This window comes from Canis aureus, chromosome 11 (assembly GCF_053574225.1).
Source record: "Canis aureus isolate CA01 chromosome 11, VMU_Caureus_v.1.0, whole genome shotgun sequence".
Classification (NCBI taxonomy): Eukaryota; Metazoa; Chordata; class Mammalia; order Carnivora; family Canidae; genus Canis; species Canis aureus.
In genome coordinates this window covers 14,118,952-14,179,899 of record NC_135621.1, presented here as the reverse complement: position 1 = coordinate 14,179,899, position 60,948 = coordinate 14,118,952, and the positions used below count along the sequence as shown (strand labels likewise).

The window sequence follows — 60,948 nt, the reverse complement described above, 5'->3', positions numbered from 1 at the left end:
TTCAAACTTCCCTCCCTCTCTCCTTAGCAAGCTTCTATTCACTTTTTCCTCCTCTTACTGCTATTTTTGTGCTCGCTCGACAACTTATGTATATTACGTTATTTAATTCTCATGAATACCCAGGTATGTGCCCATGAATTTTGTTCCCCAGGTTCACCGTAATGGCAATAAGAAGAAAGAAAAACTGGGAAAAAAAACAGCATCTAACAGTAAAATATCGATTAAATAAATGATATGGTACATCTATGTAATGGGATACAATGCATCCACGAAAATAATCTTATAGAATCATTTAGTGTCGAGGAGATATTGACAATATACTATAATTTCAGAAAGCAGATTACAAAGTAGTATATAGAAGTAATCCTGTTTTTAAAATATGTAAACACATGAAGGAATGAAAAGATATATGCTTAAAAAGAATATTAAACTAATCTAATATTGCCTTTTAGATGGCACAATTAGTAATTATTTTAAAAATCATCTATTTAGATGTCTATTTCATCTAGGTGGATTATAGACTCCTGTATGTTAAAGAGGTAATGGATATATTAATTTATAAATATATTGGGGTGCCTGGGGGGCTCAGTGGTTGGGCAGCTGCCTTCAGCACAGGTCGTGATCCCAGGATCGAGTCCCAGTTGGGCTCCTTGTGTGGAGTTTGCTTCTCCCTCTGCCTGTGTCTCTGCTCCTCTCTCTCATGAATAAATAAATAAATCTTTGTAAAAATTCATAAATAAATTTTATATTAATTATTATAGTATATCTTTGTATGTAAGGAATCTACCACGATGGCCTAAATATTTGATGGATGACCAGTAGTGTGGTGTTTCTCCCTGCCAGTTTGTTGATTAAAACTCTTTACATGTGCAGATAACTCCTTTCCTCACTGTATCAGTGAACTATACGTTGTTTTACATGTAAGGCAAAGTTATTATTTATCACTTTTCAGTGATACTAATGTAGTTGACCTACATTAGTAACTTCTGGGAACTGTTGTATTAGGGCTGCTTTAGGCTTTGGTGAAGCACAGAGGTGGTTCCGGTAGAGAAAAGCTAGTGTTTTTCATGAATCAACTTGCTCCATAACAAACCACCTAAAATTTAGGGGCTTAAAATAACTACTGTTTCTCATGGTTTTAAGGGTTAGCTAGGATTTCCGGCCTGGGCAGACTCTAGCTAGGGTCAGTTGGTAGTTTGATGGGGCTGAAAGATAGAGAATGCTTTCACTACATGTCTGGTGGTGGGCTAGGTGTCAGCTGAGGCACCAGGACCGACTTGGCCACAAGCCTCTCATTATCCTGCACCAGTCTAGGCTTTTTCACACAGTTGTGGTTACTGTGGGTTCCTACGAGCAGCAAAAGAGCAGCCCTAATGCATAAGCACGTTCAAGACCCTGCTTGCTTCTTGCTTCTTGACAAAGCAAGAGATGTGGCCAAGCCTCATTTCAAGGAATGGAGAAGTAGACTCCACCCCTTAGTGGAAGGAGCTATAAAGTTGCATTGGAAAATGCTGTGTAGGGCAGCCCCGGTGGCCCAGCAGTTTAGCACCCCTTTCAGCCCAGGGTATGATCCTGGAAACCTGGGATCGAGTCCCATGACAGACAGGCTCCTTGCATGGAGCCTCCTTCTCCCTCTGCCTGTGTCTCTACCTCTCTGTCTCTCTCTCTGTCTCTCCCTCTGTCATGAATAAATAAATAAAATCTTAAAAAAAAAAAAAGGAAAATGCTATGTATATAAGGGTGGGAAGACTTTGTTGCCAGTTTTGCAATCCACTGCAATTTATAGTAGTTTCATTATTGGAATGATGGAGGATATCCTAGGTAAATTAAATACATATTTCAGATTTTAATAAACACTATAGCTTTTGATTTTTAAAAAATAAAACATAGAATATATACCCCTAGTTTACTTTAGGTACTCAAGACATGTGGTTATTTTTATGTATGGAAGGAAATTTCGTCCCCAGAGCATGAAACAATACTGTGAGTAGTCAGTGACTGAAATGTAAACTCCAAAGTAGGAAATGGTAAGTGATAAAGTTGAAAATGTAAACTAAAGCAAGGTGACAGAGGACTTTGATGACAAAGTTAAGGAGCTTGGATTTTATCCTGTAAACAGTGTATAACCTGGGAAGCTATTAAGCAGAGAAATGGCAGTGAGATCGACTTTTGAAAAGCTTAATCTGAGGTGGTAGGAAAGGTCGATTTTACGGGGAGTAATCAAAAGGCTGCTGGAATTTCTAGGCAAAAGAAGAAAGGAGTCTCATCTTGGGGAATAGTATACAGTTGAAAAAATTGTTAGGAAATGTAAAATTACAAGATTTCTTTCTTTCTTTCTTTCTTCTTTCTTTCTTTCTTTCTTTCTTTCTTTCTTTCTTTCTTTTCTTTTTCTTTTTTTCTTTTTTTGATTGATTGGCTGTGGGGATAAATGTAAGGGAGATGTAAAGGAATAACTCTTGGTTTTTTACTTTGCATTTCTGGGGGCATGTTATGGAAACATGGAAATGAACAGAAGGGTAGAAGAGGAGATGAGTTTAATTGTGGAGAGTTGAGTTTTATTTTAAAGCATTTTTAAAGTTTTATTTACTTAAGAAATCTCTATGCCCAACATGGGGTTCAAACTCATGACCCTGAGATCGAGAGTTGTATGCTCTTTTGACTGAGCCAGCCAGGCACCCCTAGTTTTAAACTTTTGTGGGGCATTCAAGAGAACTTTAATAGGCAATGTGAGTCTATAGCTCAAGAGAATGTCTAGACTAGAATTATAGATTAAGGCAGGGAAGTGCTGGTATACGTTTAACAAGGAGCTCTGGGGTGAGTAGGAGTCTTGATTTCTAGCATTTCTGAAGTTTCTGTGATGTAATACTCCCACTGTAGCCAATTTCAGGCAATCAATGTGCTATCACTGAGCATGGGGTTGGAAAGAAATTAATATAATCCCCTGTTGTGAGCTGTTGGGGGTGGGCCCCAGCACACCACTGGTCATCAACATATTTTGGGTTTAACTATTTTATCTAAAATAAATCTGATTCTGAAAAATCCCAACAAAAAAGGCATTGTCATTCTTTTTTCAATGAACACATGGCTGCTAATGTTAAAGCTGGATTCAAATGCTGCTCAGTCTAGCTCCAAACACCAGGCTTCATAGTTAGCGCATACATTTTTGTTAGTAATTCATCTACTTTTCTTAATTGTCTCTTTTTTTCTGCTTAGGAAGCCGCACAAACTCTGTAGTTACACTTTATGTTGAAAAGTTATTGCGGAGGAAGTACATGCTATATTGAAAATAAGGATCAATGTTTCTGAACAGAATGTCAGTTTCTGGCTCCAGCCCTGATCGCTTCTATCAAACATATATATCAGAAATGTTCACACATTACTCTGTGTCTACCTATATTCTTAGGTGGGGGTCTCCCTTGAAGCAAACCCCGAGAGTGATTCTTTTCCAACTGCTTTATTGAGAAAGTTCTTTCTAGGAGAGGAGCGACAGAAGGGTTTATGTGTGGTAGTCCAACTATGGTAGTGCTTTTCTTCTTCCAGAAACTATATGTTGAATATGGGTTTTGAAAGAGAGAAAAAGCAAAGAAAGAGCTTGTTTTCAATTACTTTAGGATTATATAACAATGAGAAACTCTGAGTCTGCACAATTTCTACCCTGAACATTAGTATTGCTACAAACTTTTGGCACTGCAAAAATTTTAGAAAGTAAGCCTTATTCTTGGTAAATTGAAAGATATTAATCAATTTTTCTTCCTCTTATTTCAAAGAGCTATTTGAGGGATAAGGACATCATTGGTAGGGGTTTTCTTTTCCTTGGACTGAATTTTTCTATACCCTTTTCACAGTCTTAAATTGAGAAAAATTGGCTGACCTGACTAAGGTCCATGTAGAAAGGAACTAATCTTTAGCTGCTTAGTAAACCCTGCGGATTAAGAGGTTTAGCTAAAAGACTGTAGAACGGAAATGCAAAGTTGTATTTGCTTTATAGTTGGGTCAAGACTAGACAAAAATGTGAAAAAGGACAACAGTATTCTTTGGTGTTCCTGACCGCTTCTTTCATACCCCTTTACGTATCCTCTTTCTTTCTTTTTTTTTAAATTAAATTAAATTTATTTATTTGAGAGAGAGACAGCACAAGCAGGGGGAGGAGGGTGAGGGAGAAGCAGACTCCTCGCTGAGCATGGGGCTCGATCCCAGGACCCTGAGATCATGACCTGAGCTGAAAGCAGATGCTTAACCGACTGAGCCACCCAGGTCCCCCTTGCGTAATAGTATTCCAGTTTCTTTTTGTGGAATTACCTTCCTGCTAGTAAGTGAAAACTTGATGAGACCACAAGTCAAGGTGCCTGCTGATTTGTAGGCAGACAACACAAGAGTTAATCTAACTCTTTCTGCCTGGTTCTTTGATTCTTTAGTGGAATAATTCAGGGATATGGGGAAAACAATGGTTGGCTCCTCTTGTTTTATGAAGGCTGTCTGTCAAAACACTTGAACAGTTCCTATTCCTGAGACCACTACAGCGTCTTTGTTTTTGTCCTTTCTGATCTTGGGACTTCAGGCTTTTGCTTCCCTTCCGTGAGAACTTCACTGTCTTCCAACACATCCTTTCTTAGGCTAGCCAGGGAGGCTTCCATCGCTTACAACCAAAGACCCACTTCTGACTCAAGGTGTGAGGAGACATGATGGGTCACTGTGAAATACTTAGTCTCGCTGGTTTTATTTTTTCATGTATGAAAAACTGCATGGTTTCCAATTTCTCCTCTAAAAAGAAATAAATATGTAAGGCTAGCTCTCCTTTGAAGATTTTAATAGTTCTGAGCATATGCCCATTCCTAGGTGAATAGGTTGGGGGCTTATGCACTGTCCCGTTAACTATGACTTCCAGTTTGGTCTCTTAGTGTGCCTTCAGCCTCTAGGCCCTGGGGTCCATTTAAGGTCATTTAATTTGAGGCTGCATCTGTGGTATCTGAATTATCTGGCCAAGCATCCTGAACTCACTGGATAGTTGCCAAGCATATGCTAAATCAGGGTCTGTCAGAATGGCCTCATTTTGAAAGACTATTTAAATGCAAAAGAAATTACATCTGAGAGAAAGGAAAACAGGGGTAAAGAGCCCAAGGAACTGGCACAGCTGGGTATCATTAGCAATAATCAAACCTTAGTATGAAAAGCAACAGGAAGTGAGGTGGGCAGTGTGTGTAAGTGTTGGCATGAGTATGTACATGCTTATGTGTATGTTTGCAGGTCTGCATGTATCTTTGTAAGAGAGTAAGTGTGTAATATTTTTTTAAAAAATTTCTTTCCTCTGCCTGCTTTTCTCCCTCACTCCTAACTTGAATCTCTACTGTGTCCCAGTGGGAATGCTTGATATATTGAAATCATCTTAGAATTTCACAGTCTTTGAGGCAGTGACTTTGATGCTACAGACCCAGAGGAGGGTTAAATAATTACTTTATTAACAGGAAAAAATTGCAAACACTAAACAGCTGCTGGAGAATCTAAGATGTTTGAAGAACAGATCCGTGAAAGATCCATATCCTATTTTCTCCAGTTGTTACATATTTTATTGTGATTAGTCTTCTGATTATTAAATAATACCTTTATTTAGAAAATAATAACTTGAAAAATAAATGAAGTATGTATAAAGGAGCAAATAAATATTACCTATATGCCACCCAAAGGTATCCATTATTAGTATTTTGGTATGTATCTTTTCACTAGCAGAAGATAGTCTTTCATGAAAATATGGCAAATTGGGGATTTACTGAGCCTAGTTTGGAGATTTTTCTAATTCTGAACATGAGTTTGGTCACCAGTTTGCTAAATAGAAATAAGACAAGAGTTCCTTTGGCAGCTCTTAATTTTTTACAAATAGGCTTTAAAATAATTGTCCTGAAGATTTTCTTTTTGAAGCTTAACAGAATTTTACTTTCACCAGACCCACTTCCTTTAACTCCCTTCTGCTCACCTTGAAGCGTAAGCCAAAAGCCCTCACAAGCGTGCAAATCCATAGTACATTAAAATTAGGAAAAGATAGTCCATAATTGAACACATGTGGTAGGTACCCCACCTAAGGCTTTTTATGTGCCATCTCATTTAATCCTCACAAAGCCTTATGATAAAGATACTACTTGATATGCTTATTTTACTGATGAGGAAACTAAATATCAGAGACATTAAGTGACTTCCTTAAGATGGCCATAAGTAAGTTACTGGTGAAGCCAACATTTCAGCTCAGGTCTATCCGATCTCAAAGCCACTATGATACTGCAGCAGATGAGACCAAAGAAAAGGCATGCCTAGACAAAATTGTGAAGACATAAATCTGTGTTCAGTGCTCTCAATCCCACTTAAGCCTCCTCCCAGCCGTAGGAGGCCTTTTTTGCAAATAGTGTTTGATGAGAAGAAAAGTATCCATTAAAGGCTTAAGTGGGATAGTTTGAACATTATGATGTTCATAGGGAATACTGACATCTCGAACATTAAAGCTGGCATGGAGAGCTATGCCAAGTATAGTATGATCTGATTAATTCCTTCAATTTACAGATAAACTGAGGCCTAGAGAGGTGCGGTTACAATTTCTTGCCATAGTAGACTATGGCTAAAAACTGGGTCTCTTGATTCTCTTAGCTTAGAGCTTTCTGGTCACACCAAGGCCTGTTTGTTTCATAATATATTTGAATCTGTTGAAACAAAATGATTTTATTTATTTATTTTTTAATTCAAGTTAGTTAACATGTAGTGCAATATTAGTTTCAGGAGTAGAATTTAGTGATCAATCACTTAAATGTAACACCCAGTACTCATCACAACAAGTGCCCTCTTTAATACCTATCACCCATCTAGCCCATCCCCTCCTCACCTCTCCAGCAATCCTGTTTGTTCTCTTAACGGTAGAGTCTCTTATGGTTTGCCTCTCTCTCTGTTTTTAGCTTATTTTATTTTTCCTTCCCTTTCCTTATGTTTATCTCTTTTGTATCTTAAATTCCACATATGAGTGAGATCATATGGTATTTGTCTTTCTCTGACTGACTTATTTCACTTAGCATAATACCCTCTAGCTCCATCCACATAACTGCAAGTGGCAAGATTTCACTCTTTTTGATGGCTGAGTAATATTCCATTATCTATATATATCTATATAGCACATCCTCTTTATCCATCCATCAGTCAATGGAATTTTGGGTTCTTTCCATAGTTTGGCTATTATTGGTAGCGCTGCTATAAACATTGTGGTGCATGTGCCCCTTTGAATCAGTATTTTTGTATTCTTTGGATAAATACCTAGTAATGCAATTGCCTGATCATCAGGCAATTCTATTTTTAACTTTTTGAGGAATTTTCATACTGCTTTCCAGAGTAACTGCACCAGAAAACAAAATGATTTTAAATGGACTTTAGAAGGTATTGCTTTTCCATCTGCCAGATGAAATTCTCTAGGTTCAATTTTTTTAGGCCAAGACCACATAGTGACTCATGTTTACTTTCAAGGTTTTATATCTTTCTGATATTTTATCAACAGAAGCACATGAGATTCAACTAATTCATATCACTAAGTTTTAAAATTCCCATGTGAAACTTCTTCAGCACCATCTGTCCTATGTGTCATTTTAATTTATACAGAACCATTTCAGGCAGAAGTTATGCCTGAAATGGTTTCATATTACAATGTATATTCTTTTTTTTTTTTTTCCTATTTGGCTCTTCATTTTAATTGTTTAAGTGGAAAAATATGTTAAAAAACAAGAGTAGCCAAATGAAACTACAGTATAAGACATAGTCCCTTTATGCAGTTTCATCAAACAGTGTAGAAAATAAGAGGATAAACTGATGCATATAGATTTATATCTGTTTGAATTCCTATGACTTGATGTCAAATATACTTATGTTAGAAGAGTTGATTCTGAAGTTTTCCATCATGAATTCAGAGCTTTTCTTCAACCCAGAACTCAAGGCCTTATTAGATCCACTTTACCTTCAGTTTTGAAGGTATTTGTCTTTCCCATTGGCTTCGACCTTAAGCTTCATCTTGGACCTGAGTTTGACTGTTTGAAACATTTAAGATGCAGAAATAACAAGAATCTTTCTCATTAGGATAGAAATGATGAGAATACAATGTCCATTTAGTTTTATTCTGATAGAGTGAGCTGGAATTCCCAGAAGATTGCATAAGAATAGATAATGAGGGCAGGCGTTATCAGATTAGTAGACTTATGAAGTAATTCTGTAGATGTCATTTGACTATGTTTTGGAAAACAAAGCTCTTTCAGCACCAAACCCAGACATTTACTATAGCACGCAGTTCATATAAGCATATATATTTTTTCTGTATTGATGTGTTTTTTTGTTTTGTTTTGTTTTTAGTTTGCTAAAGGCTTGGGTATATTAAATGAAATGCAGAGAAGAAAGGTATCTAAATGTTGGGTGACAAACGAGAGTGATAGATACCTATAATTTATACACCTAGGAATCTAATCTATCATCCTTGAGAAGAAATGCATAATATATGATTAAGGAGTGAGCTACCTTGATAAATTTCTTGCATTTGGGGATCCCTGGGTGGCTCAGCAGTTCAGCACCTGCCTTTAGCCCAGGGCATGATCCTGGAGACCTGGGATCAAGTCCGACATTGGGCTCCCTACATGGACCCTGCTTCTCCCTCTGCCTGTGTCTCTGCCTCTCTCTCTCTCTCTCTCTCTCGGTCTCTCATGATAAATAAAATCTTTAAAAAAAAATTCTTGCATTTAAGAATGCTTGTAAGTTAAACAATTTCATTTATATTTAGATATATATGGACTTTTGTACATCTTTTAAAATTAAAGTATATTTGACGTGTAACATGTAAATGTAATGTGCTCTACACATTAATTTGATACATAATCATAATATGATTGCCATTGTAGCAATAATTAGTATCTCTATTACATTACACAATTATTATTTCTTTTTAATGGTTATAATAATTGATTTGCTAAATCTCTTAGCAAGTTTGATGATGATAAGACAATATTAGTGTCCATATTCACTTTACTGTGCATTAGCTCTCCGGGGCTTATTTATTACTCATTGCAGGTTTGTACCCTTAAATAACATGTGTCCTGTCCCCCAACCCTTCCTGGTAATCACCATTTTAATCACTGTTTTTGAGTTTGCCTTTTTAGATTCCACACATAGTGTATATTGTACAGTATTTGTCTTTTTCTCTCTGATTTATCTCACTTAGTATAATGTCCTCAAGGTTCATCCATGTCGTTCATCCATCCAAATATCAGGATTATATATATTATATATAATAAGTATATATTATATATTAAATATATACAATATAAATATGATATATTTATATTATATTTATATATTATATATTATATTATGTTCATATTATATAAATATATAAAATATAAATATTTTAATACAAATATTAAATATATACTTATATATAATATAATTTATAAATATATGAAATACATATATTCTGTTATATATAAAATATTTTGTGTATACATATATTTATATGTGTGTGTGTGTGTGTGTGTGTGTGTATACACACACACACACAATTGATCCATAGATGGCCACTTAAGTTGCTTTTATATCTTGACTATTATAATAATGTTGCAATAAACATGGGAGTGCATATATATCTTTGATATCCTTTGGATATATACCCAGAAATGGAATTGCTGGATCAAAAGGTAGGTCTATTTTTAATTTTTTGAGATATTCTATATTGTTTTCTATAGTGATTGAACCAATTTGTGTTCCCACCAGCAGTGTACAAGTATTCTCTTTTCACCACATCTTCACCAACACTTATTTCTTATCTTCTTGGTAGCCACTCTAACAGGTGTGAGATGATACCTTATTGTGCTTTTGATTTGCATTTGGATGTCTTTGAAAAAATATCTGTTGAGTTCCTCTGCCTATTTTAAGGTCAGATTGTTTTGTTATTGTTGTTACTGAGTCGAATAAGTTTGTACATCTTAATATTCACTAGTTATACAGTATTCAGAAATATTCTATGTTCTTATACATTTGGCACATGACATAAAGAAAATTGGCAGTATTTACGCATCCAGAAATCCTTTTCTCTATTCCCTGATAGTGGCAAAGGCTAAGGGGAAAAAGAGTTTCCACATTTTTTTTTTGACAAATCCTTTCTATGATGTTAAGTGATGAAGTCCTATGTGGGGCTTAGATTCCTTTACTGTCAAATATTTACTAAATATCTGTTATATGCCAGGCACTGGGCATACAAAGTGGTGAATGAGATATCTATTACCTCTGCTTGTTGAAGCTTCCAGTCCCATGGACAAGACAGAAAAGATAAACAACCATGGATTGTCAAAATGCTTTAAAAGAAACAAACCAAGACCTTTGATAGGGAATATGTGGGGTAAAGGTGATGGGCAAGGAAGGTCTCTATGAAGAGATGACATTGAAATAGAATACATGGGGGCACCTGGGTGCCTCAGTCGGTTAAGCGTCCAACTCTTGGTTTCACCTCAGGTCATGACCTCAATGTCGTGGGATTAAGCCATGCATCAGGCTCTGCACTCAGCATGGAGTCTGCTTCACATTTTCTCTCCTGCTCTCTCTCTCTCTCAAATAAATAGATAAATAAAACCTTCAAAAATAAATAGAATAGAATAGAATAGATAATGTAGTAGGGGTAGTGGTCAGGTGGTGGTTTTGGTTACTACCATTTATCGAGCTACAGGCCTGGGCTAAATTTTTTAATATATTATTTGACAACTGCAAGATATGATGCCCACATTATAGGTGAACATACCAAGGCCTTAGTTACCAAGGTCACAAAGCCAGTCAGAAAAGGAGGGGAAATAGGGAGAGGGGGACATAATTCTGGGTCTGACTCTAAAGTTCATCACCTTTGAAGCTATAAATCCAATTCTAGAACTATCATAAAGGAATAACCAGAAATTAAATTAAAAGTTTAAGTAAAAGGATGATTCAATTCTATTTTTCAAATTTCTACTAATCTTTTATTTGGAGAATGAGGAATGATTTCAGGTTGAGTTATAATTGCATTCAATAACAGTCTTTATTTTCCATTTTTAAATGACATACATGTAAGAGGCTATAAAACAGGTAACCATAAAAATTGTAGAAAAGTGATCAGATTTTATCAGGTTATATTTGGAGAAAAGCAAAGAAATAGAGTGGGAAGGGAACATATAAAGTGAAAAAGCAAGAAATAACCACAGAGGAGATAGGTTTTGAGTAATGAGAGAAAGTCTTCCAAGTTAGAGGTTAGCCTGAAAGATAGGATTTTCTCCCTGCTACCTAAAGCTAGCGAGATCTCCAGAGTCACCCCAAAAACAATCACAGAAGGTGCTGCCGGATATTTTTCAGGAAGCTTGAGCAATGAATATTCACACATAATGGGCACATCTCTGACATTTCCTTAATTCCATGGATTTATGCAAAAAATTAAGTAGAATCAGAAAACTTAGAGCAATAGAAAATATATTTGATGAAATCTATGTAGATGGATTTGAAAGTTATTGTACTTTTTACAGATTAAAAATTTGTTTAAGATCTTATTTATTTGAGTGTGAGTAAGAGAGAGAGCGTGATCATGGGCAGGCGGAGAGGCAGAGGGAAAGGGAGAAGCAGGCTCCCTGCTGGGCAGGGGTAATTATGACTTGAGCCGAAAGCAGATGCTTAACCCATGAAGCCACCCAGGTGCCCTGAAAGATATTGTACTTTTAATGACTGACTATTAAATAAAGCAGGCAGAGAAAATAAAACTCTTGGCTGATTAGAATATTTATCTGATGCTTGGGCCTACCTAGATTATGGTCCTGAAGAACCTAAGTATGGAAAGAACATGCCAGAAACATTACCCTGAACTTCAAAACTTGGAAATAAGACACACGCATACCCCCCGCCCCTACACACACACACACCATGGGCAGCATATTTTTCAATATAAACAGAGGCAAAGGCCACTCAAGGGTTGTGTGGGGAATGTACTTAGTTTATAGCAATGTTTACTATTGATTAAAGGCCCAGGCTTAGTAAATTCTTTATCAGGTTGAGATGGTGGTGGAGACTGGTTGGTGGAACAGGTAAGGCCAGAGATTTATGGCTTATTGGTCATTATTGGTTTATATCTACACCAACAATCTTACCATTTCTTTGATAAATTTCCTATAAATACCCATGCTTCTTAAATGCATTTTGAATTGTTCTAACATCTCACTGGTTCTCTCATTACTTAATGAGTTAAATAAAATCTTTTATATGTGCCAATTTTATATTTGCTTTATAGTCACGATTTTCCTTTTTTTTTTTTTAAAAAAAAAGTTTTCTTTATTTATTCATGAAAGACACAGAGGGAGAGGCAGAGACATAAGCAGAGGGAGAAGCAGGCTCGTCAAGAGGAGCCTGATGTGGGGCTCGATCCTGGGACCCGGGAGCAAGCCCTGGGCCAAAGGCAGACCCTCAACCACTGAGCCACCCAAGTGTTCCTTTTTAAAATTATATTTAACATAGAGGATAAAGAATCTGCCCACATTAGTAGTTTTGTTGTGTTTTATTGATGCCCAGTGAAGTGGGATTTGTAATGTGTTATGAATATTTATTCCTATTATGCAATTTATAATTCACTGTGTATATTTATGCCTGTTAATTAAACCTCCATAGAGGTTTCGTTCTTCTAACTTAGTGCTTTTGCAAACAAACCCTCAAAAATTTTAATTAGGTACAATATTCAAATTTGGTGGACCCAGTTAATGTTTGTAGCCAGGACCCTGATGCCCAGGGTAGACAGAGGAAGGAAAGGCCACTTAGCTGAGCGGGCCAGCACTTCATACCTGTTTACATTCCTTTGTTATTTGCCACTCAATAAAGTGAGTGGTTACCCAGTTGCTTGACAACAATCACATATGCTGAGGTTCTATGCCTACAGTGTTTCACTGATTTAAAAGAATGTAGATTCCCATTTCACAAGTAGTGCTTATTAATGGATTTCTCCATTTCTTAGACTGGAAGTTAATGATAGATGGTTGAGATGGCCTTGAATTATGAGGAAATTCTTTGATATGAATAAAGTGTACTGATGATAAAGCACCCACTGATCACATCTCATTTATCTGCATTCCATTAAACCTATTTTATTTTATTATTTTATTTTATTTTATTTTATTTTATTTTATTTTATTTTATATTTTACTTTATTTTATTTTTTTCTTACTCGAGAGAGAGAAAGAGACTGCACAAGCACAGGGAGCAGCAGAGGAAGAGGGAGAAACAAGCTTCCCACTGAGCAGGGAGCCTGATGTGGGGCTTGATCCTAGGACCCTGGGATTATGACCTGAGCCGAAGGTTAACTAATGTACTAAGGATAAAACATCTTTTAAAAATTTTCCGCTCAAAGTATCCTGGTGTAACAGTTGAAAATGATAACCTGAGCTTTACTAGGGACTGTATCAACACTATCAGTATTTTTCACTTCTGTAAAACAACAACAAAAAGGAAGAAGCTGAAATGTAAATGCTCTAATTTGGCCCCATCATCATCACGTCAGATGCCTTCCAATACTGGCAGCTCTTCTGTATGAAACCCATTAGTCATCTTTCTGCAATTGCAAGGGGAAAGTAGGAGGGACCAGGGAATTGCCATATGATTGAAAAAGAAACTAGAGGCTTATTTTTTTAAAAGATTTTATTTGAGAGAGAGAGCGAGGAAGAGAGGGGAAAGACAGAGGCAGACTCAGCTGAGCAGAGAGCCCCATGTGGGGCTCATCCTGGGGCCTGGATCACGACCAGAGCTGAAGGCAGATACTCCACCAACTGCCTGAGCCATCAAGGCACCTCTGGAGGCTTCTTTGTATTTCTTTATATTTCTTTTATATTTACTTGCTGCAGACAAGTCAAGCCCTTTTTAGGTTCCTGGAAGCTAAATATCAAAACAAAACAAAGTGAAAAAACCCTCAAGACTTCTCTTTGTATCCTGAAACGTTAACCTTTTCTAAAATGATTGTCTTGCTTTGACACTAAATTGATGAAGTGATGTGTAGTACGTGGGTTAATGTCTCCCTCCTAAATTTCCTTATCTTGAGGCAGTGATTCTTGAAACGGGCAATTGGGAAGATTTCTTTTAGGTGAGCACTTTTGAGTCTTTAGCTTGGGCCTTTGTCTAGTGATATCCAGGAATTTATAACCTCTGACTAATTTGTGAGCTTCCTCTTAAAATAATAACACACAACACCAGTGTTTACAGTTTTCAAATTACTCCCAGTAACGGTTTGTCCCTTCATTACTAACAGCTTATAGTCCATAAGTAAATGCTCAGAATCTCTTTGTTGTGAATTAATACATTTTAGTAGAAATGTTTAAACATTCCTATTCCTATAATTCCAAGTATTATAATAATAATAGATGAGAAAAGCAGTTGGCCTTCACTCATTTTCTTTCTGGACATGAGTTAATTATACCCATGAGAATGGAAAGTAAATCATTTCTTAAGTGATTTGCAAAAGGTGGACTATGAAAAGAACATTGGGCTTGAATATAGAAGAACTTTTTTTTTTTTTTAAGATTTTATGTATTTATTCATGAGAAACACACAGAGAGAGGCAGCGACACAGGCAGAGGGAGAAGAAGGCTCCATGCAGGGGGCCTGACGTGGGACTTGATCCAGGGTCTCCAGGATCATGCCCTGGGCTGAAGGCAGTGCTAAACCACTGAGCTGCCGGGCTGCCCTAGAACTTTCTAGTCTGCCTCTTCAACTCAACCGGATAGCTGATATCCCTTACCTGCAATGTGGGAATCGTAGCTCATAGAGTTATGATATTTATGAGCGCACTTCATCATCTGCAAAGTGCTTTGGCAAGGTGAGATTTTCTCATTCTTTAACTTATACAACTCTACATACTATATTAAACTCTGTTAATTCTTTTTTCCCAGGACTAAAATGGAAAACTGGAAAGGTTGATGGACTTATGTTCACATAACCAAGCCGAAAACCCAGGGCGGTTATGACAGGGTTAAGATCCATTTATCAGAATTGAATGAAACATAAAGGTTAACCTTCCTAATCATTTTGATCACCTGAGTAATGATGACTAGCCAATTAGATTGGGCACTGAATTCCATAACAGATGTGATCAGCCCTACTAGAGGCAATTTAATGGAAACAACAACCATATGACTGGAAGTAAAAAAAACCTGGATTTAGACTCCTGCCAAGGACAAGAAATATGATCAAAAGTTAATCACTCAGCCTTTCTGAGCCTCAGTTTTGACTTTTGTGAAATTATGGTTGGCGGTCAATGACTTTCATGTTTCTTGTTTGGCATTAGTGCTGATTTCTGTTCCAGCCATGCCTTCCAATGATGGAGTTGAGGTAAGTTATTTTCTTTTTGTTACATTTTTATGTCTTCTCAAATTTATCTGGAACAGCAGTTTAAATTGTTCTTTATTTTGTGCCTACTGATCATTGCATTTTAAGTCAGTCAAATCACCAGGGTTGGCTTTTATGATTTGATGTTTGAAAGGATATTTCCAAAGGAAATTTAAAGAGACCGATAATTAAATTTACCTGTTCACAATTCAGAGGATAAATTTGCCAGGTTCTTTTAATAGCAAAGATGATTTTCTCAACATAGTCCAAATTAATAATAAGCCAGAATGATTATATTCTAAGATTATGTGTCTCTAAATCATAAAATGAGACTACCGATTTAATTAAATCAGATTGAATAAGGTTTTTCTTCAATAGCACATCATCACTCAAGCTTAGAAATATTTTTAAGGTAAGCAAAGCAATATTGCAAGCTCACTTTTAAAGAGAGAAATTTGACTTAGGAGAACTAAACCAGTATGGATGGTAAACTGTCTTCCAAGGACACTGGAGAAAGTGTCTCCCTTGAGATATGTAAATGTGAATCAACCTAATGAGGCAATTCATGAGTCAACCTTAATTAAAGTGAATCTGTATTCCCCTATGATGTCACATGCCTTGTCACCATTTATTCATTTACCTATAAGCCAAAGAAGTGGTAAGTCAGATAAATGCCTCAGAGCTACAAGGTTTTCTTGAGATGAGATCAAGCAGGATAGGGGTTGAGCTCTGGGTCTCTGCAGCTGGCAACCCCTTGTAGCTATGTTAGTGTCTGCTACATTGGGCATGTAGGTACTGGTATAAGTCAGGGTTGTTTCCAGGGAAGAGGAGGAAAGGACCTATTGCTTAGGCAGCAAACACTATCTTCCACACGTATTGCTTGGCATACTCATAAATGATTAATTTCCTCAAGGAGAGTATCTGTTCAATCATGATTCCCAACTTTTACTCCCTTTCTTTGAAGCTACAGGGACACTGGAAAACAAAATAGAAATCTGTGCAAAATAGGAAAAAAAAAATCTAACAACTTCTTTCACTTGACTATTATTGAGGTAACTGCCATGGAATCATAAACTCTGAAAAAGTTTATAAAGCCCCATTTTAGTTTCTCAACTTCTCTGAAATTGTAGCATCCGAAAATAAAGATATAATTTTGGGCTGGTTGGCATGCATAAAACTCATCTACTGCTTCACTTGTTTTTGTCTGGTAGATGTGTTTTTTAGCCCAACTTCCATTCCAGATCAACCCAAGCTCTCCATTCCCTCAGTAAGATCTTCCCTTTAAAGACCACAGTGCTGAGACTCCTGGGTGACTCAGCAATTGAGCATCTGCCTTCGGCTCAGGGCATGATCCTGGGGTCCTGGGATTGAGTCCCATGTGGGGCTCCCCTCAGGGAGCCTGCTTCTCCCTCTGCCTGTGTCTCTGCCCCTCTTTGTGTGTCTCTCATGAATAAATAAAAAATTAAAAAAAAAAAAAAAAAAAGACCACAGTGCTGAAGATCCAAGTCTAGGGAGGCTATTCTTTAGTGTACTCTACATGTCTTCTCTCCCAGTTGAGTAGTACACTTGCTAAGACTCAGTTGTGCTTTCCCAAGCTGTTTATGATATTTGCACATGTTACTGTAATAATGTACTTTGAATATTATATAACAAAATAAATAGGAATGCAAAAATAAAGTTGTTTTGTGAAAATGAAGTTGACAAACATTAACTTGAAATGGATCATTGACCTAAATTATGTAAGAACTAAAACTATGAAACGTCTGCAAGAAAACATAGGAGACAATCTTTGAGATGTTGGGTTAGGCTCCAATGTCTTAGGACACAAAAAACACAAACTATGAAAGACAAAGATCAATAAATTGGATTCCATCAAAATGAAAAACTCTTGATCTTTGAAAGAAAATGAAAAGGCAAGTCATGAACTGGGAGGAAACACTTGTAACACATACACCTGATAAAACACAAACCCACAATATTAAAGAAGTCTCACAATTCAATAATAAGATAAACAACCCAATTAAAAAAATGACCGAAAGGGTTGAACAGGTAAGGAAATGAATGGATGGTGGATGTTACGAGCCAGGTTTCTCCCTGTTGGCGAGGGAAGTTACAGGATGAGCAAGAAGGGACGGCTTGGATGAACCCTGTGGGACTGGATTACAGGTGGAGACACCTTATGATTAGCTTACTATGTACACAAATGGATGGATACAGCAACAATTATAGATCTGTAGTCACACGTGACTTCGTACACATCTGTCTGCTACGAGGGCATAAGGGATTCCAAGGAGAGCTGGGGCTCATCCAAATAGGAAAGTGGTCTATTCAGTCGGGCCTCCAGAACTCAACAGGCTGCTTCTTTCTGCCTCTCATGCTCTTTGTTGTCACATGGTGTCTTCAATATCTCACCTAATGCTGCTACATTTTCCAGTTTTTCTTGCAACTGGCTTTTCCAAAAATGGTGCTTTTATTTTTAAAAAATAACAGGCATGTTTGGGTCCACTTATGATTGCTATTTTTGTCATTGACTTATTATATATCTATCTCTATGCTAGATCGCAGTGTCCTGATTATGACCGCATTATAAAATGGTAGTGTGAATCGTGAATCGTGAATCATTGGTATTTGCAAAATTGTTTTGACTCTTCCAAGCTCTTTGCATTTCTATAAATGCTTAAGAATCCACATATTAGCTTCTACCAAAGACCTATTCAAGATATTTTGAATAGAATTGTATTGAACCTACATATATATTTAGGAAGATGTAACATCTTAATTGTATTAAGATTAAAAACATTAATAGTAATGTTTTTCTGGTCCATTTTATTTCTCTATTTAGATTTCTCTCTTTTTTTTAAAAGACATTTATTCAGTGTCATGATCAGACTATTACATTTAGCAATCAACAGCATGGGTGCAAAAAAAAAAAATCTACATTAAAATCCTTTGTTGGAATGCTTTACACTTTCCACAGAACAGAAACTAAAATAACCTGTTATACAATTAGTCACAAATACAGTCCTCAAGTTTTTTGTCCCTACCCATGAGTATTGTCTAAAACATGTCTTCTTGGTAGCAGCCAGGCTCTGCCACCACTGCGCTTGGCTGAGTTCACAAATCTGTTATAACCTGTAGCTTCCCTGTCACTTCTCTGGCTCTCCTCTCCTGCTAAGCTGTTTCCTGGCAGTAGTTAAAACCTTTTACCTCTGCCATAGCTGCTGCTGCTGCTGGTGGAACCACCACAGGCACCTTGGTTTTGTGGTTTAGCCAAGTATTGGCCTCTGCCACCATAGGGGTCAGAGCTTCTGCCTCCAGAATTGCCTTCTTTCATTGGTCCAAAATTTGAGGATTGACTGTTGTCATTGCCAAAATCTTATAGCTTTAGCTTATAGCTCCAAAGTTGCTCCCATCATTACCAAATCCGTTCTAGCCATCCCCACCTCTACCGTATCCACCACCACTTCAACTGCCACCAAAAGCCACCTCGCCCCCTGAACTTCCCTCCACCACCAAAGTTGTCATTCCCATCAAAACCACTTCCATGACCACCATCAAAGTTTCCAGAACCACTTAGACCTCTTTGGCTAGATGAAATATTACTCATCCCTTGCTTAGATAGGGCTTCCTTACTTCACAGCTGTGGCCATTCACACTAGGGATTTTGAATGACAAGCTTGTCTACGGAGAGCTTGTCTGCGGAGTTATGGTCATCAAATGTTACAAAAGCAAAACCTATCTTTTTGCCACTGCCTTGGTTGGTCATGATCTCAATGACCTCAATTTTCCCACACTCTTCAAAATAATCTCTTGGATGATGTTGTTGTCTTCTTTCATGCCACCCACAAAAATCTTTTTCACAGTTAAGTGGGCACCAGGTCTTTGAGAATCTTGTCTTGAGGCAGCCCTCTTTGGTTCCACAGCTCTTCCATCCCCCTTGTGTGGCCTTGCATTCATGGCTGCATTCCACCCCCCCCCCCAAAGTGGCATATGTGACAAACCCAAAGCCTTTGGAGCGCTTGGTGTTTGTATACCTCATTACCACACAATCTGTAAGCAATCCCCATTGTTCAAAACGGCTCTTCAGTCTTTCATTGGTTGTTTCAAAGCTCAAACCTCTGATGAAGAGCTTCCGCAGCTGCTCAGGCTCTTTGGGAGACAGTGACTTAGATACGACGGTGGTGGTAGGGGAGACGTTAAGGATGCTTGCTCAGTGGCTTCCACGGACAGAGAGGAGTAATCTAACAAATGTTATCTCTAGATTTCTCTTTAATTTTTCTTGCTAGTGTGTTGTACTTTTCAGTGTACAAAACTTATACATATTTTGTTAAATTTATTAAGTATTTCATGTTTTCATGCTATTTGAAATGTTAGCTTTTAATTTTATTTTTTCTATATTGACCTAGTATCCAATGGCCATGCTAAACTCATACTTACTTTGTTTTTTTGTAGATTATTTTTGATTTTCTATATAAACAACTATGTTTGAAGTCAAAAAGATTTTTAAATTTCCAATCTATATGCTGTTTATTTCTTTTTCTTGCTGTATTTTGCACTGGCTGTATTGAATATAGGCGGTGAGAGTGAATATCTTCACTTTGTTCCTTTTTTTGGTACCACTATGGTTTATTAAACTGTGCCTTAGTTCAAGTGCTGGGGCTTGCCCATGGTGCCCTTGATATATAAAGCCCAGACATTATGCCAATTCTTCTTGAGTAATGACACCAGGAAACTGACAGCTAAGTGGATGTTGTACACAAACTCATCATTTGTCATCTTCACGTGGCCATGGCCACAGGCAGACACAGCACCTTCTTCACCTGGAATTTGATGGTAGACTTCACTTCATCCACTTTGGCCACCATGTTCTCACTGTGGGTCAGCAAGGAAGGAAAATTTCCAGCCTCATTCAGGCCTATGCCTAGGATTTGCAGGATCTATTTGATCAGAGATTCTGAAGCCAAAGAGTCATCATCCTTCTAGGCCAGCTCTTGACTAATGTTTTTTTTTATTTCTGTTGAGTTTCTTCAGTGTCTCAATATCCATGTGGGGAGTATCCACAATCTTGGCCTCATCACAGTGCTGCTGGTCCCCCAAAACACATATGGAGAACTTGGGGCAAGGAGTGGCCTTAAGCCTGATGGTGCCCGAGCAGTATTTGTCCTTCTGAGGGTCACAGTTCTTCAAGCTGATCTGCAGCAACCACATCTCCAAAAACTTCCAGGGCTGGCGCCGGGCCCCTACCAGAACTTCCTGCACTGACTCCTACAGGGTTTCATGGGTGACGACTTTGAGGCTCATGGTTCCTTGCACTGCAGTAACCACAAAAGAGCCCTCTCTTTGTTCTAATGACAGGGAAAAAATGTTCAGTCTTTCATTAGTAAGTATGATATTAGTTTAAGTTTTCCATAGATATCACCAATGATTTTTTTAATCACAACAGCTCTTGAATTTTTTCAGATGCTTATTCAGCATCTATTATGGTGATCATATGCTTTTTATACTTTAGTTTGGCAAATTACAGACTTTTGAATATTAAACCAACCTTGCATTCCTAGAACAAATCTCATTGTCCTGATGTATTTACTTTTTTGTTTGTTGCTTGCCATAGGATTTAATTTTATATTTAATTTCAAATGTTCATACTTCTTTATCCTTATAATGTCTGATTTTGGTATCAGAATAATGTGACCTCAAAAAAAGAGTAGCAAAGTATTCCTTTTGCTGTTTAATTTCTATGTTTGTGTGAGATTACCATTTTTTCCCCTTAGATGCATGATAGAATTTACCAGTGAAGTTCTGCTTCTTCTGATCTCACTTTTCATCCTGTTATCCCAGCCAACCTCTTTTTTTTTTAAGATTTTATTTATTTTATTCATGAGAGACAGAGATAGAGAGAGAAAGAGAGAGCGAGAGAGAGAGAGAGGCAGAGACACAGACAGAGGGAGAAGCAAGCTCCATGCAGGGAGCCCGATGTGAGACTCACTCCATCCAGGGTCTCCAGGATCAGGCCCTGGGCTGAAGGCAGCACTAAACCGCTGGGCCACCCAGGCTGCCCAATCTCTTTTTTTTTTTTTAATTTTTTATTTATTTATGATAGTCACAGAGAGAGAGAGAGAGGCAGAGACACAGGCAGAGGGAGAAGCAGGCTCCGTGCACCGGAAGCCCGACGTGGGATTCGATCCCGGGTCTCCAGGATTGTGCCCTGGGCCAAAGGCAGGCGCCAAACCGCTGCGCCACCCAGGGATCCTTAACTCTTTCTGACCTGAATTCTTCTGGACATTAGCTTAACCAAAAGGTATTTGTTGATAATAGATACGGCCTAAGACTGATAAGTTAAAAACTAGTCATAACTTGAAAAGAAAAATGGAAATTTATTTCAGTTACATTATTCTCATCTTCTATCCTCCTTCATATGTTTAATAATTATGTTATTTTTAGTTCTTCTACTGTACATCTTTATAGCTGTAATCGACATTCATAGATCTCTATTTTTTGTTCTATTGACTTTCAACAATCTCTTAACTCCCCATTATGTTAACATGATGGTATGAACACATCTATTTTTTTCATTTTTCATTCTTTCTGTAACCTACACTCTGTCAATGAAACTGCAAATTTTCACTGTCAGAGATGTTGAAATTTGCCTTTTGTCTTACAAACACAACCAAGTCTTCAATATTTTATTGTAAGTTAACTCTAAAAGGTGAAGAGCTATATATAATCTTCATATTATTGTATTATTATGGTAGTAAATTTTATTTAGTGCCAGGCCAATTTATTGTGCCAAAATTCTATTTCCTTCATTGCAAATTCAGAGTAATAACCTCTGGCCTTTTGAGTGAAAATGTGTACTCTGTTACACTTTTGTTAACTCCCTTTGATCTTTATTAAGCAGTTGCTGCACTTTAATTTGTTTCATAGTTAGACCTTCCATGTATTTTTATTTAGTTCTGTTTATCCTAGGGTTTCTTATTTATTTATTTTTAAGTTTTATTTCCCTAAGTAATCTCTATACCCAACATGGGGCTTGAATTCACTACCCCGAGATTAAGAGTTACAGCTCTTCTGACTGAGCCAGCCAAATGCCCCCATCCTAAGGTTTCTATTTACCTTTCTTTTTCCATTTGCCTTATTTGCCTCTGTCATGTGTTAGTTTCCTATTCCTGCTATAAGAGATTACCACAAACTCGGTGTCTTATAATACCACACATTTATTATCTTATATTTCAGTAGGTCAGAAGTCTAAAGTGGGTTGGTGAAGCTATACTAGAAGCTGTCAGGGAGAATTTGTTTTCTTGCCTTTCCAATTTTTAAAAACTATCCACATTCCTTGGCTCATGACCCTGCATTACTCCAGCCTCTGTTTCTGCTGTCATATCTCTTTGTCTTACTCAACCCTCTTATAAGTACCCTTGTGATAATATTGGGCCTACCTGTATAATACAGGATAATCTCTTCATTTCAGGATCCTTAATTTAATCACTCCTGCAAAATATTGCCATGGACAGGTTCTGGAAACTCAGATGTGGACATCTGTGGGGAGCCATTGTTATATATACAATATTTTTCCAACTCTTAATCATATCTTTTTCACTCTATCAATAAGTAAGTAAACATTAGATCTTTAGGAGGATCCTTGGGAATCAGGTTTTATCCACAATTATTTCCTAATTTGTTTATTCCTCCATGCTTTTCCTGGCTCTAACATTAGTCTAGAACAGAGAGTATATATTTTTCAATACTGTACCTCTGTAACTCTCCAGATTACTAGACTATCATTTATCTTAGATACTAGGCAGAAAAAACCCTTTGAGCAAAGATGTGTGTGCTTCTGTTTGTGGTTCTGCTGAAAGTTGAACTAGAACTTTCTTAGAGGAAGCTATGTAAGGCCTCAAAGTAAAGTCAGCACATTCTTATTCCAGTTTGTCCTTCCAAGATTCTGAGTGTTGTTGCCTTATTAAGTACAATGGCTGAACCCCAAGAATCAATGGACAATTAACTAGCTGTGTGCTACCACATAACAAGAACTCACACTCAACTTTTTAGTTAAATGAAAAATCTACTCAAAGTGTACTATATACTATCATAACTCCATAATGGATATGGTGTTGAATTTAATAATCCCACAGTGGTTTAATGAGACTCAATACTGGAGCTTTATAGGAACATTCTATTGAAAATTAGAATTAGGGACATTCTATTGAAAATTTTAGGATTGTTGTACTGATAGAGAACTCAAATTTAGCCATCTTGGTATCACAAGGGGAGAATCTGCCTGAGAGCAAAACCAACAAAGAAAAAACAGAGCCATGAGTTGGAAAACCAGATGGATGAAGAGATTACATCCCAAGAAGAGTTTTTAGCCCCTTGATCTGGTTATGTCTAAAGCCAAATGTATATGTTAGTTATGTGAGGCAATAAATTCCTTTTTTTTTTTTAAGCTTGTTAGTCTTAGTTTTCTTCACAATGTAAGAATGCTATTAAGATAAAAAATTCAAGGGGCCCTGCATATATATCAATACTATACCTATTTGAAAATTTCCCTGAGATAAGTTAAACCTCTCATCAAAATATCTTATACCCTCTTTTCTCAAAAGGAGCAATTGAAAACATCGACTATTGCTCCCTAATTATAATTTCTTCTGGATATTTATTTACTCATATCTCAGAATGTAAGTTTGCAGTGGGAATTGGGTGACCATGACTTTCTAATGGAGAAAATAAAGTCCCTTAAACTCTTTAAAATTCCCATTCATTTACAGCACATTGATTTTTATCGCACACACACACACACACACACACACTACAGAAAGAAACTATAATGTTCCACAAATAGTTTTAATACTAAGGTCAAAACCATGTCCTTTTACTGGTCAATCCTCTTTCCTGTACATAATTACTTCTCAGGACGAAAACAAAAGCAAAAACAAAAACGAAAAAAAAAAAAAAGGAAAAGAAAAAAATCCTCATTCTGAACGTCTGTATATTTACCAAATAATCCTTCTACAGGATTTACTTTGGATTTAATTCTCAAAGATAGACTCTACAGTCTTTAGCTGAAACAAAAATTAATAAAAAATTTTAATAAAGCAAAAAACCATACACACAACTAACACCACCACCAAAAATCTAACACACAAATAGACTTTACCCAGGTTCTGTTCTGAATTCTAAGGAGATGACTCTTCCTTATATTTTAAATTTTAAGAACCATCTCATCTTCCAATGTCCACTTTAAAAAATATTTATGGTACTCTTTCTGACTGTTATATGCTTACAAATTTTGGAATTGTCTAATGTTTTTTGCAAAAGAGTGACTTCTTGCAGCTCTCAGTAACTGTGCTGTGTCTCCCTCCCTCAAATCCCAGGATAATCCCCTCTGAATGTCTGACAGACTTTATAGAATTATTATGACATTCAGAGTGCTCTCAGGGCTCTGAGCCACAGAAAGTATTTTTCAACATTATAATTTATCTGTGATCTTTTTACTGCCATGTCCTCTAAAATACTCAGGAAGACAAAGTCAGCATGGATTGTTCTTGGGTACTTTTTGTTTTGTTCTGGGAAGACAGCTTTTGGATCTGGAAAGTGAATAATGCTATCCTCACATTTCCCATCTTGTACCATCTAAGATGAGGAACACCAAAGAAATTGGTGGCCTTAGACATACATGGCTTGGCTGGCCCTTTGTAACTCTCATAGCAATATGTACCCAATCCGCATTATTTGGGGCATATTAGAGTAACCATGACAAAAGCTTTGATAAAGCTGGCTCTCAGCTCTGAGCCTGGCCCTGAATTTGCTTCATAACCCTGTAGCCTTGTGGGTCCCTGAAGTGACCTGATTACCTGGAGAGGTAGGAGAGCAGGCAAAGGATGTCTAGACAGCTATTAGAGAGTAGCCCTCTGAAGGCAGACCCATGTAGAGTCTCATCACTAGCAATTTAGTCAGGAATTGCTTTATCCTGGAGCTGTTGCCTCAGAGCATAGCGCTGCAGAAATAGGATTTTGATGTGGGAGAGGTGATAGGAAGATCATTTTGAGGCGCTGGACATTGCCTAGGTCCATAGGGCACACTCTGAAGGGCATGCTGGCTGCTTGGGAATCTGGACTATAAGGGAGGAGAAGAAAGAAGGACACCAAATTCAGATCAGCCGTCAGTCCCATAGTTGTGCCAAACAGTGGCTCTGTGTCAGGGCTAAACCCTTTAGTAAAGAGTTAGGGAGAAACACTCTGAGTTTATTTCCCTCCTCACTTTAATGCTTGTTTGGAATGTGTTTTTGTGTGTGGTCACATCTGAGTTTGTCTGACTTCTACATGCACAGAAGCAGTTTCATGCTGAGAATTGTTACAAAGTAGATCAGTGAATTAAAAATAACCCAAAATGTCTGCATTTTAGTTAAAAATGTTTATACTGCTCTGATGAAGAAACCCAGCGTTTTTTTCATTATTTAAATGGAACATATGTCTACAAGGCATTCCAAGGACCAGTCTTTTTTGTAGCTACAGATAAGAATTTCTTTAACTGCTAGCTCTTTACCAGACTTCTATTAGCAGAGCACAAAGTAATTATAGTTGTCTGATTGGTTGGTATTATTTGGAAAAAGTAATTGTCCAAAAGGAGAGAATATGCAGACGGAATGATTTAATAATTTATATATCAAATTTGCCCTTTGGATGGTTGTCATTAACATATAAATTAACTTATAAATTATATTCTGAACAGTGTGTAAACTCTGGAACAATTAGATAAAATAAAACCTCTCCACACACTAGAATTTCCTGTAATTCAGAATGGAGAAAGAATGCAAAATTCTGAGAACACATGAGCCTGCTTCACTATGCCATAGAATTTTGAATCTTTTCCAGTAAAAAGCTTTCTTTAATATTTGGGTATAGATCTCTTTCCAAACAGGTCAGCAGAAGGCAGAAAATGCAAGCTTTGGAAGATCTTCTTACATGTCCAAACGTGCCAAGTCCTGCTTGGCCACTGAATATTCATACTCTACTTGTAGCTTCAAAACCAGGGTACAGATTCTGCAAAAAAACCCCACCTGAGAATAGACTTTTCAAATCTACTAGAATAAAGCCCAGGAACCACTGCAGTAGTTTATACTATCTGGCCTCAAATGCTTTCAAAGCCCAGGAAGCAGATCATGTCTAAAAGGCCCAGGATAGGATATTTTAAAGATATTATAATATTTCTAAAAATATTTATAAATGGTCATGCACACTAGGTGGTAATTGATCCAGAAGCCAGTGAAAGCGTCTTTGTTTATTTTTTTAAAAATAAAATCCTTTTTCCAGATTACTGAGATCCCTCTCTGCATTTATTTATATTTGGGGGGCCCAAAACATAGAAAATATAATAAACATATATGATAAATATTCACCACCAAAATGAACAAATATTAAATTTTATTCCCTTTAGTTTATTATTTTTTAAAACTTTTATTTACTTATTTGAGAGAGAAAGAGAGCACAAGCAGGGAGCAGAGGAGTAGCAGACTCCCCACTGGGCAGGGAGCCCGATGCAGGGCTCCATCCCAGGACCCCGGGATCATGACCTGAGCCGGAGGCAGACGACGCTCAACCGCTGAGCCACCCAGGTGCCCCTATTTTTTCTTTTTTTAAGTAAAGCATTAAAATCTCTACATTTTCTCTGCCAGGTCCATTATCTTCCCTTTCCAAAGGTCAGCATCATCTGGTATACATATCCCAGTTATATTCTTGTTCTTGTATTATATTTTTTATGTTCTTTAACAGCATTATATAATATTTTTCATAAGTGTCTTGCCCAATTAAAAAGTTTTAATATATTTTCTAATATTTATTGTTAGTATTTAGGTATGGTATTTTTTATTATCTATCAATCTTAGATTGGATAGTCTTCTGAATTCTCTTAATTTTACAAGTTATCTGAGGGTTCTTTTGAATTTTGTAGGAAGATAATCATATATTCTACATATAAACATTTGGCTTTTTCCTTTCCAATTCGTATACCTCTTTTATCTTGTATTAATTCTTTGGTTAGGAACTTAAGTTCAATATTGAATAGTAGGATGATTATGGGCATCCTTGTCTTATTTCTTATTCTACTTGAAGTGCTTCTAAAATTTCACCGTTTAGACTGATGTTTGTTGTTAGTTTTTGATAGAGTCACTTGATTAGGTAGGAGAAGTTGCTTTCTATGTATATTTTTTAGGGTTTTTTTTTTTCCTGCTTTATTGAGAGGAGCATATGGCATTTAATTTGAAGATTTTTATAATGTTGAATATTCTTGCCTCCCTTGTCTCAATCTATTTGGTCACTATCTATCTATGTATTGAATTCCATCTGGCAATTTGGGGACTTTTTAGTTAATTATATCATTTATATAACAAATATTCATGGATGCTTCCCATCTGCCAGGCACTTAGGCTATAGAAGTACAGTAGTGAACTAAGAAATTTTAAAAAATCCTTGCCCTCATAGATTACATTTAAGAAAGCAGTCAACAACCAAGATTGATAAGTAAAATATACAGTGTATTAGGTAGTGCTTGCTATTAAACAAAAGAATAAAAAGAGAAGAGGGATGTGAAATCTCTGTGAAGGGTTGGACTTTAAACTGAACATCCAAGACAGTCTTCACAAAAATGTAAATCTGAGGAAAGGCCTGTAAGAAGGGAATGGACCTAACGATGCAGCTAACTGGGTAAGGAACATTCCAAGCAGAAGAAACCAAGGTTAATCCTAAAGTAGGGACATTTCTGACATATTTAAAGGATAATTTGGTATTTTTTTTCATAGAAAATTGCCTATTTCATTGAAATTTTCAAACTCATTGATGTACAATTACTTATGATGTTTAATTATTTTTTTAAATGATTGCATTTACAATTCCTAATATTGCTTTAGGTCACTTTTTGTTTTGATTAGTCTACCTAGAAGTTTGTCTATTTTGTTATTATTCTCAATATTATTATTATCAAATACACCCTGTATGTTGGAACCAACAATGTATACATTGCATCTCAGATGAGCAAAAAAACCACTTTATATTTCTTTACCTCAGATGACATCCTCTTTCTTATATTCAAAGAGGGCTTTAGTAAACTTCTGGGTATCTTCCATGTCAAAGAGGAGCTCATGAAATTTCAGTAGTGCTAACCCAATCTCTCTCTCTCTGCCTAACCGCACCATGCTGCCATTTTGACTCTACTGAGCAGCTGAGTGCTATTGGCATGAAGGCATACCGCAAGGTAGCCTCTTTAGTGATCTCACAAGGGCACAGGTTGCCCTCTTTTTGCCGTTGTTCTCAACCTGTTTACTGACCACCTACGTAAGCTTAGGGTTGCACAGGAGTTGCAATTAAAAGCTTATAAGAATCATGAGTACAAAGGAGAACAGAGAGGCCTAGTCAGGGAGAAAACTGACTCACCCTGAAGTAACTTCCTTGCTTGGATCAGGCCAAGGCGCCATGAGTTACAGACATTTTAAGAGTAGAGTTAGTAAGACCAAGGACAATGTCTGAGACAAATGGGATGACACATTTTAGCTAGGGTATATTAATAATATTTTTTATTTTTTCCTATGCTATGATATCTTGGGGACTTAATGAAGAGAGATTATCCCTCTCAAGGTTAGATAGCTCCCAGCTATCCCAGCTAACCCAGGTATCAGACAAGTAGGGGCAGTTCCTATGTTTCAGAACCCACAAAAATTATTCAAATTAGCCACCCTAGGCTTGTCTAGTTTGTTTATCCTTCCTGGCCCATTGCTTCCCACAAAAACAATAAAAGCTCTCATCCATGTTTTCCTCTTGCTCCCTCTGATTCTTAACTGACCCTAGTGCTACCCAGTTTGGCCCTGTACGGTATGTCATGCCATGCCTCTTATTTCTAGGGAATCTGTAAATATAAACTTTTTCCTTAATGACAATCATTTCCATGTTTGCATGTCTTACCATATCTGATTAAAACAAATCCTGGCACATTTTAAAACATAGAGGGCCACATATAGAACATACGGCTGTGGACTCAATACCATTAAGGTGTTAAAAGTCCTTTGCAACCAGATGCCATCTTAAGAAGGAAGAAATTGGGGAGGAGGGAGAAGTGTTAGCATCCTTGAATGGGGATTTAAGCAGTTCACAATTCTAATCTCCTACATAATGAACTCACTGGGGCTCTTGGTGGAAACTTTTTTTGTCAAGCTTTACCTGTCCGAGCACAGTGGCAAATAATTATGGATGACACTACTATAGCTGCTTAGCCCCAACATTTGGCACCATTAAAAGGCTTCTGAGTTTAGTTCTTTAAGTTAGGAATTTCTCCTTGAATGTCCAGTGCTTTAGGCTGTCTGAAAGAATCACAGAGGTAGCCTCACATTTTGCTAATATTTAGCATTTATTTATCAGAACAATGTAGCATAGTGTCATCAAATTACCTGAGTTTGAATCTGGGCTCCATCACATGGGCTATGTGACCCTATGCAAGTAGTTTAACCTCTCGTCACCATAGTTTTCTCACCTATAAAATGAAAATAATTATAATAGTACCTATTTCATGGGATGGTTATGAGTAGTAAATGAAATAATCCATAGAACTTACAAATGTAATATCTGACACTGAACACTCAGCAAATGTCGATTATGATGACAACTAAAATGATTCTTAGAATGTCTTTGTGCAGCTACTGTGGTAAGTGGTCCCTTGCTTCCTCTATCTTCCCAGCACCCCATGGTGGTATTATTACCTAGGAATAGTGGAGCTAGGCTTGACTTCTTTGACTCTACACCCTTACTCTCATGACTAGAGGTTTCAGAGAGGGTAAATCAAAGTAAGAGTTCAGGAATTTTGGCACCATCCTACTACTATATCAGCTATCCAAGAGTGAAAAAGAAGAGAACTTAGGGCACCTTGGGACATTTCTCATGTTGTCACCAATGATGCTGGTATTTAGATCACTCAGTCCAAGCTGTAGTCTACAAGACATCTCCACTTGTCCCTGAAAACATTCAAGAATATGATGTTTTTTTTCTTTCCCACAAAAAGGCAAACATTACTGAAACATTTCATTTTCTGTTTGAAGAAAGATGTTCTTTGGCATCAAACATCTAACATGAGGATATTTTCTGGAGCACCAAACAATCATTGATAGCTAACAATGCTGATTTTGCTTAAACAAAAGCCATTATGAAGCCACCAAATTGTCATTTAGCCAAGAACCATGAGACCCGATCAGTGATGGGAACATCAGTATCAAAAGGAAAGATATTTTTCAGCTAGCACTGAGCCTGAATGTTAATTTCTTTTGGAAAAAAAGAAAAAAGACAAGGTTGGAGGACAGTGCGAAAGAGAAAGAGAAAAGGAAGTTCTGGTTGTTATTTAAAGAACATACACCAGTGAAACCAACTACTCCAAGTGTTACCATGTCATCAATTTCAAATGAGAAACAACACTGGTTAAGAGTATAAAATAGTATTGATAAAAATTTTGTGAATAGAGTTTGAATTCTAAGCAATCGCACTAACAAAATAGTAGTGTGTAGGGACGCCTCCGTGGCTCAGCAGTTGAGCGTCTGCCTGTGGCTCGGGGTATGGTCTTGGGGTCCTGGGATCGAGTCCCGCATCAGGTTCCCTGCATGGAGCCTGCTTCTCCCTCTGCCTGTGTCTCTGACTCTCTCTCTGTGTCTCTCGTGAATAAATAAATTAAACCTTAAAAAAAAAAATTGTAGTGTGTAAATCCCGGTCCATCAGGGAGTGGGAAATTCCAAAGAGGGTCACCAAGCAAAGAAGAGAGAAAAATAAAGAAGATCTAGACAGGAGAGGGCAGGGATTCTCCCTCTGGTCCTCCCAACTTAGGATTTACCTGTCCCTTAACAAGGAAGGATTAGAGCAAATACCAGAAACACCCAAAGTATTATCTGTAGTGTTGTGCTATGAATGATTACTTAGACTGAGAGTGGAGTAACAATATGCAATTACAGCATTTGTCCTTTTATCATCAACATAAAATCCTGAGCAAAAGACCTCCTTCGGGCATTGTTAATGGAACAGAGGAGGATTCAGCTGATAATGGCCCTGCAGGCCTGTGACCCTTGCAACCTTCCTTTTTTAAAAAGTTTCTATTTTTTAAAGTAATCTCTACACCCAACATGGGGCCTCAACCAGTGACCTCAAGATCAAGAGTCTCATGCCCCTCAGACTGAGTCAGCCAGGCAACCGTGTCCCTTGTAACCTTTCTTAAGAGAGGGAAAGACACACACACATGCATGCACACACACAGAGGAAGAGAGGGGTAGAGAGAGAGAGAGAGAGAGATGGGAAGGTGAGTTAGGGGTAAACAGGGCTACGCAGGGATAGGAAGGGGGCCACGGAAGCAGGCTCACAAAAATCCCCAAAATGTGGAGATGAAAGTAAACCAGAGATAAAAGAAACCAGACCATCCTGTCCCAGGTGCCAGAGGTGGGGTCTTGTTATAGCAGCTACTTATAACAACAAAAAATCATCCGACTCTAAAAAGGAAGTAAGCCATTAAAGATGTTATCACTAGTCCTTACAATATAAGAGAGAAGGAGAGAAGGGAAGGAGAGAGAATTAAGACCTAACGCCCGCCCTAAGTCACCATTTTGTGTAATGAATGAACATCTCTTCTTTGCAACTAGAATGTTACTATTTGTTATAAGCCATCACCCTTGGAATAAATGAAAAGGTAATACTCAACTCATTTTTACTTTTTATTTTTTTAAAAGATATTATTTACTTATTCATGAGAGACACAGAGAAAGAGAGAGGCGGAGACCCAGGCAGAGAGAGAAGCAGGCTCCCTATGGGGAGCCCGATGTGGGACTCGATCCCAGGACCTGGGGGTCACCACCTGAGCTGAAGGCAGATCCTCAACCCCTGAGCCCTCCAGGTGCCCCCATTCAATGGCTTTAGAAGACCCTTTGAAGTATTGATTTGGAGCCTAAGAGGCATGAGTTCTGATTCTGGTTCTGCCATTTCCAGGCTGCCTGGTTTAGGGAAAGTTGCATATCTGCACCTGGGATAGGGACATCCCCATGACACAGTAATAACAGGTACCTGGCAGGGTTGCTGTGATGATGTGAGACGATGCCAGCACCCTGTGAACGCGCAACACATGTCATCCCTAGCCACTGGATGTGTCCCACCGCATAGATTTCCTCTTGAGGAGATGGAGAACAACACAGAACCATTAGCTCTGCCTCCTGCGGGGCCATCTGGCATTGAGTTTTTAGCTGCACATCCGGGGGACAAGCTGCACATCACTCGTGCCATAAAATAAAGGAAGTAATAATTCTCCTCTGACCAGTCAAGGGGTCAACTGAAGGGACCTGGAATTTTACACCCTGAAGGATAACACAGAAAGCCGTGCCCGAGGTCCCCCAGTTGCTGGTTTCAGGATGTTGGCTGAGGGGAAGGGGCTGATTTGTATGCCTGAGGCTTTGCATTATCCATTAGCATCGTGGTCTCTGAGTTCTTGTCATAACCAGCGAAGTATTTTATGAAAGAATTAACCCCAATTAGCTTTTGCTGAAATAAGATAATACACTACAGAAGCCTTGCTCATTTTCTGCGTGCATTTTACTGCTACGTAAGACAAGGAGAGTGAGAAAATGGTAGAGGAAAAAATGTCAGGAAAGGCAGAGGGATGTGCAGAGAGGAAGCAGATAGTGATCTTATTCTTCTTTGCTAAATATGTATTTTCTAGACCACTTTTTTAGCTACCGAAAAAACTAGCAGGGCCGAGTGTTATTTATTTATTTATTTTTAAATGAAAGACCACATACTGCTTTTCTTTCTCATTTTAAAGTAAGACATGTTTATTATAGAAAGTAACAAAAGCATATTTTAGAAGAATGCATTTTAAATTTCCCATAATGTTGTTAACCAGATGTACCCGTTTGTAACATTTTGGTGCATTTAATTCTAATGTGTTGTCTATGTCTGTAGGTCGAAACCATATAGAACAGATAGTTTTGTATCTTCCTTTATTATTTTTTTATTATTACTAGATGTATTTCTGTGCATCTTTGAAAATTCTTTTAAAGATAAAATCCGATCAATTCATTATACCACAGAAAAATAAACTGTAAATGAATCAGAGATCTAAATGTTGAAACATTGATCTATATGATGCTAGAAGGAATCATGAATTTTTTTAGTCTAGGTGGAGGGAAAAGTATCTTAAGTACGACTTAGAATTCGGATGCAGTTTAAAAAAATGATAAATTTGATTATGTAAAAATGAAAACTATTTTCATGGCCAAAAAAAAAAAATCATCATAAGCAAAGTCAAAGGACAAATAACAAATTGAGAGGAAATATTTACAGCATGTATCACAGGTAAAGTACTAATTTCCCTACTATATCAAAAACATAAAGATTGAAGAGCAAAAGACCAAAATTCCTACAGAAAAAAAAAATGAACATGAGATATTAACAAGTTATACGTATATGTGTGCATATGTGTATCATGTCAATTGATAAAGAGATGTTCAATTTTATTTATAATAAGAGAAATTCAGATTGAAAGGGAACTGAAATACTCTACTCAAATGTCAGATTGGCAAAAAGGTCAAAGTTTAGCTTGGTGGAGAAGAAAAGGGTACTTTGTGCGATATTGGTAGGAATGCAAAATGGTGCCATCTCTGTGGGGAGGTGTGGTATAATAATGAATGTGTCTCGTGCTTGTCCCGATCCCTGAGCCCCTAAAGCGTGGGGAACTTCCTGAGTGGTAGGAATATCTTCTGTTATTCATAATAAACCTGTTTAGATTAGACCTGAGTTCAAGCTAATAAGGTGACTTCTAGGCCGGCGGTGGGGGTGCAGACCCTTAACAGCCTCGGATGAGGCCAGTGACCAGAAGACCAAGTGATGAGAAGGTTGAAATGTCAGCTTCAATCCTGACTTCAGGGCAGGGGAGGAAGGCACAGCTGGAGACCAAGCTCTATGACAACTCTTCCACAAGGAGGGTTTCTTTGGTTTTGTTTTTAAGGATTTTCTTTGTTTGACAGAGAGAGAATGAGAGAGAGAGAGAGAGAGAGAGAGAGCGCATGTGCCCAAGCTGAGCTGGGGGAGAACTGGGGTGGGGGGAGCAGGTTCTCCCCTCAGGACCCCAGGATCATGAGCTGAGTGGAAGGCAGATGCCTCACTGACTCAGCCCCAGGTGCCCCTTGGACAAGGAGGTTTGATGAGTTTGGGACTGGTTGACAGTTGAGGTGCTGGGAGGGTGGTGCCCTGGAGGGAGTTTGGAAGCTCTGCACCACCGCCCCCCCCGCCCCCCCATTAGCCTGTCCTCTGCATCTCTTCTATTTGGCTATTCCTGAATTGTATCCTTTGTCATAAATAATCAATGTAAATAAAGTGTTTCCTGAGTTTATGAGCCATCCCTACTGATGAAGTTTCGGACAATGGGTGAGGTTTGGTGGGGTGAGTCCGGAGCTGATGACCAAGAAGGAATTCTTGAGACGTCTTTGGTGCAAGATGGTGGTTTTTCTGAAAGCACAGGGGCAGGACCCGTGGGCAGGAAGAGCGGGGGCCTGGGAGGGTGGCTGAGTACACACCTGCAGACTTGGGGGAGGGAAGGGAAGGGAGGTTTCAGCGGGTTTTCACATGTGGAGGAGGACCTAGGAGACACTGAGGCCATCATCAAGTTAAAGGTTGTTTTCCCTGCAGCAAGACCTTGGGAACCTGCTGGGGAATGCCACACAGATCCCACCCGGGGCGGGGGTTGGGGAGTAGGAGGGGGTCGTGTGTGGGGTGGCAGCTTGTGCTTTGTCCTCAGCGAGCCCTCTGCTCCCCATCACTATCACCTGTTTTATTGCACTGTTACATTCAAGAAATTCCCTTTCTGAATGGATGTGGAAAGTTGGACACTACCTGGGACAGGAGAATGGTGAATAATAATCTGGGCACATTAAAAATCACCCGTATGACTGTGCATTTTTCTCATGTGTTAAGGCCCCGAGTAGCGTAACCTGGAGACGGGCGTTGGGGAGAGATGAAGGGTCTTTCCACTTTCCTTCAAGCCAATTTGAGAAGATCATTTGAAAATGGATTCTCAACCGAGTTCCATCTACTTGTGGTTCATATGTATACTAGATTTTGGCAAAAGGTTGATTGCCAGTCTTCCATTTTAGTATTATTGTGTCTGTCACATATCTTCCCATATCATTTCTAATTATTTTAATGGGGAATTGGTAACAGTTGCATCAGAAGCCATTTAAAAATGTTAACTCTTAGATTTTTTTATAGTAACGTTTTATGGAATCCCATGAGGGATCTGTCTGTCATTCTTCGTTTTTAGTAACTTCTTCTCTGGATAAACTGTTGACTTCTCTTGATTTTGAGCTGAAGAACTTAATTTTTTTAGACAAGTAAAAGTTTAATAAGCACAAAATGTAGAATCTCTAAGCTAAACATTTCAGAGAAGGCTCTAGTCCTCATTGTTTTCTTGTTAGGTTGCTAGGGCTGCTGTAACCAAGCATGACAAATTGAGTGGCTTCAACAACAGAAATGTATGGTCTCAGTTCTGGAAGCTAAGAGTCCAAAATCAAGGTGTGGTCAGGATTGATTCCTCCCAAGAGCTGTAGGGAGACCCTCCTCTATGCTTCTCACCTGGCTTCTGGTGGGTTCCTGACAGTCTTTGGCACCTGTTGGCTTGTAGAAGCGTTACCCCAATCTCTGCATTAATCTTCACAGTGTTCTCTGTGTGTGCATGTCTGTGTCCAGATTTTCCCTTCATAGAAGGGGACCCATCCTATTAAATTAGGGGCCCCCCAACTCCTGTACGAATTCACCTTAACTAATTGCATTTGCAACAACTCTATTTCCAAATAAGATTACATTCTGGGTTTCAGGACATCAACAAGTGAACTGAAGTGACGGGGGGGTGGGGGGCAGGGGGGGCTGTAATTTAACTCCTATCATTTACTATATAATAAGATCTCCAAGAATTCTAATCCCCTCCATATACTTATGACCAGCTTTCTTTTTATTATTATTTATTTTTTAATTTAAATTCAATTGATATATAAAGTGTTATTGGTTTCAGAGGTAGAGCTCAGTGATTCCTCAGTCTTATATAACACCCGGTGTCATCACATCACGTGCCCTCCTTAATCCTCATCACCCAGTTACCCCATGCCCTCCATCCGCCTCCCTTCCAACGACCCTCAGTTTGTTTCCTGTGATTAAGAGTCTCTTATGGTTTGTCTCCCTCTCTGATTTTGTCTTGTTTTATTTTGCCCTCCCTTCCCCCATGCTCGTTTTGTTTCCTAAATTCCACAGCTGAGGGCTATCCTATGGTATTTTTCTTTTTTTTTTTTTTTTTTTTTTTTTAGATCTTATTTGTTTATTCATGAGAGACAGAGAGAGAGAGACAGAGACACAGGCAGAGGGAGAAGCAGGCTCCATGCAGGGAGCCCGACGTGGGACTCAATCCTGGATCTCCAGGATCAGGCCCAGGCTGAAGCAGCGCTAAACTGCTGAGCCACCCGGGCTGCCCTATTTGTCTTTTTCTGATTGATTTATTTCACTTAGCATGATACCCTCTAGTTCCAAACATGGCATGCAAATGGGAAGATTTCATTTTTTTGATGACTGAGTAGTATTCCATCGTATATATGCCACATCTTCTTTATCCATTCATCTGTATGACCAACTTTCTAAAGTAAAGGCAGTGGGAAAGGACAAACAAAAGGCAGAGGTGAGAAAGTGAAATAACTTTCAATGAACTCTTGTAATGTGCCAGTTAATATTAGACCTTTGAGCAAATTACATCTTATTGTCAAATGTCAATTGTATCAGGGAGGCAGGCACAAATGACCAAAGCTGAAACTCAAAATAATGAAGTCACTTTCCAAGGATCAGTTAGAAACTGGATTCAGACTTGGATATGTTTGACTACAAAGCCCACACGCTTTGCTTTACTCCTTCCTTGTCTCTCTCTCTCTCTCTCTCTCTCTCTCTTTTTTAAGATTTTATTTATTTATTCATGAGAGACACAGAGAGAGGCAGAGACACAGGCAGAGGGATAAGCAGGCTCCCTGCGGGGAGCCCAATGTGGGACTCGATCCCAGGACCCTGGGGTCATGCCCTGAGCCAAAGGTAGATGCTCAACCGCTGAGCCACCCAGGCGTCCCCTTCCTTGCCTCTCCCCTTGCCTCTCCGCAAAGGCAAAATATTCATAATAATGCTAATTATAAGAATAGTCACAACAACAATAACTCATGGAAATGTTTCATTAAAGCCATTGTCTCTTGCAGCATAGAACAACACAACAAACAAAGCAGTGGGTGATATTTCTGACAGGGTGATTCCATTCTCCCTAAACATTCACAGCAGGATTTTCCTTCCTACAGTTGAATAGAGGTTAATTTCTAAGAGATAAAGGGGGGAAGAAACAACAGAATCCAATTTAAATATTTATGAACGTCAAAAATTAAAAACTCATATTTTTTTTTACATTTCGTTTTGGAATCTTCAGCCTGGTGATAAGGACAGTGCTATCCTGAGACTTTCAGGAAATTGTTAACAGCAATAGCTAACAGTTACTGAAGCCTCCTGTGTGCCCACCACTGTGCCAAGAGCTTGTCATATATTAATTTGTATAAACCTCACACAATCTTGTGGGTTAACAGTGGCATTACCACCACTTTATAGATGAAGAAGCAGAGAAACACAGCTCATTTTCAAAGCCGGTTCCCAAACATTATGCCTGGTTGTTACTCACTGAATAGAAAAGTTAAACCACCAAATGAGAGTTGCCTGTGATCAAAATTATGTCTTGTAGTCAAACATGGCTTATTCTAATGGAGAAATATATTGGTTAGAGCAAGGGGTTTGGGGTCAGACCTGAACCTTGTTAATTAGGTGACCTTAGGCAAGTTGTTTAGCTCTCCTGGGCCTCACTTATCATTTTCAAAATTGGGATAATAATACTTTCCCACAGGATTATTATGAAGTTTAAGTGAGATAATACATGCAAAGCACACTCACTGCTGCATAGGTAAGAAATATTCATTATTTTTATATAACAGGTATAATATTCGTTTGAATAATATTCAGATACATTTCCATGTCTTATAAATCTTGTTAACTGGTAACTTCTCACCCTATAAAGAAGAAGGTTCAAATGCTTTAGGAAAAAGATAGATACCTATTAGAACAAGAAGATCATTGTTTATGTATTTGTGTGAGATTGAAATAAGATTCAAAAGCTGAGTTTTGTTAAGAAAGAAGTGGTTTTTAAATTTCTTTTAGCTTTAATAACATACAGAGAATTGAGCCCAAATGTCTAAAATACACATTTCTTTATTTGGGGAGGGAAGATACTTCTTTGAAGTCTCTATCTGACTGGCTTTCTCTCTAGAATAAGGACATGGCATAGAGGGCGTGGGGATGAGAGGAAGAAGCATAATGAAAGGAGATTAAGGAAGTCGGCAGGGTCCTTAGGACTGGAAGCACGAGAAAGCACCTCAAGAAAGTGGGTCGAAATAAAGCACTTTCAGAAACACCCAGTAAGGTAGGATACCTCCAAAACCACCAAGGCTAATGGCCTGCTTCCCTGGTCTGAATATGGGGAGGCTGCCAACCTCTGGGAGCAGTCTGGTTTGGGGTTAACTGCTACATCCACATGGTGTAGTAGCAAGGGTGTGGAGGTGATGGTAAGAGATGGTAAGAGCCATAGCAGCACTCTGGGTTCCCTAGAGCTCAGAGGTGGTGAATACAGGCAAGAAAGTAGGCAGAAGTATAAAGACGCCAGAGATGAGCAGACACCTAGGATTAGAGTGAAGAGCAGGGACTTCCACCCCAGAAACTGGGAATGGAAAACACAGTAGCAGATTTCAGTAGTGGGTGCTGGTATCTCTTTACACACTGCGATAGTGACCCCACAGTTTAAAGTAAGCCTGTAGACAATACTTCCCCTTTTGTCTTAGTGCCAGCTAGGACAGGAGCAAGGGAAACAACAGAACTCTCAAAGGCTAGATATTTTCTGAGGCATCCACACAGCGATCGCCGACATTAAGCCATAGGTCAGATGACACTACTGGATTGTACCAAAATGTAGTGTATTTTCTTCTGCTACTCAGTGGCTTGGGTCTCACGAGTAGAACAGATAAGATACAGGAAATAACGCAATGATAATTACACATCTCGCCTCATACAAGGGCATATGTGGGATGCTTAAAAACCAGAGTACAGGGCAGCCCCGGTGGTGCAGCAGTTTAGTGCCGCCTACAGCCTGGGGTGTGATCCTGGAGACCCAGGATCGAGTCCCACGTCGGGCTCCCTGCATGGAGCCTGCTTCTGCCTCTGCCTGTGTCTGTGCCTCTCTCTCTGTGTCTCTCATGAATAAATAAATAAAATCTTAAAAAAAAAATAAACAACAACCAGAGTACAGCGAGTATTTACACCAAGATCTGGTTATAGTCCCTACTAAAGTTAGAATTTAAAGTTGTCTTGAAGGCAGAGCCATGAACCTATGAGGAAAAGAACAGAAGAGGAATTGAATTCGATTGTCATGTGGAAATACAGAGAGAAAGAAAGAGTATGTGGTTTCTGGCCTTCAAAACAAGCTATTTGAATATGCAGTAAAAGAGTAGATTTGAAAGTCAGGCTTTTTTTTTTTTTTTAAGAAATTGAAAGATTTTCTAAATTTAACAGCTACCTTTATCATATTAAGAGACAGACTTTGGTGAACCAGATCATAGAATTTTACTCTAGATCCAGGATAGAGAAAGGAAGTAAAGAGAAGCCAAAAAGGCCACTCCTTCTGACTTGAGTAATTTCATGAGTAATGAGAGAGAGAGAGAGAGAGAACTCAAGAAGCTGAGAGGCCAAAGGCCTTGCTTGTTCTGTCCTCCATAAACACTAGGCTTCAAGCAGAGGTTAGAGACTGTCTTAGAAATATCTAGAAAGGAATGGGAGTCCAGGAGCACTGGGCTTAGTGCTGTGCCCCCTTTGCACACAAGGAGGCCGAGAGTCTTTGGAAATAACCCCCACACAGTTAATTTCCATGTTGTACAAGGATGGCATGAAGGTAGTGGCAGAGGGCAAGTGAATAGATCAGTGGTGTAAGTTGGCTTCTCTGGAAGTAGATGCTGAGACAGAATTTGGGCTGCAGGATGTTTATTAGGAGAAATTGGTGAGATTATGGTGAGACCCAACAGAGTCTCAGCCAACGCAAAGGGAAACCCTGGAGCGGGAGTTGCCAATGTTGTACTGCAATCTGCTGAATTGGCCAGGCCTTCATACTCCTACATCACTTGTCACTCGGTCATAAGATGAGGGTCACTCTGGGAAGAGCATGGCCTCAGGCAAGATATCTTTCTGTAGCTGAAGCAGATCCTGAAGGAGGTCTAAGCCAGAGACCATCTGCTGATCACTCTCGCAGCTACCAGGGCAGCAAGTCTTTCCTTGAAGGGGGATCTGGGCAGAGATCCTTATGTCTACCACAGTGAGTCTGAGGCAAAGTTCCTACTTCACCTTACCTGAAGGACTCTGAAGTACCTATTAGTCCCAAAGAGGCAGATTCTCCGTCCTGAGAGGGAAGTGAACAGAAAGGCTGCTGAGTAGATCTGCAGAGAAATAGGGCCAGTAGCCCCTTGGTGGGATGCTCCATTTGAAGACACATCCCTTCCAGTCACTGGACATCTGGGACTAGGAGGATTCTGAGACCAGCATAGTTTTGAGGACCCCCCATCTTGCCACCCTAACCACACCTGTACTACTTTCCACATCCAGATGCCATTTTGGAGTGGAGCAAAAGGAGCACTGAAGCACTGAGCATTCACTGGAGTTAAGGGACCAGAGATTGAAACACCTAAAGACATTTTGAATGATTGGATCAGACTAAGGTTCCATATTTAGACTAAAACTGGGTTTTTAATTTCCCATTATCTAGCAGGCCAAGGGATGGTCCGGGAGACAACATCAGTTAAGAGGTACTCAAGGAAGCTACATCTGCTTTGTACATTCATGTGTGGTGTGAGGGATGTTTTGTATCTGTTGCATCACCAAAGAGAAACAAGCACTAAACCTTCATTTAACAAGAATTCTGGACTTGGAGGACAAAAATGAGGTAGGAGGAGGGGTCAGGATTATGTTTTCTGAGAAGATACATTATGCAATCGCTAGCTTTGGTTGGTACACGGTGTAATTTTTCATTCTGGCTTACCTCCTATATGAAGTTCTGAAATATTAGGACCTTATTCACTCTTGCTGACCATAAAAATTATATGTTAAACAAAGCCTAAGATTTAGTAACCTACAAATCACTTCTGACTTCCTGCTACTGTGAAAACCTACACCCAGCAAGAAAAAGAGAAAAAAATGGCTGCAGTTGATCTCATTCCCCATGAAAATTACAAACACCAAAATCTTTGGCAGCCAGACACGAAAGAAAATTAAATCCACATAAATCTCTTCATCAGCAAGTAAAAGCCAAAAACAACACAATTGAAACTCGGGGATCAAAGAGTGGCAAGATGTGAGAGGCAGGCCATCTACTGTCAGGAGTCCCAGGCACAGCTCAGAATCGGTGGATGGAGCTTCAGATGAGAGAAGCCTGGGCCATCATCCTCTGGCTGTGCCAGCCCCTGGAGAGGGAGGCCACAGAGGAAAACGTCCAACAAAACCTTGGACCATAGTGGTTCTAATTCCGTTTAAACTTACTAAGCCCTTCAAATTGCTCAAAGGCTCAAAATGATCATTTTCACTATGGCTGCAAAAGCCTGACTCTCGAAGGAGTTACAGGCCATTTCTGAGTCAATTTGGGGGGACAATGTAGAGGACTTATTGTAGTGTTATGACATGTGCTCGTAGGCGTGTGAACATATCTTTCCAACCTCCCCAAAGTATCTGTAAGTGAACGCCTTTTCTTTTTTTTTTCCATCTTCATCATGTTACAAATAAAACTGATTATTAGAATAACAATATTAACAACTGACAGTTACTGAACTTTCACTACCGGCCAAGCACTGTACATACTAAGTGATTATAATCATTTTTTTCAATAATTCCTCTAACTCTTCCTGAGATAGGCATTATGTATCATTATGTCCACATTATCTTCAACAATAAGAAGCTCAGGGAGGTGAGGTAACTTGCAAAGTCACCCATTGAGGATAGAACTGAGTAAGGAAAAGAGTCCCAAGGGGAGGAAAAGCGATCAATAATGGTGAAACTGGCATAATTTTGTCTATGAGTCCTATGGTGTTGTCTCGGTCTGGGTTACCCAGAAAGCAGAGCCTGAGGCAAGGAGTTTGTGCTGTATATCTCTTCGATTAGGGAACGCATTTCCAGGTGTGAGGGATGAGGGGAGCGAAACAGAGAAGGAAGAGCCACTGGGAGACGAGGTTGTCAAGTTGGCAGCTGCCGAGTGAGACTGGATTGTTGAAATCCACAGGATCATCCTCCAGGAAGGCATGTAAACTGCATCTCAGAAAGTCCTTCTGGAGGGAGAAGGGGAAGGGAATTTATCTACCAGCGTCTCCTTTTGTCAATGTTTGGCCCATGGGGTGTCTGCTCCCTGCACCTCAGTGATTTACATGTGAGGGTCCTAAACAGAGCCCTGTGGCATTCTGCATCTTGGCATTAAAAAGGGCTAAAAGTGGAGGAGAGGCATATGAAAATGTCCACTTAGTCATTGGTTCTTCCCAGAAAATTAACCTGGGTGGTCGAGTCAGGTTCCCGAGAGGTATCTCCTCTTTCCTGGAATGGGAGGTACGACCAACCGTGGCCTGCTCCCATCTTGGTTAGACCATCTGGGTTAGGACCATAGCACTGCAGAGGATTCCATTGCGTAGCTCCTCGATCTAGAGTCTGATAAAATGTCTTGCTCTTGTGCAATGACTTTAGAAAACAAAATCCCCTTTGTTTTGGACTCAGCAAGATACTAACAGCCCCAAGCCCACCTGGATTCTGTAATTTCAGCTAAAATTAAAATGCAGGGCTTTTAGTGATAAAAGTCGACAACTCTCCAGAAGCTGGAACTGATCCCCATAGTCCTCGGGAAAGTGGACTCTGGTGCGGAAGGCCTTCTGATTGCTGGGGCCCACGCCACGACTATACGCTGATGGCAAGGGCAACTGGGAAGGCATCTGCCATTCTCAGCTAGTAGAGTGGGTGGGATCTCTGCCTCACAATGAGAAGAATTAACCAAACAGAGGGAGGATTCAGATTCTGGGTAGCCAAAAATAATGTCAGAGGTCCATTTTTATCTCCTTTTCCCTTCCTGTCAGCAGATTCTTTGCCTGGCGCCAGTGTTCTCCTCCTACCTATGTCTCTGACTTTTACCACTAAGCCTCCTTGCTAGCTCTAGCACAGCCAAACAATGGGGCAGAAATAAGCCAGCACCCCTTGCCTGGACTTCCTTGGCTTGGTTGGGCCAAGAGCTGCCGAAGCTCGGAACACGAGGCTTTGCGATTTACATCTGCACATGGGAGCAGAGAATTGGAAGCAGCAGCAGAAACAACTGCATCGCACATGGTTGTCCAACTCTCCAGTAGGGTTAATGCTGATTTACTACGACATAGGAGACTCCACTTACAGCCCTTGCTCTCGTTAACCAACGCCAACCAACTGTGTGATCTCGAGGAAGCGGCTTCATTACTTTGTATTTGGTGGCCTGATCTGGGAAGGAAGGATGGAGGGAAAGGAGAGAGGGAGGGAGGGAGGGAGAGGAAAGGAAGGGAAGGGAAGGGAAGGGAGGGGAAAAGAAGGGATAAGGCAAGGGAAGCTAACACATGGGAGTACTGGAATGTACTAGGAGTCTTACTTTCAGGCTTTACCAAAAGCTGTAAGATTTTTTTTTTTTGTAAGATATTTTGTTGATGAAGAAACTGAGACAAAGGGGCCGAGCCTTCCCCCATCACAGAATTAACACACTGCTGAGCCAGGATTTGAGTCCGTTTCCTCCAGCCTCAAAGCCCTTGCTCTTTCTTTGTGTCTGTTTTGAAAACGTTTTGAATTACAGAAATAATAAGAGCATTACTTTAAAGAGAAAAAAATTAAATGTGTCTGAAAAGACTCATGCCTTCTTAGACTCTCCATATCTCTCTCCCCAGCCCCACCCTGCTCCCCCCGGACAAACCTTCTCATGTCACCATATGCAAGCAGTCTTATCATTTTAGTGTGTATCCTTCCAGAGGCTTTTTTTTAAATGCATTTATACACTATGCATACAACCGAAGTACATAATATTGTTTATATGTGTGTGTATTTTTCTATAAAAAAAGACGGTATCATTCTTGAAATCTCTCTTTGCAGCTTGCTTTTTCATTTAACAGTAGGTCTTGCAGCTTTAGCTATGCTAGTACCTAAAGAGCTCTCCTTCCTTTTTATGTATTTATTTTTTTAAAAGATTTTACTTATTTATAAATGAGAGACACACAGAGAGAGGCAGAGACACAGGCAGAGGGAGAAGCAGGCTCTCTGCGGGAAGCCTGATGTGGGACTCAATCCCAGGACCCTGGGATCACGACCTGAGCCAAAGGCAGATGCTTTAACCACCGAGCCCTGCAGGCGCCCCCAGAGCTCTCCTTCCTTTTAGCTGCCACACAGTATTTTACTGCATAGTTTTCCGGCCACTCCCCTGCTGATGGGTATTTAGTTTGTTTGCTATTAGCCCATGTTTCTATTCCAACATGGTTCTCTCTGTTCCCCACTTTCACAGATGAGCTGTATGTTCTCTTTTGCCTCAAAAATTCTGTGGCATGAAGGAAACGAAATGAGTCTGAGGACATCATAATTCACTTCCAAACAACTAATTTATTAGGTAGCAAAACCACACCAAGTTGTGAAATATGTATGTTACCATTCAAAGAGCCACAGAGACTAAACAGAGGTATCCAAACAAGTCCAGGCGGGATAAATGGCTCCCTGGCAACTAGAGACAAACCCAAAGTCTACTTGGTGTTCACTCAGCTATGACTCAAGGCTTTGCATGGATATTCTTGATTATGGCAGCTGACTCTGTGATGGCTGAGGTCTAACATGATAGCATGGAATATGCTGGATGCTATGCAGATTATATTATTCTAACATGATGTAATCCTTCAGAGCGGGTATTCTTATCTGCATTCTATCAGTGAAACAAGTTGAGTCTTCAAGAGGCTAAGTGAGTCTGCCCAAGGTCCCAAACTCGTGACGGGACCAAGTCTCAAACCCAAGTCATCTATCTCCTTTCCACTGTCCTCAGTTTCCCTTAGCTGGAGTTAACTCAGAAGGCCTTGGTCCTAGAGAACTGGTTCTCATGTGATGGAAAGGATGTCGGCACCTGGCCCTGTGCCTACCTCTTCACCTCATCTCCCACTCTCTTCTGTCTCAGGGCCCTGGCCCTATATTGCTTATGACTTCTCCAAAACACATTGCTATGGACTTCTGCACACACTGCTTCTCTTTTTCTAGAATATTTTTCTACTCGTTGTTGGGGCAACTCTTGCTCATGTTTCAGCTCAAGCATCACTTTCTCCAGGAGGCGTCCCTGCTTCGCACTTGTCCAAGATTGGGTTAAGGCTCCTTTCCCACGGTGTTTTGTGTTTACTTTTCTCAGAGCACCTGCCAATGAATTATGCATTTTTGTTACTTGTCTGTCTCCCTACTTGCTTGTCTTCCCGGTGAGCTCCTTGAGAATTCGTAATTGAATCTCTAACTATAAGCATAGTGTCTCATGAACAGTGAAAATTCAATAAATGTTTGATGACTAAATCTTGGAGTGACAGCGGAATAGAACCTGGGAGTGGACTCTTCCACCACATATATATGCTGCTGGCCCCAAGATGGTCACCTCAGTGCTCCATTCCCACCCCTCCTGCCTGTTGAGCTTCCTAGCACCTCACTTCCTGAGCTGGCAGGTGGTTTTTTTTTTTTTTTTTTTTTTTTTCTGCGTTTGGTAGGTAACAAGGAGAGTGTGACAGAGGGGGTCAGAAAGCCTGGAGTTACGAAGCCTGGGATCCTTAGAGACAAAGTCTCTGAGGACAAAACAGCTCTTCCTTATGTAGCATCCAGATTTATTTTACCTACAAAGGATGGGACCCTCTACTTCACATGAAGCTGGCAGGATAAAATGCTAAGAGAGAAAAGAGAGCTGAGTTTTATTGAGGAAAAAAAATGCATTGTAGAAAAAAAATAATGAAGATATTATTAGAGAAGCTAATTATAATGGAGAAGATCCATTATTATAAGAAGCTAAGAAGTTATCAAGACAAATGTATCTTTCAATAGTTTTAAAGAACAAAAATCCTAAGATCCAAACCAGGAATGTGTGACACAGAAACAGATTTTGCAGATGATAAATTGCTCTCCTGTACACATTTTTCTCTTTTCAGTTACAGATCATTTGATGAAAAGAATTTGTTTATTCCAAGTTTGCCAACATAGTTTTTGTTTTGATAGTGCAAGGGATGTATCAACTTTCCCGAATGGCCTTTGAAGCCTCTCGATGTAGAAATTTGGTGTTCTAGGCAATGCTTAAAAAGCATTCATGGGGGGGCACCTAGGTGGCTCAGTGGTTTAGCACCTGCCTTCAGCCCAGGGCATGATCCTGGAGACCTGGGATCGAGTCCCGCGTGGGGCTCCCTGCATGGAGCCTGCTTCTCCCTCTGCCTGTGTCTCAGCCTCTCTCTCTCTCTCTCTCTCTCTCTCTCTCTCATGAATAAATAAATAAAATCTTTAAAAAAAAAAGTATTCATGGAACTGGAACAGAAAACTTGTGTTAACTAAATATTAGGGAGGAGAAAAATAGTAGCATCAGAAAGAAATTACCCTACACTCCAGAAAAGGCTAATACTGGAGGCCATCTGATCATTTGATGATTATTGTTAAAAATAAAAGGTAATAATAGTTTTTGTTTACTGAGTCTTGACTGTATGCTGGTCATTGTGATAGATCCCAGTGATGCAGTGGGAAAGCAAAACAGATATGTCTTGCCCCCAAGTAGGTAGATATTGAACAGATAATTATACAGACGTGTATATAATTATAAGGGTTGGTAAGAAGAGAGGATTTTAAAAGAAAGAGTAATAGAGGAGACCTACTCTAGATTGATCATCAGGGAAGAGCTCCTCGAGAAAATGATGTTTAAGCTGGGACCTAAAGAATGAGAAAGAGACAAACCAGATGAACCGTGGTGGGGAAAGAGGTGTGGGCAGAGGCCAATGACATCTTGACATTGGAAAGAGCTTGGCCTCTCTAAGGAACTGAAAAAACAAACCATCAGTTGTTTTCCTGCCGGTTGGCAGATTAATTCCTGCCCCTAAGCCCTGGCATGTAGTACCCGGGCCTGAGCCCCGCAGGTCATGGCAGGCTATCTTGTCAGGTGGCTCTGCTGAAGGAGGAGATTGGAACGTAGGCAAAAGGGAGAAGCTAGGATATTTCTACTTTTTTTTTTTTTTTTTTCCTGGCTCAAGAGATCCTCTCCAGCAATGGTGACGTCTTTCCATGGCTTTAGTTTTTTGTTTTGGGTTTTTTTTTTTTTTTGGCTTTGTATAAAACATAGTGATAACCCCTGTCCTTTATTTTGGAACTAAGATAATTGGCTGGGGATACAGTCCTTCCAGTTTAGTGGCACCTCCTTATACACAGGGGTGTCGTTGTGGTTACAATCAACCTAGTTGCTTCCTTCTAGGAGGTCATAAGTTTATAAGAAATAGAAAGGCTAACAAATTGCAGCATTCACAGATTAAGGCCTTATTCATTTTCCCACTAAAAGGGGTGGGGGAATCCTGTGACCCATTTCTGGAACAGCTTGCAAAGCCATTAAAGTTTTGATCAGGGCAGCCAAGGTTTTTCACAGTGACTCACATGATCAGAAATCCACATGGAAGCAGCTGCCTGAATTTTTTTCTTTCTTTCTCTCTCTCTCTCTTTTTTGGGGGGGTGGGGTGGGGTGGTAACAATAGTGAGTAGAGAAGTCTACCCTTAGCGTAGGGAAGTTGCACATGACCTAGAGTGAGTTGAGTATTTATAATTTACATAGTAATGATAATAATTAATTAATTAATTAATTGGGCACTAACCTTGTTCTAGCATCTGTACTAGTTTCTTTACAAATTTTCATAAGAGATCACAATCGCCCTCAGGGGTGTTAGCATTATTTCCTCCTTTTGTAAGAAAGCTTGGGAATATCCTTGAAACCTTCTTAAGGTCAAGGAGATGGTGATTTGATACAAATTCACATCTGTTCAGAGTTTAAAATCCATAACACTGTGCTACACTATAGTATTTCCTTTTTGTACGGGTAATCTCATAATGGCTGATTTTCAGAGTGGAGGTAAGCTTTACAAAACTAGATAACGAACTATATTCAGCTTTAAATATCAGCAGCAATTGACCCGGGCCTGCTGGTTTGCGACTGGTGGCACTGCCGTGGGACCAGAAAGGAGCTTAGGCCCTATGGGCCTGTGCACGTTCGGGGCAGCCTCGGCCTTGGCCTGGCGGCCTTCTCAGTCTTCCTGTGGCTGAGATCCTCGGCCAGTGAGCAGGAGCTCAGGCTCAGGTCTTGCACCGTCGGGTTTCTGACGGCTTCCCACGCCGCACCCCACCTCTGCACTCTCTCAGGACGCTGGCCAACCAGTCTCACCCTACAGGAGGCCAACCTCACCTGGGAGGCCCTGGGGTGGGGGAGTCTCAGAGAAGCTCCCTTTCCTCCCACAGCATAAACCCCAAGGCCTCTGAGGCCCAGCCGGCTGGAGAGCATCTTACCAGAATGTGTTGGGCGGGGTCTTTGCCAACAAGAGTACCTCGGCCTGTAGCACCCATGCTGGAGTCCTGTCAACACAAAGAAATCAATCAGGAATGGATGCTGTATTTTGTCAAATGCTTTCTCTGCATCTAATGAGAGGATCATATGGTTCTTGGTTTTTCTCTTGCTGATATGATGAATCACATTGATTGTTTTACGGGTGTTGAACTAGCCTTGTGTCCCAGAGATAAATCCTACTTGGTCATGGTGAATAATTTTCTTAATGTATTGTTGGATCCTATTGGCCAGTATCTTGTTGAGAATTTTTGCATCCATGTTCATCTGGGATATTGGTCTGTAATTCTCCTTTTTGGTGGGGTCTTTGTCTGGTTTTGGAATTAAGGTGATGCTGGCCTCATAGAACAAATTTGGAAGTACTCCATCTCTTTCTATCTTTCCAAACAGCTTTAGGAGAATAGGTATGATTTCTTCTTTAAACGTTTGATAGAATTCCCCTGGGAAGCCATCTGGCCCTGGACTCTTGTGTCTTGGGAGGTTTTTGATGACTGCTTCAATTTCCTCCCTGGTTATTGGCCTGTTAAGGTTTTCTATTTCTTCCTGTTCCAGTTTTGGTGGTTTGTGGCTTTCCAGGAATGCGTCCATTTCTTCTAGATTGCCTAATTTATTGGCGTATAGCTGTTCATAATATGTTTTTAAAATCGTTTGTATTTCCTTGGTGTTGGTAGTGATCTCTCTCATTCATGATTTTATTAATTTGAGTCTTCTCTCTCTTCTTTTTAATAAGGCTGGCTAATGGTTTATCGATCTTATTAATTCTTTCAAAGAACCAACTCCTGGTTCTGTTGATCTGTTCCACAGTTCTTCTGGTCTCGATTTCGTTGAGTTCTGCTCGAATCTTTATTAACTCTCTTCTTCTGCTGGGTGTAGGATCTATTTGCTGTTTTTTCTCTAGCTCCTTTATGTGTAAGGTTAGCTTTTGTATTTGAGTTCTTTCCAGTTTTTGAATGGATGCTTGTATTGCGATGTATTTCCCCCTTAGGACTGCTTTTGCTGCATCCCAAAGATTTTGAACGGTTGTATCTTCATTCTCATTAGTTTCCATGAATCTTTTTAATTCTTCCTTAATTTCCTGGTTGACCCTTTCATCCTTTAGCAGGATGGTCCTTAACCTCCACGTGTTTGAGGTCCTTCCAAACTTCTTGTTGTGATTTAGTTCTAATTTCAAGGCATTATGGTCTGCATATCAAGGCATTATGGTCTGAGAATATGCAGGGGACGATCCCAATCTTTTGGTATCGGTTCAGACCCGATTTGTGACCCAGTATGTGGTCTATTCTGGAGAAAGTTCCATGTGCACTTGAGAAGAATGTGTATTCAGTTGAGTTTGGATGTAAAGTTCTGTAGATATCTGTGAAATCCATCTGGTCCAGTGTATCATTTAAAGCTCTCGTTTCTTTGGAGATGTTGTGCTTAGAAGACCTATCGAGTATAGAAAGAGCTAGATTGAGGTCACCAAGTATAAGTGTATTATTATCTAAGTATTTCTTCACTTTGGTTAATAATTGATTTATATATTTGGCAGCTCCCACATTCGGGGCATATATATTGAGGATTGTTAAGTCCTCTTGTTGAATAGATCCTTTAAGTATGATATAGTGTCCCTCTTCATCTCTCACTACAGTCTTCGGGGTAAATTTTAGTTTATCTGATATAAGGATGGCTACCCCTGCTTTCTTTTGAGGACCATTCGAATGGTAAATGGTTCTCCAACCTTTTATTTTCAGGCTGTAGGTGTCCTTCTGTCTAAAATGAGTCTCTTGTAGACAGCAAATAGATGGGTCCTGCTTTTTTATCCAGTCTGAAACCCTGTGCCTTTTGATGGGGTCATTAAGCCCGTTCACGTTCAGAGTTACTATTGAGAGATACGAGTTTAGTGTCATCATGATATCTATTCAGTCCTTGTTTTTGTGGATTGTTCCACTGAACTTCTTCTTAAAGGGGAATTTTAAGAGTCCCCCTTAAAATTTCTTGCAGAGCTGGTTTGGAGGTCACATATTCAAATCAAAAGTCTTTGTTTCAAGCTCGGAGGTGTGCTCTCCAGTCCTTCTGTCTAAATTCCTGGTAGTTTGATTACAAGCAAATATGATTCTTGCAGGAGCCTGATTGCTCAGTTCCTCTGAGTATCTTCCCTCCATCGACGGACCTGGGCCCGTCACTCCCACATCACATCGTAAGTCTTACTGTTACCAGTTAACTGTCACTTCTTTGTTATCTGAATCTACTACCCCCACTTCTCATTCCAAGTCACTTCCTCTCAAGTTCAACCTTCACGATTCTTTGACTTCATCAGGATTTCTAGTACATTCCCCAGCCTTGACTGCCCTGGCCTGTCCATCCCTGCCCATCTTAAAATCTGTGATGAGCCCCATCATCATTCCTGTGCATGTACCCTCAATTCTTTTGCTTCTGTCTCATGTAAACTTGGAAAAACACATCCCTGATTAAATCTCTCTATGGACCCTTCATAGTTTGTGGTTGAAAGAAAGCTCCCTATCCTGCTATTAGCTCCATTTTTAAATTCATAATTACAAACATCAAATGGACCTAATGCTGCTTGGCAATCTCACTAGATTTCCCGGCTCCATTTACCATCTAACTCTCCTACACAACGCTTTCCACTTTCTCTTCTCTCTTTAAACCCTAACAAACCTCCTCCTCCATCCTTGCCCTAAGATGATAACCTTCTTTCCTACTTCCTTGAGAAAACTGAAATACCCACAAGAGAATTTCCTCAGCCCCTTGCCCCACACTTACCCTGCAGGGGGATCTGCACACGTGTACACTGCCTTCCTGCCTCTTGCTAGGGACCACCTATCCGTGCACCTGGCCACGACCAGTGCCTCCAGTCCCTTTCACATGGAGGCCAAGACGTCATTCCAGGGCATTTCTTTCTTTCTCCGATAGCATTATATCTCTCCCATTACAAAATAAAAACTTAAAAAATAAATAAATAAAAAAGAAAAGCGTTCTTGGTCCCATGTCTTACAGCTACTGTCCCATTTCTTTTAGCAGCAAAATTTCTCAAAAGAATTGTCTGTACCTCCTCTCTCCAATTCTTTTCCACCTTTTTTGTCTCGAATAACCCAGAGCGGTCAGGCTTTTGGCCCTATGACTTCACTGGAACAGCTTTTACCAACGTCACCAATGACTTACTTACACTTATTCTCATTCTTCCCCATGATACACTTGATTCACTTAACAGCCAGGAAACAACATATTCTTGATTTTCTTCACACCTCACTAGTCACTTCTTATTTCCCTTCACGGATTCCATCTTTTTGCTTAGACCCTTTAACACTGGAAGATCCGTGGCTCAGTCTACGGGCCTCTTGTCTTTTTTGATCTACATTTATTACCTTGGTGATCTCCTACAGCTTTTCTAAGCTTTGTTAGAATGAATCTAGGTTGACCTATCCTGCCAGGTAGTTGTCATTAAGGAGTGAATATTCTGGGGTTTTGAATATCTGAATTCTCCAGATGTCCCCTCTGCCTCACCACCTAGGTTAATGAAAACTTGAACATCTCCCAGCCGAGTGCAAGCTCTGGTAATTGCTCAGTTTATTCTCCAGTAGTTAGGGTTGCCAGATAAAATACACTTGGGACATCTAAAAATTTATTTGTTGATATCTGAAATTCAAATTTAACTGTGCATTTTCTGTCTTTATTTGCTAAATCTGGCAGCCCCATCCATATCTGTCCATCCCCATGGAAGTTCACTCTACTTATACAGCTAAGAGCTCACAGGTTACCCTATACGGGTTTATGGAGCTCTAGTCTCCAGTTGTTTTTTCTCCCGGTAACTCTGTTCTATAAATTCTTCTTTAGCCTCTGGCAATTCCAATTTTTGTCTTTTCAACTCATTAGGAAGACTGTGCTGTATCTGGGCGCACTCACCCTTTGCCACAGCCCAGAAGAGGAGCCCAAGCAGAGAGCCAGGGCAATCATAGAACTCATTTCATTTGTTTTGCTTCTTCCAGGGATTACAGTTCTGGGCCCGTGGTCCAGTGCCTGAAGATTATTGTTCATTTGGGGAGTGATAGTTCAATACCATTTACTCCATCGCAGACAGAAACAGAAGTTCATCCTTTGTCTTTTGAATTTTCTGATGGTGTTTTTTGGGTTTTGGTTTTTTTGTTGTTGTTGTCTAGAAGTTTAAGGATTTTATAAAAAGTTGAATTTAGCAAACATTTTGGATTCCTTTAATGCTATGAAAGACCTTTCCCAATAAATTACTCTTAGGATTTCATCCAGTTTCTTTTAGTTATTGGTTTACTCTTTTCTATTTAAATCTTGGTTTTTCTGGATTTATTTCAATGTGAGGAGTGAAGGTAGTATATAGTTTTATTGTTGTTGTTTTGGTTTTAGCTAGCTAATGTAGAAGATTAGAGACATCCACAAATTTGTAGGCGATATTCCCGGTGAGAGGTGGATTCTCTTTCTCCTGTTGAATTTGATCTGGCTTAGTGACTGCTTTGGTCAGTTGAGCGTAGCCGAAGTGATGCTGGCCACTTCTGGGCTTAACATTTGGTGGCAGTGATAATATCTACCTCGGTTTCTTGAGGCCGTAAGTTGTCATGTGGGGGGATTGACCACCCTGCTAAAGAAGTTGTTTGGAGAGGCTTTGAGGCTACCTGAGAGAGAAAGCAGCCAAAAGGAGTTCAGCCTTTTAGTTGTCTTTGCCAGAGTGCCAGACACTCTAGACTGGCTCAGCGGCTAGCTGAGTACCACTAAGTGATGTAGGCATTGCCATGTGCAACAAAATAATCACCCAACCAAATCCTACTCAAATTCCTGCTGCCCAGAGTCACAAGAAATAATAAAATGGTAATATTTCAGCCACTAGTTTTAGGGTAGTTTGTTACGTATCAGTACACCACTATAGCAGCTATCCAGTTACCCCAAGTTTTTTTTTTTTTTTAAAGATTTTATTTATTTGAGAGTGGCAGAGAGAGAGAAAGAGAGAGAAAGAGAGTGAGAGCACGAGCGGGGGATGGGGGGCTCAGAGGGACAAGCAGACTCCATGCTGAGCCTAGGACCTGGGATCATGATCTGAGCTGATGTCAGATGCTTAACCCACTGAGCCACTGAGGTGCCCTACCCCAGGATTTTTGATTAATCCATCTTTTTTTCTACTCATTCGAATTGTTGCTTTTATCAAACATTCAACTTTCTCTCGTAGGCCTGTTTCTTAATTTTTAATTTTTTTTTTAAATCTTTATTTATTTATTTATTTATTTATTTTTTTATTTATTCATGATAGTCACAGAGAGAGAGAGAGGCGCAGAGACACAGGCAGAGGGAGAAGCAGGCTCCATGCACCGGGAGCCCGATGTGGGATTCGATCCCGGGTCTCCAGGATCACGCCCTGGGCCAAAGGCAGGCGCCAAACCGCTGCGCCACCCAGGGATCCCTTTAATTTTTGTTTTAGTAATTTTTTATTATTCATTTACCATTCCAAGGTGGTTTATTACAGTAGTTTTATAATATATCTACAATCCAGTAAAGCTAATACTATCATGTCTCTTGCCTTTTGCAGATTTTGTACATTTTCTGCCAATTTGTACATTTTCACATGAGGTTTTATGCAATTTAGACATGTAACAAAAAGTTTATTATTAGTATTTTGATTGGGACTAAGTTACTTTTCAGTCTAAATTTAGAAACAATTTCACAGAAAATTTACAGGAAAATTTCCCTTTATTTATCTTTGATGAATCTTATTCATTTAAAGATGTTTTATGTAAGTCTTTGGAAAATCCTACACAAATAATTTACACGTATAGTTTATAATTTTTGTTATTATAGATAGAAATTAGTGTTCTATTTTTATGGTGTATTGCTGCTTGAATATAGGAAATAAATTGGCTTACAAAATATATATATTTATATTTTACAAATATATATATAAAAAAATTTTTTTTTTAGTAGGCTCCTGTGTGGAGGCAGGGGCAAGGCTTGAGCTCACAACCCAGAGATCAAGACCTCAGCTGAGATCAACAGTCAGGTGCTAAACCAACTGAGCCACCCAGGCACCCCTGGCTTGTATATTAATTTGAAGTTATTCAATGACTCAAAGTTCTTACTTCTTATAATTATGCATTTGAGATTTGCGGGTTTTCTTCCTTTTTTTCTTTTTTCGGGTTTTCTTTACACCATTCACTTACAATAATAATTTTGCCTTTCTTTCCAAAATCAATCTTTTAAATTTTTATTTCTATATTGTAGGCTCCATGAGGGCAGGGATTTTTGTCTCTTTTATGTACTACTATACCTCTAGTACCCACAGGCCTGACATGTGACATGTGGTAGATGCTCATTATATATTTGTCAATTAAATTAATAGTGCAATAATTAGGAGGCAGGCTTTGGAGTTGAACTGCCCGAGTTTGAATTCTGACTGCTACTTGTTAGATAGATTACCTTTATCTCTGAGTTAAATTTGCTTAGTCTCAGTTTCCTTTTTCATCAGTAACTTGGTGTTCAATATTGATGTTTATCTATTTCCTAAAGGTATAAAGATTCAATAAGATGAGTAATTTTTAAAAAGAACTTTTTTTTTAAAGATTTTATTTATTTATTCATGAGAGACACACAGAGAGAGACAGAGACACAGGCAGAGGGAGAAGCAGGCTCTCTGCGGGGTACTTGATCTGGGAACCCAGAGATCACATCCTGAGCCGAAGGCAGAGACTCAACCACTGAGCCACCCAGGTGTCCCAATCCTTAAAAAGTTCTTAATGGAATAATTGATAGATACATAGTAGGTTCTTGATGTGTTTTTATCTTTTCTATTATTTCTCTGTTATAAACTATAATAATAGTAAAAATAGTAAATTGCCCCTGCAAATAATAGGAATGCTTATAGTTTCACCATTCAGCATGATAGCTGTTCATTTGAGACAGAGAGTTTTTAAATGTATTAAGAAATATTATACAGACAAAATCGTATTATTAAAGTTCTAATAGAATATGTATAAGATTTAGTCAAATTATTTGAGATAGTCATATAATTTCTCCTTTAACCATTTAATAAATTATATCAATACAGTTTTGAATATTGAAAACCTAAACCTATGTTAGGAATCCAAATGGTGTTTTCAGGATTAAGGTTTAAAAAATATGCTTATCACAACACAATTTGTATATACTCTTTCTTAAAAAATCAGTAAGTTCTCACAACATGCAATCTCTGAACTGACCTAATTTGTGATGCATCTGGGAGATTTCAGAGTTCTGAAGTGGATTCGTGTTCATGTGAAGAATAGAAGTCCTCACAAAATTTATCCAAAAGGGGAGCTTTTTAGAAGGGGGACCTTAGACTTTCCGCATTTGCACAACCACAGAACTGGCTATAGAGTTTATTCTTTGCCACATGAATTCTGTAAATCCTCTTTTTTTTTTGTTCACACACTATTATTCTGAGCAAAATTCAAAATTATAAGTGTCTTGAAAAATCCTTTCAAAAAGGATATAGTAACAACATATATTTAATGTGTGATGATTGTGCATGTTATTGCACTTTGAATAAACCACCTTTGCTAAAAACAAGTAAATCACATGAAACTGGGACTATCTCAGGAAATTTCTAATCTTCTAACTTAAGGTGGATATAATGCTCTTTTAATTCAGTCCTGGTTTAACTCCCATGCATACATTGGCTTTTACTACTTTGGACTCCATGAAAATCTTTTATTTATACCACTGATATAATAACTATTTCCCTATGCCCTTGGATGTAGGATTTCAAAGATCATTCTTTTCCTCCCCCCATAGCTTCCCTTACATTTATGAGTGTTTTTACCCAGGTGCAGTTGATGCTTAATCTCTTTTTGTGTGTAGATTTTGCATTTTTAAAACGTGCATTCCAGGACCTAAGGCTCTCACTCTCCCATGTTCTAAAGCCAGAATTCCAAACCTGCTAGGTGACAACTCTGAGGGCCAGTAGATTGTCTCACCAGAGCCTCACATCCTGCACCTTTATTGCCTCTATCTGCCAGGAGCTTTGTCTGAAGCTGACAGTATTTTCCCCTCACTGGTCTCCCCAGCCAATCGAAGGCTACACTCCAGAAAGCAGCAATAAAAGCTGGATGGTTTATTGGTTTGTATATTTGCTTTGGAAGCATCCTCCAGTGCCACATTTCTGGGCCAAGAGTTTTCAGGCATTTATCTGTTAAGGTGGTCTAAGATTCTCCGCAAATACCATCTTACACAGTAGCCCAAAAGGTAAACTAGATGCAAAGGTTATTGCCCTGGTCGACTCAAGGGAAGAGTCTGGAGCCCTGTCTGCTCAGGGTTCCTCACCCCCTGCTCCTTCGCCTGGAACAGCATCTGAAGGTCCTGGTGGAAGCCCTGGTGTGACAGTCCCAAGAGGCTAGAGTCTCCCCTGGTAGACCTCAGGTTAGATGATTCCATTAAGTAGTTTGGCTTGCACGGTGTTGTTCTTCACTGTATTTTTTTTTTCCCAGCTGTCTTATTTTCACAATAATCCCAGTGAAATCTTCCAGCTGCTTAACTTGATATTTACCTTGACATTTCTAAATATTCTGTGTTTATTGCCATTTTGGATTTGTTGGTATTAGACATTACCTACTAACTTCCTACCACGGGGGGATGAAGATTAAGCTCTCTTCCCCTTTTCTCCCCTCGTCTCCTCCTCCTATCTTCACAATATGATTTTTAATTTAACCAACATTTAGCATTTCTCTTATTATGACAACATAAGTATTATTTGCTTTTGAGTCCAGCAGTAGGTTAGTTTAGGTACAACTTTTAATTTTTCTGGAAGTTAATAAATGTTGTATAAACTCTTTTGGCTTATTTTTGTTGGACCTTCATTACATACTTGAATACATAATTTTTCAGATGCTCAAACATGCCAGAAAATATCTTCCATTCCCCTCTCACACCCAGGTTCTCCCTCTTTCTGCTCCAGTCTGCACTACTTGCTTTAGGCTGCCGCACAGCTAATGTCATGGCTTCTGCACTCTTCCATTTGGGATTCTTGTGGTCTAGATGCCGTGTTTTCTAATTTTTTAGTATATCACTTTTTTTTTTGAGCCCATGCTCTGACTGGCCTCTCGAATAATGATGTGTGGAAGGTACATACTGAATCTTTGCTGTCTGAAAATGTCTTGTACCTTGACTCCACATTACGTGTAGGATCCTAGCTTAGACAGAATTCTCCATCAGAAATTTCAAGCTATTCTTCTGCTGTCTTCTAACCTTCCCTCTTCAGAAGGATGCTCATTGCTGTGTGGCTTTTTTTCTTTTTTATTCCTTGCACTGTGCATTCTGTTGGCCTTTTCAATCTGGAAACTTCAGTTCCTTTAGTCCTGTATTGTATTATATGCCCAAGTAAGACATTGTTCAAGCATTAATTGAATGCTTAGAGGGCAACATTAACTAAGGACGCGTCGGAGAATTTACCAAATTGTAGGTAATAGCAATGGTGACAATGAATCAGTAGAATTAGCAAGTTATGATATTAATAAATTTCCTGAAGTGGTCTAAACATCAAATGTTTGGGTTATGTCATTTCTAAGAAGAATCCATCTGCCCAGTCATACACTGTGCTATGAAGGGGTTAAACAACTTGCTCCTGGGCTAATTTTCCCAGGTGGAGAACATCCCTTAGAGGAATATTCCTGGCCTCTCCTCTCACTCCTTACTCACTCCTTCCCCCAGGAGGAAGATTACATAACTGGTGAATTTTATCAATAGGAACTGAGGGTGCTCAGCCCCTCTCATTCCAGCATCTCTTTATTTGCATCCACCTTGGCCACAGGAGGCCTGCTGCTTTAATCCTTTGTAGGCCTCTTATTCAGAGGCTTATCTCTGTGGGGGATAAGTTGTCCATCCTGCTTCTGACTAGGTGTGTACATTGTCTAATGAAGGAGTTTATATTAAGAAGTCCATTGTAACCACACATCTATGCTTTCAAATATTAGTTCAATAATAAGGTAATGTTTGATCTTCATCTTATGTATGTATCTTAACTGGCCTTTGAAGTCAAGAAGGGAAAAGAAATGTTATTATCCCCCCCCCCCCAAATCCCAGCATGTTTGTTAACTGTGCATACAAACACACACACTCATTGTGTAATGGGTAGAGGATTATTTACCTCAAATAATGGGTGGTTTAAGGGATTCAAGAGCAATTTCAAGATGGTTTGGTTTTCCCTTTCTCACTGTATTTGAAACCCATACCCACATCCTTTATAAAATGTTGTTCCCAGCAACAGCCGAGGCTAGCAAACTTCATATTTGCTAGTATGTTCTCATAGCCTTATTGAGTGGGTCCTGTCAAAGCTAACAGTGACCTTTTCCATTAATAACATAGGGAACATCTGACGCTGTTTTCGCCATGATAAATTCCCTTAGGGTTTGGTTTAATGAAGACGTTTGCCTCAATGCACTTGTGTGGCAGTAACATAGTTCTAAAATAATAGCAGAGTCACTGCTATTAATACAAACAGGACTCAGATCTACCAGCATTTTTAAATCTCATGTTTGTTAAGAGGGCCTGTGACTCCATCACCTTTTCAGTTTGACAAACTTTTTCCTATAACAAACTATATAGGTAACCCCAGGCCTTGCAGCTAGGCTACACGACCAGATCATAAAATGGAAAAACACTGTCACCGTTAGTTTTTTCTCATGTCTAAAAGATTTTTCTCATTCATCCACTTAATTCCTTCCTTCCTTCCTTGAACGGACAGTATGTGTTTATTAGGTGTCAAGCACTAGGCCGGATATTAGGAGGTAAAAAGTCATTACGGGGAAGACTGACTATAGAAAATAATTACAGTAGTACGATATAAGTTGTGTAAAGATGTGTGTAGATTGCTTTGGGAGCTCAGCAGAGTGGGTGATTTTCTTTGGAAACCTGGAGAGTTTTCCAAAAAAGACAAATTGCTACGTCCTCTTGAGTTTAGCAATCCCACAATTTTATATATCAGATTTTGACCAAAGGGCAAGTATAGGAACAGATAAATATATACTAGTGAAGATTTGTGTCAGACTTCAATCATGTTAAAGTTATTTATATTAAGTATCATGATAAATGTAATTTAAAACAAGAGTTACTAAAGCCCAGAGGGAATAGGGCAAAGAGTACTTGTGCTGTCGTTCATTTAGTTTGGTGTTCGGTCCCCACAAATGTAACTTGGAAAAGACCACATGAAAACAAAAATTACATAATATTTGGTAATGCAAAAAAAAAAAATCTGATTTGGAAACAATTCCTTCTAGATCTCCAAGTCTAATTTACATATTTGAATAGCAGAATTCATCTGTGAGCCATTCTATTTGAAAACAGTGATTAATTAATGCATAAAACATTTTTTGAACATATGTTCTGTATACGAAAGCATGCACTAGATTCATGCAGGGGTTGAGAAATAAAATTGCTATATAGGTAAGGCTGGGGGTCTAAGAGGCTGACTCTGGCTGTAACCGAGTGGTCAATCACACCGTGAAATGCAGAATGCATGCCTTCCCCGACGTATTTAAAGCTAAAACTTTTAAAAAGTGAAACACACTTGGGAAACAAATTGGGCCCTTCAATCAGTTTGAAACTCTTGGATTCAGGCAATTCAAATCCTAATACGATTCCATCCCTATCTGCGGACTTCCCAGACCTTGAATCACTGCAGGGCCACAGGTTTCTGCCCTGGTGGAGGGAGCCGAGCTGTGCCATGGAACTCAGGTCACCACCTGCCAGGCGGAGCAGAAGTCCTGTTAAACAGTCACTCAGTCAAGAATTCGACCTGTGATCACGTAAATCACCTGCTGCTTCAACTTT

The 60,948-nt window shown here is 39.2% G+C and overlaps 1 long non-coding RNA gene across 1 annotated transcript; it reads right to left on the bottom strand.

Moving 5' to 3' along the window:
* Window positions 1-13,715: 13,715 nt before the first annotated feature.
* LOC144322955 (uncharacterized) lies at window positions 13,716-30,575 on the bottom strand. The gene is made up of 4 exons (XR_013388534.1): window positions 30,273-30,575; window positions 29,801-29,883; window positions 22,806-22,905; window positions 13,716-13,923 (listed from the first exon to the last, which is right to left on the bottom strand). It is a non-coding gene; the product is annotated as an uncharacterized LOC144322955 (long non-coding RNA).
* Window positions 30,576-60,948: the final 30,373 nt, after the last annotated feature.